The sequence below is a fragment of the Quercus lobata genome, chromosome 1 (genome assembly GCF_001633185.2).
Source record: "Quercus lobata isolate SW786 chromosome 1, ValleyOak3.0 Primary Assembly, whole genome shotgun sequence".
Lineage (NCBI taxonomy): Eukaryota > Viridiplantae > Streptophyta > Magnoliopsida > Fagales > Fagaceae > Quercus > Quercus lobata.
Window position 1 is genome coordinate 14,862,341 of NC_044904.1, and position 72,089 is coordinate 14,934,429.

Consider the following 72,089-nt stretch of genomic DNA (forward strand, 5'->3'; position numbering starts at 1 on the left):
CATAATTGTAGGTGGAAAACATCCTTCATTTGGTTGACCTTTTAATGTTGTTGCAACATAAGTTTTGAAGACCTTGTGGTTTTATACCTTATGATTTTATGTTTGGATAATTTGATAGTTCTACTTCTACTTCTAGATACAAATACAATCATAACACATACATATTAATAACTACAATAATTATCATTTCATATTTAGACAAAAGATAAAATAGATCAAAATTATATAGTTTATTAAACTAATGCAGCGATACAGGAGTTATTGACTTATGGACAAAATTTAGATACAATACCTTAGATGTTATTCCTTAGGTCTCTTAAGATTTAGTCATGTGACTACTTAATTAAAAAAATACACTTCTATCTCATGAGGAAAAATCCATATGGTATAATTTTAAAAAGGGAATCTTAAAAAGGGAATCTAAGGAACAACACCTAAGTGTTGTACTTAGGTCTTGCATTTGACTTAGTGTGAGTTTGGATAGCACTGATGCGTTTGGCATTTGGCTTTTTTTTGGGTCCCACTGCACTGTTCACAGTATCACCAAACTCAACAAAATGCGCATACCTATGCATTTTTTGGTCCCATAGTACTACTCACACCTTTCAAAATTATTTTACTACAGTGTTTTCAGTAATAAGTTTTCAGTTTTCAACAAATAAGTAGTATTCAAACAGACCCTTATACTTTTTTTTATTATTATTATTATTTTTTTATAGAGATTAATACTTATAGAATATTACGAAGGAGAAAGCTACCATAATAGTATAATATCAAGTGTAAGTGTGGCGGGTGGTCTGGGAATCTCATCCACTCAGCATAGAAATCATGTGATTCTCATGAACCAGGCTTGGCGCCTCTATACCAATCCTAATACGCTCTAGGCTCAGGTGTTAAAAGCTAAATACTTTCCACATGCAACCTTGTTTACTAGCCCATGACATTCAAGAGGGTCCCATATTTGGACTGCTTTCTCATTAGGAGCAAAATTGTTACTTCAGGGTATGAGCTGGATTATTGGAGATGGGCAAACTATTCGAATTTGGAAGGACCCTTGGCTTCCACAGGGCTCCCTTCGCAATTATATTGAGGGCCCCCTCCTTTTACATGACGAAGACCGTAGGGTTAGCTCGTTGCGGTCTAATCACTCCTGGACTTTTGACACTCTCAATCTCCCTATCCCCCCCCCCCCATCTTCAAAGCCTTATTCAAGGTATTCATGTGGCAAGTTTTACTAGACTAGCTAACACTTTACTGTGGCCCCACAATAAGGGTACCTGTTCAGTTAAATCCGCCTCTAAATTTCTTTGTCAACAACAAGAAATTCCCTGGAATAACCCACTTTGGAACTGGATTTGGTCATTAACATGCCCAAAAAATATCCAAATTTTCTTCTAGAAAGCTATGCGTAACCAATTACCTACCAAAAAATTCCTCACTTTTGGGCGTAACCAGTTGGATGATCACTGTCCTCGTTGTCACAACCTGGAAACGACCATACACATCCTTCGTGATTGCCCCTGGGCAAAAGAGGTCTGGAATCAATCTCCGAGTATATTGCTCGTTTCCTTCTACTCCCTTGGCATATTTATTTTCCTTTTACTTGTTGGAAACTATGGTTAGCTCGAAATGAACGAATTTTCAAGAATCAATCTTCGAACCCAACATAGCCTTATCTATGTTGTGGTTCTACGGAATTTACTTCCTAGCTAGCACTGATAGACGGACCCAAGTTAGACTCCCGCAGATTATACGATGCAACGCGTCCCCAAATCCTTACATTAAACTAAATACGGATGGTAGTGCGTTAAGTAATCCAGGTATTGCAGGCGCATGAGGGATATTGAGAGATCATTTGGGACGGTGGATCTCAGGTTTCTCACTTCATTTGGGTATAACAACTAATAATATAGCTAAATTGACAGTTGTTCGGCGGGGCTTGGCAATGGCCTGGCATATGGGCTTTAAGTTTATTTAGCTTGAACTTGACTCTAACGTGGTGTTAACATGGCTAACAAATAAAAATGCGAGTTACCCTACTAATACGATGCCTTTAATATGTGACTGCAGGAGCCTTATAGACCAGGACTGGGTGATGCAGGTTCAGCACATCTACCGTGAAGCCAATGAATGCACGAATGCTCTGGCGAAGCGGGGAACTCACCAACGAAACATTTTGACTGTGTATAGCAGTTGTCCCAGTTTTGTATATGTATACTATATAAGGGATTTGGCTGGCCTTGTGGTTAATAGACTATGTGCCCAAGGCTTTGCTGTTGGTGCTGTATAAACTTTTATCTATATGAATAAGACCTTCCGTCTCCACCCAACAAAAAAAAAAAAAGGTGTAATTGTAAGTGTGGCATCTCATTTGTATTTCGTACCACCTCTAATAGCAGAACGCAGCCAATAATATACCAGCATCCTATCCCTAGTTCCCTACCACGTAGTTTTTTTTGGGATTAAAATTTGAACTTTTAATGTTCAAAGTTCAAACGGCCAAATTACCCCTTTTTTCCACGTGGCGCTCCACAAAGATTTCCCTTGAGCGCCAAAATTTCAAACATAACCAATCATCCCACACTACATTATCATTTGGACACAAATTCATTCACCACTATATCTCCATACATATAATAAATTCACAAGTACAGTAAAAAGAACATATAAAATAAAGTTTCATAAGTAATTTTTGAGATATGACAACTTTTATTAATGATGATTTTTTTTGAGAACTTATTAATGATGATTCAATAGTATTTACTATGGAGATTCATCACTAATCATCTTTCAAACAACTTATGGTTACTAAGCATAATATATAGTTTTTATTAAAAAAGAGTATAATATGTAGTGATTGTGCACTTTGCAGGATAAGTTAATGGTGATTAAGCTAGTGTAATACATTCCAACTCCCAATTTCAACAAATTACATAATTTTATAACTTTTTTTTATTAGAAGAATAATCATTTTATAACTAAATAGGTTCTCTTTCCATTGTATCTTATTTTGCAATATTTCAAAATATTACGAGTGATGCTAAAGATATTAGCACTACAACTTTCATTACATATAAACTTTATAAACATTTTATAATTAAAAAAAAAAAACCAATTATTTATTTATTTATTATATTGTTGAAGTGACATTAATTATATATAGGGTAAATTTCGTATTTGGTACTTATTCTCTATACTATATTTCAATTTGATCAATAACTTTTTAAAGCGTGTCAATATAGTTTTTATCATTATCTCTTAGATATAAATTTTTGACGTGACAAACGGCTAAAATAAAAAATTAGTGTATTGCCACATCAAGGAAACTCATTTTTTATTTTGATTGTTAGCTATATCAACAATTTTCATTAAGAGATAAAGATCGAAACTAAATTGACACAACACGAAAATATTAGAAATCAAATTAACACAATTGAATGATTAGGAGCTAAATTGAAATATGGTGTTAATGATAGAGATTAAATACATAGTTTACCCTTATATATATAAGTCTTTTTTTTTTCTTTTTCTTTTTTTGATGGGATATATATAAGTCTTTTATACTAGTAAAATTTATAGAAATTTGAGTCTTTTCTAAATATAATCCTAGGAAATTAATGGGCACAAGTTCTTAATAACCTTCCTAATATTTCCTCTTATTTTTATTAAAAATATTTAATTTTTTAATGATTTTATTTTGTAAAAATTTAAATTAAATAGGGTATTTTTAGATTTTTTTTTTTTTTTTTTTTTTTTTTTGTGTTGGGGGGTGGGCGCGGGGGTTTTAAAAGGTTTAAAATTAAGATTAATGAGCAGGTGGGGTATTTACCAATAAAAGTAAATACTCTCTAAATTTACCACCCTGATTACTTAAGCCAAAAACTTCTCTCCCACTACTTTTACAGCGCGTGAATTCACTCTCCTATATTGAAAGAAAGAGCTAGAGGCTACGTGGAATTCACGTGCCACTTGATACGTGGGTTTCACGTAAGTTCAGGTGTGGCCCCCTCACTGTCTCAACCTCGGTAAAAACCTAAGCAAAACCAGACGTGTGTACACTTGGCGACTTTGGATTTGTTATTTGGTCACTATTCTCAATTGGCTGGCTAAAGCCGCGAAAAATCGCGAATTTCAAAAAAAAAATTGGGGAAATATAAGAGGGGAAACAGAAAAATTGTGATAAGTATCACCCATTTTTTAGCTTCGTGACGATATTACCCCTACACAATGGCTCAGATTGTCACTGACTCCTCTCCTTCCAAAATAATGCAAAACTTTGCTTATATGCCACTGTACTTTCTGATTTTATCGTGAAGCTGTCAGGCTAGGGTGTTTTCTCTCATTTAGGCCCCCAGGGTATATTGCTGGGATCAAAAAAACTATAAACTCTCAATTTACATATGGTTATTTGAGTTTCATAAGACGTTCGGCTAATAAACCAATTGGGATAATCATGTAAATAGTGCATGAACTCGATAAAACTAAAAAAAATTTGTCCCAAGCAAACATTCATGTTAAGTTGGAGAATACGTATTTCCTTAGCTATATGCCTATGTGTAATTATGTATTAGGTAATTTACATTTATTATATTGATTATTTTGAATAGGATGATTCATTTGACAGTACGTGTAATATTAGGAAAATTTTTGTGAAAAATGTATTTCTATTATAATAATTTTTAATTAATATTATTAAATCAATTCCGAAATCAAATTAATTTGAAGGTCTTATGTAATTTAATTAGAATATATTTGGGGAACATCAAAACATTGTGTAATCCTTCTTTTTTTCTTTTTTCTTTTTTTTTTTTGCAATATGTATGTTGTAATTGTTTTTAACTAGGGCAGTAAAAAACCTGTTTAGACCATATTGACTGGAAATTTGGATTGGTTCAATTTTATAAGGTATCTGGTCAATTTCAGTTCTCCATTATAAAAACTAGCTTGTAATCTCATGTATATGCATTGACGCACTTCAAAATATACAATAAAAAACATAATATAATTCATATATATATAATTGTTACTATTGATAGTCATTTTTATATTTTGTTAACTCTTTAAAAAAATTTGTAAGAATATTATTAGGTATAAAATGTAAATTGTCCATTTTTTTAATTATTGTAAAGCACTTTTTTTTTTTTTTTTTTACGATTCATTTATTCTAAACTCTTTGATTTTTGTACTTAATAACTCACTTGGATAAATATTTATGATTTGATCACATATTTGATTCTAAAATTAATAAATAAAACTCTTTGAGAATAAATAATTTAGGACACATGACGCAAAATTAGAACTCTAATTTAAAATTCTAATTTGAGTTTCTCTCGACTACACCTATATTATTATATATATATGTAGGAGCTGGATTTGGAGCCCAATTCTGGATTCTCTAGAATCTTGGCCCAAAGAGCCCAATACAATGAATTTATGTAGAGTATGGGTCGAAGAACCAAGTTAAAATGAATTGAACTACAGCTTGCATGGGATTTTGGGGTAAATAAATACGAAATAAGATCTGTCACGGTCAAAGAAATATCTACCCGAGGAGACTAGAATTTTTATGATTATAAATCACCATATTAGGATTCTTTTACATATTCTCATTCTCTTCCTCTCCTTTTTTTTCTTTTCTTTTTCCTCTTTTTTCACTCCCCTCCCCTATGGGAGCTTTTTTACATTATATAGGCTATCTCTTATTATTTGGACCTTACACTTGTTGGTCACCTAGACTCCTCCCTGAACACCTATCTCATCAGACACCCATTTCAGTCCTTTGTGAGTTGCGGTAGCCAAGGTAGTACTGTTCATAAGTCTTCTCCACATTAATGCGGCCAGAAAAACAGTTGTAGTGTATTTAATGTGGTGGTGGCAGCTTTTCCTCATATATTTTGAGTTTCCTTCCTTTTCATGTGTTTAAGGAGTGTGCTTCAACGGTTTGAACATACATTTGCTCCGGATTTTCAGTGTCCGAGGAGAAGTTGCTCCTCGGACCTTCTTTTGTTGTCTCTCGTGATAAGGCTTGTAACGTAGATCATCTAAGTCATGTTGTCTCCTCGGATTCGCTAGTGTCCTCGAACAAACCTAAGACCCAACTTATTACTCTGGGCCATAGCCCCCACAATATATATATATATATATATATATATAGAGATTTTGGATTATGGTCCCAATCCCGGTTTTGCAACCAAAAAAAAAAAAAAGTTTAACTAAACCAAACCAGTATTATGCATGTATAATTTATATATATAAAACTCTAATAACCTAACTCTCTCATTCTTTCCTCCCATTCTATTCTAATACAGCCGAACATATATTTGGCATATTGAATTAACTATTTTTTTTTAAATAAAAAAATCCAAATTTATTTTGCAAAAGCCCAAAAAATTGTAAGCCCAACAATGGAACCCCAAGACTGAAACTCTGAATCAGATTGACTAGGATCGATTGGAACCAAACTGATTGAGATTGTACACTTATTCAGATGGGTTTAGTCAAGGCTTTTATGGGATCAAACGGATTGGTTTGGTCTTAGGAAATGCAAAAATTAGACTAGACAGACCATTACTCCCTCATTTTTAACTAATATTTATTAAGTGTGCATTTGGATTGACATGAAAAATTAAAATTATTTCACTATTTAGCTTATTTTTTACTATTCAGCTTATTTTTCTACTATTCATGGCCCCATTGCACTTTTTGGGTCTATTCATAGATCCCATTGTACTATTCAACTAACTTTTACCTTTATTTACAGTACTTTCGGCAATAATTTTTCAATTTCAGCAAAATAAATGATATCCAAACACACCCTAATTTAAGAAAGAACAAAACCAAGAAAGAGAGAGAAAGGGTGCTAATTTTAATAATTTTATTTACTCCGGTTTTTCAACTAACGTGTAATAACTAATAATTCTTCTCTTTTTTTCTCATCTTTTATATTTTAGTTACATATTTTTCAACTACATTATACATTACAACCTTCATTTTCCTTTATATTTAATTAAAAATACTCATTATAATTTTTTTTTTTTTTTGTCTTAAGAATTGAGAAAGAGGAAAGAGAAATAAAGTTCCAAGAAAATTTGTTTTCTTGGTTTAAGACATTACACATGAACCTTACGTTGTTGCCCTCAAATTGCTTACTATGTACCTACAACTCTGTCTTAGGAATGTAGTGTGGGCAAATGATATGTCTCACAATGAGGGCAAAGGTGTTGGTAGAGATCAAGGCAAAAGTGTGGGTGGTGATATGAGTTGCAATTAGTGCAAAGACATAGATAGTGTTGAAGGGAGAGAGAGAATATTTTAAAAATTTAGGAAAAGAAAATTTTACGTTAAAATTCAACTACAAATTTGGCTATATCAATTATATCGCTCTTGCATTTTTAAACATTAAAATTTCCCATTGTCTTTACATCCACCCCCACAAGAAAAAAAAAAAAAAAAAAAAAAACCCTTATCACAGTAACAAAGAGTTAAGATCGAATTATGATTGACTTTCAAAAAAAAAAAAAGAAGATCGAATTATGATTGCAAAGATTGGGAAAGGTTATCCACATTAAAGCAACTACTGTTTTTTATCAACCTAAAATTCATTTTTTGTCTTTTAAAACATCCCATTAATTTTTTTTAAAAGTTTCAACTTAAGGCGTCCGCTCCTGATGAACACTCTTTATCATTAAATTAAGACACCAATCAGTTTTTTGTGTAAGCAGAGATGTAACTCAAATGGTAGAGTATGAGAAGGTTTACCCAAGGAACATCTCATTAATTTTGATTGAACTAATTTAAAATATGTTGACACATTTATGTGGGTAATTCTATCCGTTTGATACTGTAAATGCACATCCAAATTGCATAAATAATTATCATTAGGAATAGATACTATATGTTGGAACTCTCTTTTAAAAAAAAAACTTGCATAAAGAACTAAATTGAAGCTACATTTTTTTAGTAAATAATTAAAACCTAAATATTTTTAATACGGAGGCAATTATACTTCCTTTATTATGGTTGTACTAATGTGTAGTCTCATGCATATGTACATATACAATTAAAAAAAATTACAATTATATAGTTCAAATTATACATATGGGAGGGGTAAGATCCAAGTATGGAATAAGGCAAAAAAAGAAAAAAAAAAAAAGTACGGAATAAGGCTCATGGGATGGAAGGGCCCATCCATGCTTAAGTTCTAACCCAACACACGGATGAGAATCCGAGGAAGAAGGATGAGGAGACCAACTCCCCGAGGCAAAGAGAACAGAAAACAAATTATTTTTTGGGCTCATACAATACATTTTTTTGAGAAGATGTTCAAATTATATATGCTATTAGCTTACATTTTTTATAAACCATACATTTCTAAAATATGTAATGGTTTCTCATTATTTACACTAGTGCATAATCTGTGCATATGCACGTTTCAATTAAAAATTATAAGTACACACATATATGGATTCAACTTATACTCTTTCTATCTCTCTTTTATTTTAATTTATTTTGGATATACACATGAGTTTACTTTTTTTTTTTTTTTTGAGTTTTTTGATATTTTATTTATATTAGACTCTTCGTTTTTTGTATCTCACTAACTCACCTAAAACAAAAATTAAAAAAACTTAAATAGGACACGTGGAGCAAAATTAGACAATAATTGGAATCTAATTTAGAACCTAATTAGATTTTTTTTTTCAGTTTTGCCTATATATATATATATATATATATTGGAGACTTAGAGTCGCTTTTTTCTTGTTTCCATGCTAATAAGATTAGAAACAAATGATTTTATATTTACAAATTATTTTACAATATTTTTATAAATTATTAATATGATAAGTTTTTACTAATTTGCATATGACCCACAACACAAATCTTTGTGGTCCAATTGATAAGTTGATATCACTTATCAAAGTCAAAGGCTCAAAGGCATGTAATTATTTCTATTTTGTACACCTTGTTCTTCACAATTCAATTATTGTTTTCCAACTCACATATTTTATTTATTTAAATTTTTGATAGGAACTCACATTTATTTTGGTATTGCAACAATTGCAAGTTGGCCATAAATAATAAACAAGCTATCCTCAAATAATCCATAAAAAAAAAAGCTATCCTCAAATAAAATAAAATACTACTCCTTAAGGAGCAGTGGGTGGAGCACACGTGACCAAAAAACACATATTAATTTAACCTCACAGCACAAACACATCACATAAGTGGGGTTGAACATGAATCTGCAATAGGCCAATCAATAGCTTCCAATTCCATCCCATTCTATAATGAGTTTCGAAAACACAGTTAACGCATTTCCCGCCCTTGGAGAGACATAAAACGAATGTTTGCATAGAAAAACAAGATTAAGAAAAAAAAAAATAGTATGGTTTTACTTTATGATCATCAATTTGTCTCATATATATATATATATTTATTTTAATAAAGTAACTACAATTTAAAATGAAAATACAAAAAGATAGACACTTGTACTACAGTTGGTAGTAGTAGAACACTTGTGGAATTTTATTTCAAAATCAAGTAATAGAAACTATAGGTATCAAAAAAAAAAAAAAAAGTAACAGAAAGATTTGAATTTATAACAACTATTATGAAACTCTATAAATTCAAATCCAATTGATCTATTTGAAAAATACATATTTAGATAATATATTAATATAGCATACAAAAGCAACTTATTTTGATAATATTAGCTTAGGAAATTAGAATTTAGAAGTGATAATCGTTCTTTCAAAAAAAAAAAAAAAACAATGAAAAAGAAAAGTTGGTAAACAATGAAATCAGCGCAAAGAAAAAATGAAGACTAGTAGAAATACAATTCACCAAAAATATAGGACCTCCAAGTGGAAAACGAAAACCTCGCATTCCAAAAGAGACAAAACGTCATCTCCCAGGGCTACTTTCGGCAATGCGAAAATTACAGGTGTGCTCTCTCTCTCTCTTTCGCATTCCCCGAGTCCTCTTTCAATTTCACCAAGAAAGCCAAGCCGTACAGTCTCTTCCAATATCCCCAAACTCTCTCTCTCTCTCTCTCTCTCTCTCTCTTTTCTCACGAACCCTAATCTTTTTCTTCAAGAATATTCAATCCCTTCAATCCAGGCTACAGGTTTGTTCTTTAATTCAATCTTTTTCCAATTCAAGATTCACGTATTTGTTTCTTGCTCTCCTCTTTATTATTGAATTCCTCAAGTTTTTAATTTTTTTTTGAAAAATCAGATTTGAATCGATCTTTGAGTGTGAGTGTGTATGGCGAACGGTACGGATTCGGAGGAGTTCGTGTTGTTATCTCGGGTTCGGTCGGGTCACAAGCGCGAGTTCGCCTTCGCAATGAAGGCGCAATCAGAGATCTGCGGGTCCTTGGGTCGGACCCGGTCCAGGAAGACCCGGAATGAGGCTGTGGCGACCAATAGAAGCAAGAAATTGAAGAAGTCGGATCCGAATGACGCCGAAAACGACGAGGTTATGGATCAGAAGGCGAAGGATTTGGGAGATTTGGGCGATACGATGAGCGAGGAGGAAGCGAAAAGCGACGTGGTGGACCTAACGAGCGACGACGAGCCGAAGGGCCACGTTGGAGAATCGGAATTGGTCGGAGAAGGGGTTTCCAAGGAGGACACGTCGATGCCAGTTTTCGACGAGGAATTGAAGGGTGGAGTGGTTGAAATGGTTCAGAATCCTGTGAAAGAAGAGGAATTAGTGTGTGAAAGCAAGCCGAATATGAATGAACAAGAGATGAAGGCGGAACCGGGAGTCGAGAAAACGAATGAGGATTTGGTTAAGGATGAGAAGATTGAGGGGGTTTTGATCAATGAAGATGTCAAACCGGAGAATCTGGTTTTAGAGACGCCTTCAAGGAGGTTTACTCGTTCGGCATTGAAGCCGAGGCAAGAGGAGAAGAGTACTGTGAAAGAGAGTGGTAAGAAAGTAGTTGCAAATGTTGATGATGGAGTAGCTAGTTCGTCCGGTATGGTTACCACGACTCCAGCTGGTATGAGAATGTTGAAATCTAAGAAGTTTCCATCCAAGTTGAAGGATTTACTCGAGATGGGTATTCTTGAGGGAATGCCAGTTAAGTATGTCCGGGGTGTCAAGGTATTAATTTTATCATTGCTTGTTTCTGTGTGTGTATGAGTTAAGTGATTTTGGGTATGAAGTATTGGCTATGTGCCTTTTTGTATTGCAGGTTAGAGTAGCTGGAGAGACTGGGCTGAAAGGTGTGATTAAAGGTTCTGGGATATTGTGTTACTGTGCCAAATGCAAAGGGGTTGAAGTGAGTGTTTTGGTTATTATTTTCAAGTATGGTTTTTTGAGGACCCATTAATGTCGTTGTTCTTATGAATCATTGTGTGCTTTATTTTTATGTTGAATGTAGGTTCTTACGCCCACCGTGTTTGAGCTGCATGCTGGCAGTGCAAATAAACGTCCACCGGAGTATATTTACCTGGAGAATGGGAACACTCTTCGTGATGTCATGAATGCATGCCTAAATGCTTCGTTGGACACGTTGGACGAGTTTGTCCGAAATGCTATTGGTTGCACTGCTTTAAAGAAATCGTCCATCTGTTTGAATTGCAGAGGTTGCTTTTTCATGCCTTTGATAGGATATAGTGTTCATCTGCATGCGTGTGTTTTCCTGGAAAAAAAATGTAATGTTTTGTTTGTTTAATGGATTGCAGAGCCTATTCCTAAATCTTACAATGGGAAGTCAATGCTGCTATGTGAATCATGTGTGGATTTGAAAAAGTCTCAAGTCACCCTAGCTCAAACAATTGATACCAGCAATAGGTATGCATTGCTGCCATTGCACTTATATTGTTTTAGACCTTTCTGGCACTGCTGAGTTGACATTGTTTATAACATGGCTAGAGCTTGTTAGATTTGATTATCTTAAACTATAGAATTCATCATGAACATTGTGTGTTACAATTTAACACAATAAATTGACATACTTATTATTTAGTATTATAGATATAAAATTGTTAGTACACATTCCTGAGGTGAAATTAGTGTTTAGCAATTTCCAGATACATGTACACTAGGAACCTTCTGGAAGTCTTCAATCAGGAAAGATGGTGTTCAGACATGATGCTTAGGGGGCCTATTATGGAGTTGCGATTTCTTTGGTAAATTATAAGTTTCATTGTAGTGGTGATGAGATAGGTAATGAGTTTAAATGCATTACCTTATTTTTAAGACTTCTTAAATTATGAACTTTTAGGGGTTCAATGAATTGCTCGTCTTTCAAATTTCCCTGCTAATTATGGACTTTCCTTTATTAGTTTGTTGTTAATGGCTGTTAACGCTAGTAGATGGGGAGTATGATAAAGAAACAGAAATAGCTCTTATAAAAAAAATGAAGAAACACAAATAGGCTATATTATCAAGAAGTTGCTTTAGAGGCAAGCTTAAACTTACTAGGTAAGTTTATGATGCTACTTTGTTGTGCCCTGCAAGACCTAATCCGAGTCTAGGATTTTATACTTTGCCTTCATCATGGTTTTAAAACTTAGCATTTTTTATACAGTTAGACTCACATTATATGATTAAATAAGGTAGCTGTAGGTAGATTAGAATGGTGACACATAGATTGTGTTTATATTGGTGTTTATTTTCTTATTATAAGACATGGATGACTGTTACTTGCTTGTGGCATATAAAATTATTGTTGTACCAATAGTTTTAGGATATGATCAAATGAGGTTGTTGTAGGCTGCTATAATGCTTTTTTTTTTTTTTTTTTTTAATTCCTAGATTTTCTTACCCTTTTAAATTTAGATTGTATTATAGGCACAATTTTTGTACACCTGCTGATTACTTGAATTTTCCCTCCCACATTCTTCAATAAAGTATCATCACTATAATAAAAAGCAACATTTTTCTTTTATTGATTTATTTTATGAACTCTGATATTTAAAAATTGATTTTTTTTTTTTGAATTATTTCAGATCACCAAAACCAGTTTTGGTTCCAAAGTCTTCTGAAAATGTTTCAAAGTCATCTGAAAATGTTTCAAAGTCATTTGACAATGTTTCAAAGTCATTTGACAATGTTTCAAAGTGTAACTCATCTCGAAGTAAGAGCCAGGGAAGAATTACTAGAAAGTAAGTATCTTTCTAATTTATTATTCTGTTCAATTTGATACATGTCGAGTAATTTGCTGTTTTGTAGTGATTCCAATTAGAAAATGTTAAACTTTGTCCTTTTCTTCTTATTCTTTTGAAAGGGATCTACGCTTGCATAAGTTGGTTTTTGAAGAAGATGTTCTGCCAGATGGGACAGAAGTGGCATATTATTCTCGTGGACAGGTTGTAGCAATGAATAGAATATCAACGAACCACATATATATATACACACACACACACGTACACATACATTAATTTATTAGATTTCTTTTCTGAGTAGTGATTTGTTGGCAGAAATTGTTGGTCGGTTACAAAAAGGGAAATGGAATCTATTGTACTTGCTGCAACTCTGAGGTAAATTGGTTTCTTCTGATTATCATGTATGCCAGAAATGTTCTCTTTCTTTTGGAATCTTTTCTGAGCGGTTATATGTTCTATTGAATATTGTGCGTGCCAGAGATTAATCTTATTGGCATATTTTGAACAGGTCAGCCCCTCACAGTTTGAAGCTCATGCTGGTTGGGCATCACGTCGCAAGCCGTGAGTATTTGTTCTACTCATTTGTGTGGTTGAGGTCAAATCATGTGGTCTTGTCTCCTCAGTGGTCCTGTAGTTGGTGTATATCTGAGTCCAAATCAATTGTTTCCTTATTTGCCAATTGACATGATTCTGCAAGACTTCCGTGGGCTGGGTCCATGCATGTTTTGGAGACGGGGATTTTTAGAAATTGACAAGAAATAAGTTGTATTAGTTTTCTTTATTTATTTATTTATTATATCTTCATTTGACTGGCGCTTGTTTGTTTGGCAGTTACCTACACATTTACACATCTAATGGAGTGTCTCTGCATGAATTGTCTATATCGCTTTCAAAAGATCGGAAATTCTCTACCCATGAAAATGATGATCTCTGCACCATCTGTGCGGATGGAGGGGATCTCCTGTGCTGTGATGGATGCCCGCGGGCCTTTCACATAGGTGAGATTGGAACCTTTTACCTGGTAGTAAAGATCCAATTTCTCATACATTATAGTTGTGCTGAAATTCCTATGGATTATATTGAGAGAGAGAGAGAGAGAGAGAGATGTGCGTATTGTGTTTTGAGTTGCAGATATAGATTTCTGTAACTTATTTGTTGCCTAATTCTTTGGAAAAAAAAATTTGTGAAACTGTGGACATCATAATTTAGCACCTATATATGTATATATATATGTGTGTGTGCATAAGGTTCGCGTTCTTGAGTTTCTTGTAACTGTTTGTGTGAATGGCCAATCTCTCTTATTTATTAATCACTGTTTAGCATGCACAATTTGGAATGATTGTGGTTCTTCTTCCTCCAATCCGCTTGAGTTGCATTTGTGATGTTGGTTAATTTGGCTAATTGCAGAGTGCGTCCCTCTACCAAGAATTCCGAGTGGTACTTGGTACTGTAGGTATTGCCAGAACGTGTTCCAGAAAGAAAAATTTGTGGAGCGTAATGCTAATGCTGTAGCTGCTGGAAGGGTTGCTGGAGTTGATCCTATAGAACAGATAACCATGCGATGCATTCGTATTGTCAAAACTCCAGAGGTTGACTTTGGTGGATGCGCATTATGCAGGTTCTTTTTTCACTGTTCCTGCTATAAGAAGTTTCTATATTAGATGCTTCAGTATTTTCTTCTGCCTTTAATTTCTTTGCATGCATGAATCCCGGAAAAATAATGGTGCAGTACATATAGTATGAAATTTTAGATATACCTGATGATTTAATGGCATATCAGCAATCTGTAAGTGAAACTTGAAGGGCCTTCAATGATTACTCATCTGTTTTTGTTGATTGACTAATTTCTTGTGATTTAATCGAGACCAGATTTGTTTGTTGTCGTGTGTAATGATGAGGCGTTTTTCTTCTACCCATTTTTTGGGAAATGATTTTAAACTTAAGGTTAATTTCTTCTGCCTTCCCTGTACTTGGTAAAAAATACACAGCACTTGTACTTCTGAAAATTATTCATACTAGCAGTGTGCCTGTGTGATGCACAGATTAATTAAAATTCATATGTTAAGTAAGGAAAAATCCCAAATATTGGTAGAGTCAAACTATGAATTAATTAAGACAAATGAAAAATTATTTATTTTTTAAAATCAAACTAAAATTTATGGTAGATGATATAATAATGTAAAATAAAATAATGAAATTTAATTTCTTTTAAGAATTTCCAAACTTTTTATAATAGAATTTAAATTGAAATAGTTGGAATGTGGGTAATGGAGTTTATTTAGAGTAGAGTTAGCTTAGTAAAAGTGTTTTATCTAGAGTTGAATTAGCTTAATAATGTTAATGTATCTATGTGCGATGTGGACTCTTATTATTCAGTGCAATAAGGAGAGGGGTACATTTATCACAACGATGGCTTCTATGACCTAACCTTGTTATGTAGTATATGATTTGCATTATTCTTGTCTAGTTTTGTGGTTAATTGCAATAAACTAAATGGAAAAGCCAATATCATATAACCAGCAAACTAGCCAAGAATATTTCACTGTGAATAATAAAAGAGGTTGTAGACTACGGTACTCACGAAAATTTAAATCAGATAGGAAGATCCAAAATATCAAGTAAAGTGGATGGACTACTTCCATCTGACAGTGAATAAGAAAAGAGAGTTTGGACGAAGGACAACTTGATTCTATCGATTGAAATCTCTTGAACCCCAAATGCCTTCTATTTCCTTCACTCCAAATAGTCCACATGAGATAGAATGGCATCACATTCCAAGATCTTATCCTAAACAACACAGGTTTTCTTCAGTTACATTTTGAGCAAAGCAGACACTGGTTTAGGCATAACCCATCTCATACCAATGCGTTAAACAGTAAATTCCAAACTTTTTAGCCACAAAGCATTGAAATAGCTGATGGTTTGTACTCTCCATTTCTTTTACGCATAAAACATCAAACCTCAATAACCCTCTTCCATTTTGTAAGATTATTAATTGTAAGAAATTTCCCTTAAGTTGCAATCCAAAAAATAAAATAAAAATGCAACCTTCTAGGTGCTTTTACCATCCAAATAGCCTTTCAAGGGAGACATAAATTGATGACCTCTCTTAAAGACTCATAATAAGATCGGACTTTAAAATTACCATTTCAAAAAAACTTCCAACACGTTTTATCATCTACTCCAACATTTTTCTTGATAGAGCAGAGTAAATAAAAAAGTGTTAGGTGATTACAACCCTCAGTCTTGAACCTCTTTCACGAAGATAGGATTCCAATGTTCCATATTGTCTGCTAGCTCTATATACTCATTCATAGTAGATTTATTTGCAGCAAGCATAAATAGCTATGGAAATAAGGCCTTCAGTTGTTGATCAGCACACTATATATCATTCCAAAAACTGACTCTTCTAGCATTATAGATGTGCGTTTTTTGTTAATGAGTGAGAGTGCCAACCAGCTGTATTGCTTTTCCAAACTCCCCCTTCATGCTTACTGCTTGCTGAATTCGATGTCTAACTCCCCATTCTTCCCTATATTTGATTGCCACAAGCTATTTCACAATGAGGAACCTCTTTTTAAGTTTTTTATTTTTTATTTTTATATAAGATAAAGGTAAATTAGTCAATTTACATTTTCTATTGATGGATTTCTTTGACATGGATTGAAGTGCTAATTTACCTGTTAACTTTATATATATGGAGTTAATAATTGTTCATTTAGCATTATCATCATCAAACTTACACCTTCAACTTAACAACTTTTGATATGTTTGATTGGATTCTTGCAGAGGCCATGATTTCAGCAAAAGTTTTGGTCCTCGCACCGTTATTTTCTGTGACCAGGTATCTTATTTTCAGATCATGTCTGGACTTGTCAAGTCTTAGTTTTGAAGTGCTTTTGCATTTATAGTTTGTTTATTTACATCGCTGATATTGTGCACTCTTCCGTCAGTGTGAAAGGGAATATCATGTTGGCTGTTTGAAGGATAACAATATGGAGAATCTTGAGGTGTGAATTTTTATTAGTCAAGATTTGCAGCTTATTGTGACCATAATTACTTATTTAATATTTGCAAATGTTGACATTACTTTTCCACCAGGAACTGCCAAAAGGGAAGTGGTTCTGTTGCATAGAGTGCAACAAGATTCATTCTGCTTTAGAAAATTTGGTTGTTGAAGGAGAACAGACGCTTCCAGACTCACTTCTGAATGCTATAAGGATGAAGCATGAAGAGAAAGGTTCAGACAGTGATGCTAATTTTGATATAAGATGGAGGGTTCTTAATTGGAAATTGGTTTCTTCTGATGAAACTAGACAGTTGCTATCTAAGGCTGTATCCATTTTCCATGTGAGTAATAATGTGTATATATATATATTTGTGATTTTTTTCCATTACGTAAAAAAATTTGTGAGGTTCTATTATAGTATGCATATGGTAGATCAAATTGTTACATCTTTTGTTGTGTGGGGTACAACATATGCAAGTTCTCACATAATATTAATGCATTGGTCATGCCTCATTTGCTTTTAGCTTTTGTAATGCATGTTGATATTTTGTCTTGACTTGAGGGGAAAGATTTTGCTTTAAAGTACTAATCGGGTTTTTTTTGGACACGCTCTAGGAACGTTTTGATCCTATAGTTGATTCCGCTTCAGGTCGTGACTTTATTCCATCAATGATATATGGGTGAGCATTAATATTCTCCCTCTTCAACACGTGTGTGTGTATATTTATTCTACCTTCTTGCTTTCTTTCTTTTTTTTTATATAACACCCAATTGAATCTAATATTAAATGGTTTTGCAGAAGGAATATCCGTGGCCAAGACTTTGGGGGGGTTTACTGTGCTGTACTAACAGTCAAGTAAGAATCATGTCTCCCAAGTGTTTTACTAGATAATTTTGTAGAGCAGAGATATTATTCTGATAATTATTCCTTATTATGCAGCAAATCAGTTGTGTCAGCTGGAATGTTTCGTATATTTGGGCAGGAAGTGGCGGAGCTTCCTTTAGTAGCAACAGATACTGATTATCAAGGACAGGTAATTTTAATCTACTGCTGGGATGATTTTTTTTCTTTGGACGGTGGAACCTATTCTGACTTGATGAACATTGTTTTGGTAGGGTTACTTCCAGTCCTTGTTTTCTTGCATTGAGAGGCTGCTTAGCTCTTTAAATGTGAGAAACCTTGTGCTACCAGCTGCTGATGAAGCAGAATCAATATGGACAAATAAATTTGGTTTTAATAAAGTAACCCAAGATGAGGTGCGTGTTTTTTCCCATGTTCTGTTTTGGAGCATAACAAATGTAGGATTGAGTTTGATGTGTTCATTTTTCATGTTGCAGCTCAACAAGTTCAAGAAACATTACCATACTGTTATATTCCAAGGGACATCAGTGCTGCAGAAGTCAGTCCCTGAATTTGCTGAATTATTGGTATGAAGGTGTTGGATTGTCTGGATTTTTTTTTTTTTTGGTGAAATGGAGAAGGCATTATTTTGCGGAGGCTTTTCCTTTAAGATGTATAGGATCTTTTTGTCTTTTGGTGTACAGAAAAGTAGACATTACACCTCTATTTACAAGCTGATATATTTTTTGTAGCACAGATATGAGAGGAGAGATCTTAGTCAGTGGAAATTGTAGAAAACTAGAGCAGGTTGTTGGGAACTTGCAAAATTTTGAAATATGAAGTGTTCTAACTGTTGGTTTTGGCAATGAACTTCAGAAATTTTCCATTTCAGATTTGGGCTTGCAATAGTATACAAATATGGAGAAGAAAACAAGGCTGCTTGTCCTTGAATGCTTATGTAAATTATATATGTCTTGGGTTAACTTGTACTATAATCCATTTGCTTGCAGTAGTGTTATTTCTCACCATCCTAACACCCACATTCCCAAGAAAAATCCCCAAGGAAAACACTGCTCAGCCATTATCTCAATCTGATGAAGACTTTCTAGTTAAGCATCATTTTATGAGAACCACCAGTTTCCTGACCAGTAACTGGAAGTCTATCAGGCAATCCCATCTATTGGTCTTTGGCGTAGGTGTGGTTTGAATTTCAGAATTCTTATTTAATAATTAGAGATTTTATCAGTTAAGTTAACGAGAATTTATGTATTATTAAAGTTAATTACTTTTTAATAGAAGTTTCACTTCAGTATAAAACAATATTTTTTTATAAAATGCATCTTTTTGCGCAAGGGATGGAGGAGCTCACTAAATCGATTTTTATGGAATGCATCTTTTTGCACTTGGGATGGATGAACTTACTATATCAATTCGTGGAAATCTTGTGGTCTAGGATTTCTGCATATGATATTTGTTTGGTTGATGAAATGAAACTAGAAGCGAAGTTAATGCCAAGTTGGAAACCTGGAGAGAAGCTATAGAATTAAAGACTGATTAAGTTGGACTAAAATAGATTAATAGAGTACATAGAATATAAGTTTAGTAAAAGTAGAAATAAAAACTAAAGGGTGATAATTCAAAAAAAATACTAAAGGTTGATAAGACTTGATGACCAAGAGATGCTAAAGAGTAAAAGCTCTTGATATTTTGGATCAATAATTCATAAAAATGGGAATATTGGAAAGGATGTGAATTATTGGATTAGAGTAAGGTGGATGAAGTGGAGATGTACATCAAAAGTATTATATGATCATAAAATGCCTATAATGTGAGAACTGAGTAGTATAATTATATATATATATATATATACTTATAGAAAATTTTACATTTCTTTTAAAAATAAAAAATATTAGCTTAATCAAACAGGATCCAAGACAGCATAAAACTTGGTGACAAAAGCTGTGGGATAAACTTTTTTATTTAAAATTTAAAAAAAACAAAAAGTTCTTGTTACCGTTGAGAAAGCTCAAAGCAGTTTCGGAAGCAAATTCTAGACCCATTGATCAATCAGCAAAAGCTTAAAAGCGGGAAAAATTGAAAAAATTTGAAATTCAAAACTCACGAGAAAGCCGTTTAACTTAATTTCCAAATATAAAAATATTCCACTAATAATAACTCAAATTATAGGAAAGCAAATTTACATTGTGCTCCCCCACTCCCCTTTGTTTACATTGAAATACCCTTTTCACCGCATTCCTCTCTCTCTCTCTGTAACCCTCTTTTGCGCTCCTCTGTCTCTCACTCACTCTCTCCAAGGTTATACTCTTCTCTTTATCCTTCGATTTCCAAAAATTTTGAATCGATTTTCATTACCAATAATTGAACTGTTAAAATCGTGTCAATTTCTTCACAGATCGGAAATCCTCAGTGATCTAATCGTCGCGAAAAGCTTCAGTGAGCGAGAAAAATGGGTCAGATCCAGTACTCCGATAAGTACTTCGATGATACTTACGAGTATCGGTAACCACCATATCTTACTCTCTCTTTTTTATTTTATTTAAATAATTTTAATGAAAATTTGTTTTTGGTGAAAGAGTGTGTGTTTTTCTAATCTGTGATCGTCCGTACAGTCATGTGGTGCTGCCTCCTGAAGTGGCCAAATTGCTTCCCAAGAATCGTCTTCTCTCTGAAGTAAGCAATTTAGGGTTTTCATAATTTTCGTTTTTTTTTTTTTTTTTATTATATATATATTTTTTTATTTATATATATATTTTTTTAAATTACTCAAAACGTTTCGTTTTGATTTGTTTTTTTGCGTTAATGATAAAGTAGAATCGGCACTGGAAATTTGATCCTGAGATGTTTAAAACGTTTTTTTTTCTGTGCGTTTGTATAAACTGTTGTGAATCAGTATTGAGTTTAAAATGAGCGTTTGTAAACGAGAAGTAGTTGTTGGATTTTAAAAATGCGCTTTACTAGTTTTACTTGAGTGGATTAAATATTTGGTTTTAGTTGTTTCAGATTGGTTGAAAAAAAAAGGGTTTTAATTTTTGGAATTTAATTAATCTGGTTTAGTTCTTATTTAAAGTACTACATAAGCATGGACGATAAGGCTCTAGTTGTGTAATAGTTGGTACACTTGGGTTGATGAACAAATATAAGGGCGTGAAACTTTGACCTTATTTTCTCTGCTATTTGATTTATCAAGTAATGAACCTGAATAGATTTTTCAGTTTGTCTATCCCGAAAACTGAATGTATCAATATGCTCTTCCAATGACTTTATGATGGACTTTCGTCGATATCTTTCTCATATTTGTTATTGCAAATCAAGACTATCGGTTTTCTTGTTTTCCTTTAGTTAGAGAACCATAAATATTAAATATTATGTATATAGCTGAAGGTGAGAATGTGGGTTAAAATCCCCCTCGCCATGTATTGTGAAGAACGAAAACGAAATGCAAATAATGTTTATTTTTAGAGGGCTTATTTTGTGTTTTGTGTTTTGTTTTTTGACATTACTTTCAGAACGAGTGGCGTGCAATTGGGGTTCAGCAGAGCCGTGGATGGGTCCACTATGCAATTCACCGTCCCGAGCCACACATCATGCTCTTCAGGAGGCCTCTGAACTATCAGCAGCAGCAGGAGAATCAGGCCCAGCAGAACATGCTTGCCAAGTGATCTTTTTCACTTAGTTCGCTTTTAATCTCTAGAAGTGAAATGAATGGTTTGTAGGGTTTCTGTTTGGATAAAAGAAAAATATTTTGGATGTTTGGAACTTGGCTATGTAATGTTAATTCTCCTGTTTGGGGAATTTTATACTTGTCTTTGGTACTGCATAGAAATATGTTAGTTTTACCTCTGGTGTACCATGCTTACCTAAGGTGTTCTTTTGGATGTGGATTTTAGCTTTTAATGGTGGATTTTGATTGATGGTGTTGCTTTTATGGTTCTGTTTTTCCTGTGGTACTGGTTTTTCTGTTGTTAGAGATCACAAAAGTAGGATAATGTTTGTGTGTTCTCACTGTTTTTGCATTTATTTAATCTCTAAATAATGGATTAATTTATGGTCCTAATTGTGTAAAAGATGCTTGTTTCTGAATTGACATTCAAGAATTTGGACAATAATTAATAGAGAAAATTGTGGTGGTTGGCAGGCCCTTTTTCTTGTATTACTAATTATTTTCTACATTATTTTTTTGAAAGTACTAAGGAAAACTATGGTGCAGCTGGGCATCACATGGAAGTTGTTCCATTCCTTTTTATTTCTAAATATGATTTAGACTCACTATTGAAATAATAATCTAGTGTCTTGTCCGAAAAATTGAGAGAAAAAAAGAAGAGGAAAAGAAGAGGAGCAATTCTTGACTCTGTCCAAACTCTTAAGATTTTCTAATCTGCTACTAAACAGACATTCTAGAAGGGCATATTACCTGCAACAGGTTAGTATGGATTTTGGGGTCCATAACTGGCTATGGATTTTGGGTTTGGCTATGGGAGAAAGTTTAGTTTGTGAGGTTGGTTTGGACGCATTGCAGGGATTGTATATTCACCCTTTGTGGGTGATATGGTCCCAATTGGTGCATAGTGTGAACAAAAATTTCTGAAAATTGCTAAATGTATTACAAGTTTTATTACATAAGTCAATGATGTGGAAATGAATGTGATTGGTGGGAGATTTAACTACCTTCTAAATGAATTTTTTTTTTTTTTTTTTGGGTAACTGGTGACACTATAATATGTAAGTGTAATAAAATTTGTAATGGTCTTAGCATTACTTAAAATTTCCAATAAACCATGTTGAAATGATATGTTGTGATTGTTACAAATTATGAAATCATTTAAGTGTGTTTATTACATAGTTCATTAAAGAACAAAGTTGGTCTCCCATTCAATAGGTAGCAATTTATAAAACTATTCATGAAATAAGCCACATAATGCATTAAAAAGATCATGTGACTAAAACTAGACATGGATGATATTTCAAATCAATAATATTAGCAATATTTGGATTTTGGAAGACCAATTTTCATCATAATCACCAAACATCATTAAATATAATGTAAGTGTCATCTCAATCAAAAAAGAAAAAAAAAAGAAAAAAAGAAAAAAAAAAAAGGGAACTGACCAAATAAAACCTTTGCATCAAAGGGATTACTAGAATAAAATTGTTTCAAAAAATCATTACATAACCCTAGCAAAACAACATCAACACACTTGCACTCTCCACGGTTGATTGACATAAACAACCTTGACAATCTAATCTAGTGATCAATCCCACATCAAGAACACAAATAATTGAAAAAATTTGCTAAATAGCATATGTGGGGGACTAAAACTAGCCCGTGGTGAGGCCCACGGATTGGAAGCATAATCTCTGTCACAATCTATTTATAAGTGAGCAATAGGGAAAAAAAAAACTCCACAATGGGAAACTTAAACAATTGATTTCCTTAATAACATATTTTTCAGATCAAGTTACAGTATTACAATAGGGAATCCTATTATTCCCGTGGTATTATACACTCTAACTTTCTTAGACAGCACATGTTTTTGATTTCTCTCTCTATTTTTCCTCCTTACAATCCCCTTTTTCTTGCCTCTCTTCCCCTTTTTATAAGCACATCTCTTGCTCTTATCTCTACAACTGTCATGTTGTAAGCTACACAATCAGAGATATTTTTCCTTACTTTATCAGTTCCATCCCTTGCCTTATCCTGGAAATCTGACTTTTTGGGGGTTTTGGTACTGTTCAGGCTGTCTTATATGCATTAAATGTGGTAGAGGTTAGACGAGAATCCCCTCATTAATGTAGAGGTAAAAATCTTCAATCTTCTTGTGCGTTCTGGAAGTTTCTCGTGGTTCCAGGCATCTTCTGGAAGCCATACATGGATTATCTGTGCACCATGCCTCGGGTAAGTTAACTTCTGTTGAGGTCCAAAAAAAAAAAGGGGTTACAATAAAATAAGCCCAAAAGAAATGGAAGAGCAAGTCAAGCCCAAAAGAAATGGAAGAGCAAGTCAAAGCCCAAAAGAAAAAATCCAGGCTAAACCCAAAAGTAACAGGAACGGATGACCCATGGGGGATAAAAGAAAAGCCAGAGGATCCTGAAGCCCAAAAAGGAAGCAGCATCCCAAAAGAGACCATGGCAAAAATATAAAGAAGCAAGGATCCCCAGAACCCTTCAAGCACAAATAAAAAGGAAGACTGAGACAGATCGGTAGAAAGAAGACAGGAAAAGAAGAAAAAAACAAGAAGCGCAAAACGACCTCTCATAGCACAGACAGCAAAAGGCCTCGGGGAACCAGGACAGGGAAGAAAGAATAGCAACGAACGACTTTCGTTGATGGCAGAACAAGATTCCGCCCAAATAGGAAAGAAAGGGAAAAGAGAAACACGCCAGAAATGGGGATACCGAGAAGGGCATACCTCAGCACGTCCCAAAGAGGATGACCGACCAGAAGCTTTTGAAGGAATCAGAACCAAGAGAAGGGAAGAATGAGGGAAAACGGCAAAGGAACTTACCAAGGCAACAGGGACAGAACATGCTCTGTTTGCAAAAGAGCAAAACAGAGGAACCCGGGATACCCAGAAAAATTCCATTATAAAAGGAGGGGACGGGTCGTGAAGAAAGGCGAGAAAAAAGAAAAGAAGCACAAAAAAAAAAAGAGAAGAAACTCTCTAGGAAGAACCATCAGAAAGATCCATCCAGAAAGAAAAATACTAAGGGAAGAACAAAATACTGTCTCCCGATATCCTGTAAAGGCCACTATTGCACATACTCGGATTCAACGGGAATCAAACTTTGCAAGTTTTGAAGGCTGAAATAGCCATTCAAGACTGCAATTTTTGAGCTTGATTGGACCTTGTATCACGTCTTAGTGAGCTTTCTGTAATCAAACAGACAATTTGTTAATAAAATACTGCTTATTAATTCCCAGGATCCCACTGCACCTTTTTCTTTATCGTTCTTTTTTTTTGCTAATCCTGTCTTTCTTCTGAATTTACGTTGTTAATATTTTGGCATTCTACAATATCCTCGTTTGTCATTTTTGTATGATGTCAGGAGTATTCTCTGCACCTACTTGACTCTTAAACAGCTCGTTAGCTACGGTGAGCCAAGGCCCGGTCCACCAAATCCTCTCTTCCTTTTTTTTCATTTAGGCCCGGGATCCTTGGGCCTGAGTATCTTGAAAGAAAAGCACTCTCACAACTTCTTACCTTTTCCATGGGAACTGATTTCCCGTGTCGCTCTTCTCTTCCGAAATAATCGGGATGATCCAACTCCCCTGTTTCATAGTTTATTACCCTCTAAGCCTTCCTCCCAATATACAGGCTAGGTCCAATTCGTTCCCCATGGCCCAATTACTTTTTGGGCTTAAGGCCCGGGTGGGGACTCTTCCATTCCCCACATCATAATTTTAAGAAAAATTTGCTAAATAGCACATGACCAAACTTATTTACTTATGTAGCAATTTGTTTGACATATTATTTGTCAAACTCAAGCTCCAAGCATTATGTTTGATCAAAAAAATAATGTGTACAAGTTAGATGTGACTTCGCATTGAGTTTGGAGGTCAAAGGACTACCACCTGGAAAAAAATTTATTATATATAAATTTTAAAAATTTTAAGATTTTTATCTTTAAACAAAATTTGTGACCACCCTAAATTCTTTTAGGCCCAATATAATTACACTTTGGACAAAGTTTGTCAACAAACTTAATTGTAGACAAATGCTACAACTTCACTTAATATTTTTTTATTGGGTGTGAATTTTGATAAATATTACATATCTTATTATATTCTTTATACTTGCAAAATTTCAAGAAAATCAAATATTAATAGCTATGTCCTCAATCAAATGTTTGAATTTTGAGTTTTTGTAGTCTAAAATTATACATAAAAAATATGTTTATGGATTGAATAGTAAACAACACCTGATTGACATGAAATTTGACAGGTGTTTTAAGAACATAATGAACATGCAATTTAGTTGTTATATTTTCAAAATATGTAGCCATGTAAATTTGTTTAGTGAGAATTGTAACCTTAGGCTACTACATAGTTTGTAGCCAACATTTGTTCTTAAACTTTGGTCCCTCAACAATATATTAGGTCCTTACAAACAAAAGAAAAAACTCAAGAAAATTTGTATTTAACTAAAATTTTGAAAGAAATGTAGTTTGGTGTATTGATATTAAGACTATCATACAAATATTTTAAAATAATAAAATTCGTAGAAGGAAATTGTAAAACTTTTACGTATTTGTGTTTTTTTTTCTTGTCAATATATGAAATTCTATTTTTATTAGATTTTAAATAATTTAAATTTTTTAATAACCACATTAATTTTTTTTTTTTTTGAAACCGCCACTAATAAAAGTATAAATAACATGTAAAGCATCATTCTATAATTTCTATTAACTCGGGAACAACTTACATAAATGGTTAAAAATTTTCTTAAAAAAAAAAAAAAACATAAATGGTTAAATTTGAACTCCTTGATTTCATTTTTTTTTTTTTAATAGTAAACCAGAAAATATTATAATTTCAAATCATATAATTCTATCAAAAAAAAAAAAAAAACATTATTATTACCATTCTTTTTTAAGTAATCAAATTACCGAACTATGGGCCGTGAGACCCGTCCGATTCAGAGCCCACCGTGAACCAGTGATGCCTCTAGCAAGCCTGGGCCGTGAGTCTGTGACAACTTTTTTTTTCCCATTTATTTTTGTAAAATTAACAATTTTGTTTTGGTTTTTTTAATACTTCCCCTGTCGGCCAATCCGAGTCAGAAACAGAAGTACCCAAAAAAAAAAAAAAAAAAAAAAAAGCTCATACGAGGTAAGTTGTAATTTGATGATTCAATATGCTCTCCACTTTACTCTTATTCTTCTTAGGGTTTGTTAGATTTCTTCATTTCCCAATTAATGATTATGATGATGGAAGACACGATTCACTATAATTAATGTTTGTTTAGGATTTTAGGCCGACCCATTTTCTTAACCTCGTTTTAAACATTGATTAGAAAGATTAAGGTTTGTAAATTTGAAACTACTTTTGGTGATTGTTTCAGCAGACCACTTTGAAGCAAAAACAAAGTCATTTTTTTCTCCTTTTTTCGCAAACTTATTGTTGTAATTGTAGATTTGGTCTAATATTTTGATAGAGTTGTAAATTTGTAATTGTTGTGAAGAGGGGAGTAATTCATTTTCATGAACTTATTTCTTGGATAGTTGTAATCTGTGTTGTTTTTAGGAATTTTTTGTTGTTGCTTCACATGGTATGTTGAAGTGTAGACGAATACTAGGACCATTTCTTTAGCTCGTATAGTTTAAACAACCATATGTTATAGCTATGCTTAGATCTTTTTATCATTTTGATTGTATGTTAGTCTTCTTGCAGTAATGTGATCTTGGTTATGTTCGTTTTGTCTTTAGATTAGATGGGTTTTCTATTGTGTATGTATTTGTTGCTAAGAACTATACAATTAGCGTGTTGTTTTGGGACGATTGAGATCTCGTTAGGCGCTCTGGTGCTATGAATCGAAGCAACTGAATGCCATTATTAGGAATATCTTAAGTTTTTCCTGTCTTCTCAGCCTATGGATTTGGTTGCGATTGTATTTTGAATGCTAACATTTATATACATGTTTTTTTGTCAGAAGTTAAAATCTTGAAAGGTGTGTTGTTTGTGTGTTGCATTTTAGAGAGGAGCCAATAAGCAGTAACTTATATGTTACATAATATGCCTTTTCTAGCAATTAAATGCGATCTAATTTAAGACCTAATTACGTTTATGTGTTGCATTATTTTGTTCTTATTTAATTGTTTGTAACTTTGATTAGTGGTTACATTAGTTGGTAGATGACTTTGGTCATTCATTCTTTCCACAGATTACTGGCTGTAGGTTAATTGGCAATATTGAATCAAGTTTAAAAACGTTTGATTGTGTTTGTTTCTCTGGCATATACAGGCATGGTATTTAGATAAATTGTTCTAAAATAAATTGCTACAGTTGCCTTGACATTAGAAGGTGGCACTTATCAGTGATATTTTCTTGTCCCTTTTTTCAGGTCATACTTTAATTTGCTTTGGTGGCCTCAATGACAAAAGCACGCAATGCCATTGTTGCTACTGGTTTAGTAGTTTTTGCAGCTGCAGGCTTGGCATTTCCCTTTTACATGGGGTATGTAAATTTATCTCTATGATGTGTATACTGCAGATGGTTGTATTTGATTGCAAGAGTTAGAATAACATGGTTTGTATTATCCAGGTCCTCAAGAAAGCCTGTTATTGACTCAACAAAGCCACTGCCACCACAGGCAACCTTCCGAGGGCCTTACATAAATACTGGGTCACGTGACATTGGACCTGACCATCGAACTTACCCAAAGAATTGATTAATTTTGTGAAGGACCTTCTCTTGGTGTACGTAAACTATGTGCTCATTTATGTGTATTTTGTGTGAATTGATCTTTTTGAATCAGTTAGGCTTTCAGACTGATGGTCATGTTTGGATTCTGGAGTCTACTTGATATAACATTTAAATGAGAGGGCTTAAGATTTATTCTCATGACCCAGCATTCTATTTGAACATGCACCGACTGGGATTATGAGATATCCTTTTGCCTTGGGACTGAGAGGTTAAAAGTGACAAGACCATCACAGATTTTACTGCTTCAGTTAGACACAAAATAAATTCCAATGAATCTTATTCATAATTCTTCTAAAGAGGGATAAATACAAGTCTGAGCACTCAATTTTGTAATGTTGTTGTGTCTTCCTGCTAGAAAGAAATGTTGGACTTCTGGTGTATAAATAAATATCTGTCTTATGTGTGATTTAAATCACCATAGTTAGCAGCATATGCACTGTGTGTGTGTGTGTGTGTGTGTGTGTGTGTTTGTGTTTGTGGCTATGAAATTGAGACTAACCTTGGAAAACTGAAGGGAATTATTTAAACAGTTCATCAATGGTTTCTAGTGGATATTTTTACTGAACCTGTGGGAATGAGGATAACAGTCTAATCATACAAATTTAGCAAATCTAAAAGTCAGTTGTGATGTGACTTTCTCAAATGGGTTATTCTGATTGAAATTATTTCAGTTCTGCCTCCATATATTATGTTCAACTTTTTGCCATACCTGAACTTTGGTACCCTCGGGTTTTGATTAAATTATGTTCTATGAACCTTGATTCTGTGGCATGCAACGCTCTGAAGTCTAGAGAGTGCTACAAATCAAAATAGTTTTTGTTTTTGCTAAAGCTCCCAATCGAAGTTGGTTTTGTTTCTGATGACAAGGGGAGCACTGAGCACACTATTTGGTTTGGTGCATGGTTGGTGTTGTAGTTGAGCTCTCCGTGGACATTGGGTTCCATTAGCCCCTAGTCAAATTTGTGTATGGAGTTTAGTTTTTTCATACTCTGTTTGGATCTACTTATTTTGTTGAAATTGAATTTTTTTTGCTAATATTATTGTAGATAAAGGTAAAAATTAGTTAAAATAGTACAGTAGAATTCATGAATAGTATCAAAAAGTGCAGTGGGATTCATGAATAATACTAAAAATAAGCTGAATAGTAAAATAAGTAAACAAAAAATAAGCTAACCAAACAGACACTAAGGGTCTGTTTGGAATTCGTTTATTTTGCTGAAATTGAAAACTTTTTACTGAAAGTACTATAAATAAAGGTAAAAGTTAGCTGAAATAGTACAATGAGATTCATAAATAGTATCAAAAAGTGCAGTGGGACGTATGAATAGTAGCAAAAATAAGCTAAATAAGAAAATAAATTGGTAAAAATAATTTTGCCAAACACATATTAAAGTGTGAGTTTGACTCCAAATTAAAAATCAGTTTATTTTACTATTTAACTTATTTTTACTACTATTCATGGCTCTATTGCACTTTTTGGTACTATTCATGGGTCCTACTGTACTATTTCTATAATACTTTCAGCAAAAAAATTTCAATTTCAGCAAAATAAGCGAATTTCAAATAGACCTTAAGTGTTCGTTTGGTTCCAAATTAAAAAGTTAGCTTATTTTACTATTTAGTTTATTTTTGCTATTATTCATAGGTCTCACTGTATTTTTTGGTACTATTTACGGGTCTCATTGTACTATTTTAGCTAACTTTTACCTTTATTTACAATATTTTCAGCAAAAAATTTTCAATTTCAGTAAAATAAACGAATCTCAAAGTTTTGAATTGAATTAACTTTTAAGTGAACTTCTCAGCGGCTCCACGAGGCAAATCACCATTTGAGATAGTGTTGAGAAGGTAGAAAAATGCCGTCCATTAGGCTAAAGTTTGGCTTGAAGACAATCGTGGAGTTGACTGTTGAAATGCCACATTTTTAAGCACAGGACAGTATGAAATTGCTTTTAAGTTAGCCAAGAGATAGCTTGCTCTAGTACCATGATATGTCAAACATGGAATTGGCTAAAAGCGAATCTTGGCCAAGAATCCGATATTCAATTTTGTTCTCTCTCGTTTTTTCTTTGGTACATAACATAGATTTTCCATCCTTCCTCGATAAAATCGACAAAATTCTACCAGCTAATTAAACTTACTTATCACGCTAACTTAATTTGTCATTTACTTGATCTTCCTGCTCCTTTCTAGTCTCTCGGTCCCTCAAAATTGTGGACGTTGATATTTCTGCCAAAACCAATTTCTCAATTCTCTCTCACAATAGCACCATCCTACCTATACTTGCAAAGACTATTTAACTACTCTATAAGAAAATTGGCCCTTTTTTGTAATTTGTGCTCCACACGACTTTCCGTCCCGGTATTACCGTTAAGCTGGTGGTTCATGCTGTGGCCACGTGTTACTAACTATTGAGATTAATCAACGGAGAAACAAACAAGCCAAAACCAGAGAAGAAAATCCAAACACTCAAAAAAAAAAAACATTCCACAATGTGAACTGTGTGAGGTGATCATTTCAGTTCTCAGTTCTCACAAACAAAACTCACTTTCACTTTCAGTTCTGGAAAGTAAAGAGCCGCAAGCAGACACAGCCCACAGTTACACAGCCATTTCAAACTTGCACGCAAGGCTCTAGACCCCCCTAGAGAAAAAGCAAACCAACCTTCTCTCTCTCTCTCTCTCGTTAAAGCTTTAAGAAAAAGCATCCTTGGAATGAACTAGTGCTAATAGACACAACCCAATAATGGCACTGCTACTCTCAACCTCTGCTTCAGCTACAATTGTTGCAGTATCATCACCTTCACCAACCAATAAAGCACTAAAGACCCTTCCTTTTGTATCCACCAATACCCCACGACTCAACTTTTCAAGAAAATCACAAAATAGTAGAGCCACACATCTTTCTCTTCTACGTGTAGCTACTCCAACTACCCCACCACTAACCACACCAGTGGATCAGAATCCTGAAGAAGAAGATGTACAAGATTATGGAGTTGAGGATGAGGATGGTGAGGAAAGCTCATCTTCCAAGTTCTCTTGGAGGGATCACTGGTACCCAGTTTCTTTGATTGAAGATTTGGACCCTAAGCTCCCAACCCCATTTCAGCTTCTGGGTCGAGATATCGTGCTCTGGTTTGACAATTCTTCCAGTCAATGGGTCGCTTTTGATGACAAATGCCCCCACCGTCTCGCCCCCTTATCTGTAACTTTCTCACACCCTTCTTTTCATGCTCCAATTCTTGTGCTAATTGTACTTATCCTCTGTTTGCTTGCTAAGAAAATGGAAAAGGAAAGTTCAAAAAAAAAAAAAAAAAAACATAAAACAAAAAACAGAAGATAGGGACTTTTTGAAGCTCACCCTTTATTGGGTTTTGGATGTTGATAATTGAGAACATTTTTTACTTAAGATATATGTTGTTAGTGTCTCACAAGTTCAGAACTTTATTATTTCTGTTGTTTTGGTTTCTATAGGAAATCTTGCTTTTTCCGGTCTGGAAGTAATAGAATATTTTAAAATCAATACAAGGATTTCTTTAATTCTTCTGAATTGTCTACAACTGAGTGAGGAATTTGATTCTTGGAGGGTTTTCATGATCCTGATTAGTTAACATGGTTTGTAGGAAGGGCGGATTGATGAAGCTGGCAACTTGCAGTGTTCTTACCATGGTTGGTCATTTGATGGATGTGGATCTTGTGTTAAGATTCCTCAGGCTTCATCTGAAGGTCCTGAAGCTCGTGCTCTTGGGTCTCCGAGAGCATGCGCTACCAAGTTTCCCACAATGCAGTCTCAAGGTCTGCTCTTTGTTTGGCCGGATGAGAATGGCTGGGAAAGAGCTCGTGCTACCAAGCCTCCCATGTAATTGATGAGTTGATTCACTTTATATCTATAATTGTTTATAATTTTTTTTATGCTGATTTAATCATTGAAGTTAATGATAGGGGGCCATAATGAAATGTGTACACGTTGTGGGATGCAATTCATTGCAATGTAATAAATAATTTAATAAAAAACTTGTGATGTTTTATAGGCTGCCTGATGACTTTGATAAACCTGAGTTTTCATCGGTGACAATTCAGCGTGATCTGTTCTATGGCTATGATACCCTCATGGAGAATGTCTCTGATCCTTCCCACATTGATTTTGCTCATCACAAGGTATATAGTTGAACCTGTTAACAATCAATTTTTAGTTCAATAAACTACTAGTTGGTAGCTTTGTGTATAAATTAGTTATTAATTTATGTAGCTTGGGAAATGTTAGATTGCAATTTTTCCTTGTGAAATGAAATGTTGTATGTGTATTGCCAACAGCTTTGTTATTTTTTCAGTAGCTGACTAAGGTGATACATATTTTCTCAAATAGTATAAACAATAATATTTAACAAGCTGTTGCTGTTGGGGAAAAAAAGTATTGATGAATGTATTGGGACAGAAACACACTGTACTTTTTTCAAGCTTGAAGCTTACAACGAAATTGGCTTAGTGTTTTTAACTGTCTGTGACTTCTCCTGGGAAGTCCATAATGTGGAACCCCTGAATCAAGAAAAAAATGACAAATGGTGATTCTCATCCTGCATATTTGCTTTTGATGAGCTAACCAGTTTCTTATTTATGAAAACCTAAACCATGAAACAAATGTAACAGCTTGACTGGATTTAAAAGGGTGGTTATGGTTGAGGATCAACCAATTTCTTATTTCTGAAACCTCTGAATCTGTATATATGTTGCCTTGTTGCTTTTGTTACTAGATCACTCTTTTTTGAACATTCGGTTCATGAGTTTTTAGAAATACAAGCACTTAGTTGGCCATGTAGTTTACTGGAATATTATAGTGTTAGATAAGGAATAATGTTAAATGTTTACACTAGTTATAATAGTAAATGTTTTCGTTCTTCACCTTTCTTTCTTTTTTCACTTGGTAAATTTACTCACTGTCACACACCCAAGTGGAGTCAGACACCATGTCATTACCCACCACCTCAAACTTATGGGTGGAGATTCCATTTGGCCCAAAGACCATTTGATAAATGCATAACTTTTCACATTGCTTATAAGATTAATCAACCTACAGGTTACAGGAAGGAGAGATAGAGCCAAGCCTTTGCCTTTCAAGTTAGAGTCTCGTGGTCCTTGGGGTTTTGCTGGAGCAAATGATGGGAACCCACAGATCAGTTCCAAGTTTATTGCACCATGCTATTATATTAATAAGTAAGTTCATCACTCCCACTTAAGTAGTTAAAGCAGCATACATCTTGGATGTGACTACGTACATCTTACATTTAGTTTATTACTTATATTATTTATTGGTTGCATGATACAAATGAAATCCCATGTCTAAGATTCTGGTTTCTGATTGCTCAGGATTAGCACAGCTTCTTAGTTGCAGTGTATGTGTTTTAAGCATTGCTAACACACATATTTGAGAAAAGAATATGTGAGGCTTAAGCAACATTGTGACCATTAATGACCATTGTGACCTGTAGGCTACATAGAAGGAGATAGCCAGGGAGTTGATTTTAGATCCTGTGTAAAGTGTCATGAGGCTATTAAAGTTTGAGATAGTTATGTTTCTTAGACACATTTAGGACCTAAAAGGCTACACAATAGCAGATAGCCATTGAGTTGATCTTAGGCCTTGTGTAAGACATCAAGAGACTAGGTGGCCAAGGAAACTGGCACCTTCAGTTTGAGATCCAGATAAGATGCAGTTCAGGCATTCCTTTACTCTGTTGTTTATCCCTGCATTCATAACCCTGTGAAAAGTCTATCTAGAGAACTATGTATTTCTGATACCTTTTCAAGTTAAAAGCTATGACATAGTGTCTTGTCTTATTAAAATCAGTTCCCCAGGGTACAGTTTCCTTGCCCTAGATGCTAGAGGTTTTTTATTTATTTATTTATTTTTTAAGCACATATCTGAATCTGAATCATATTTGCAATGACTGTTTACAGAATAGAAATAGACACAAAGCTTCCAATTGTTGGTGATCAAAAATGGATAATATGGATTTGTTCCTTCAATGTGCCAATGGCACCTGGGAAGACTCGATCTATTGTTTGTAGTGCTCGAAACTTCTTCCAGTTCACAATGCCTGGGCGTGCCTGGTGGCAAGTAAGAACTCTTTGATCATTTTTCTTATGTGAATTATAATTTGATTGCAAGAACATGGGTGTCCTGATCATTTTATTCTTTTAGTTATGTTCTGACTATAGTTTGTAATTTGTCCTCTAAATTATTATACTTGCTTCTTCTTAGATTCAGTAAACTTGTGTTGTCTAACCATATCCGTTGTGAAAAGTATCAAACCCGGTCTGATCTTGTATTACAGTTGTTTCGTGTGGTATGATGATTTCCTCTTAATCCTTTTTTTAAAATAAAATTAAATGACAAGATGTGTCTGACATCATCAGGGAAAAGACACAAATTAAAGGCTGCACTACCAAATTTTGAAGCTTAAGTTGATATATTCATCTTTAACTCTGTCTAAGATGCTGACAATGGATAATATTTATTATAATATGAAAAGGGTGCTGAAATTCAGCTCAAGTCCTTTATAACTAATGATTTCAGAAAGTATAAAAATCTTGGATGCATAGGAATTTACTACTCAAATGACATTTTCTCTCATAGCTGGGATCAAGATGATTGGAACTTTGGAAGATTAAATCAAAAGTGAAAAAAAGAAAAAGAAAAAAGAATAGAATAGAATAGAAGAGTCAATGATGCACCACTGTGAATCTCAGTTTTAGATGAATCATATCTCATGTTGTGAATGTAGTTAATTATATTGAATTTATGGAAAGAGGAAGAGAAAAATACAGCAAATAATCACATAGGGAACGCAAGATTTATGTGGTTTGGTGTTAGGCCGACGTCCACCAGCAGCATCGAGGAGAAAGTTGTACCAACAAAGTAGGGAGATTACCATAGTGGCACAGATTTTCACAAAACCCAAACCCCAAATATACCCAAAGAGCTCTCTCTCAATTTACAAAGTCCACGGTTGGAGAGTTTTACAAGGGTTAGCTACCTGAATAGGTATACAACACCAAAGTCAGCATAAACCTCACCAAGAAACGTGTTGATATAAAAAAGTTTTAGATCTGAAACATAGCCAGAGTCAGCTATGTGTTAACTGAAAAATAATTGGTTTTCAACCTAGTGTGGCATGAATGCAATCTACGTCAACATCCAACCATTGAGGTTTTTGTGAAGCTAATTTGTCTAAAGTCTCATCCTTCCCATTTACATCTTAGACCGCATAAAAGCATGGATAGAGGGAGGCAATGGTTTGTGGAGATTAGCTTCTGAGCAGACGCTCAAATTAACTACTGGGGAATCTTATTTAAGGGTGGAAGCTGGAGGGATAGGGCAAGGCGACATTCCTCATCTCTTACATGCTGATGATGCATTGATTTATTGTGGGGCCATAGATGCTCAACTTAAGATTAAAAGGGGCATTATTACTGGTTTGAAGCATTTTTAGTGATTGGATTGATATTGGAAGAGAGTGGTCCAGGTCAGGAGGTGGGAATGTGGTGTCAACTTTGGTCTGAGGAGTCAATGCTAGGAGAGTGCAGTTTGACATGAATGACTGAAAGGGTGGAAGGCTCAATATTCACTATTTTGACTTAAATTATCTTGCCTCTCATGTCCTCTTCAGAATTAGCTACCGCGGGGGGGTGGGTTGTGGAAATTAAATTATCAAGTGTGAATTACTGCTAACGGATTAATTTCTTTATTTCTTCAGCATTGGTTTATATACGGAACCTCAGGTGAAATATTGTGTGGTTTTCTTGAATTCTAGCTTTCTGATTGCCTCCTAAGAGTGGAAGTCAAAATGTTGCGGTTGTTTCTTGAAAAGGATGTACATGATTTCAAATATTCATGGTTACGAGATACTAATAGATGTATGGAGTCCTTATTTTCTCCATGGTCACCTGTTTCTTTTTTATGTTTGGTTGCGGCATGAAATCAGCTGTAATTAGTGTGGACCTGTGTGCTATACATATGGGGTCATATATGTGATTATATTTATAGAATTAACACACACCCACATGCACATGAGAGGAACTAAAGCATGCTCTTCTCACTTTTCTTTCATCACCTTTTTTCTGATTGTTTATCTACTTCAAGTTATTCATTTATGTTCCTTTGATACCCTTAAAGTGAGTGTGCATATCAATAGCTGAATCTTTTCCATTTTAAGGAAATGATTATATATCCTTATAACTTGAATTACTCTCATGTATGTTGTGTTAGGTGGTTCCTAGATGGCATGAGCATTGGACTTCAAATAAGGTATATGATGGGGACATGATTGTCCTTCAGGGTCAAGAGAAGGTCTTTCTTTCAAAGACATTGGAGGGTTCTGCTGATGTTAATAAGCAGTATACAAATATCACATTTACACCCACCCAAGCAGATCGCTTTGTCTTGGCATTTCGAAATTGGCTGCGGAGGCATGGCAACAGCCAACCTGAGTGGTTTGGCACGAGCAACCAACTACCTCTGCCCTCAACAGTTTTATCAAAACGTCAGGTGTGGAAATAGTCATTTACATTTCACCAGCTCCTACTTCCCCCCCCCCCCCCCCCCCCCAAAAAAAAAATCACATTCTAGAAACAAGAATAAAATAATTCAATAAATACTCGTCTTAAATACAATGTAGATGATGACTTACCAGTTTTTTCCTTTAAGCTATTAATAAATGGTGATATAATTATTTAATCATAATTCTAATTACCATTGGTCCCAAAAGTTTAAATTGTAAGGAAATGGTGAATTAATTTAATAATAGTTCTAAGTTTCTAACAATAGATATGCTATTTAGTTGTTAGGATGAGTGTAAAATCTTAGAATTTTCCCTTTTTAATTAGATGCTGGGAATAATAAAATGGAATTTTTTTTGAAAGTATATGTTATAATTTCATACACACACAATCACATATATGTATATGTATACATTAGATGTTTTAAAATGCCTCTTACTTCTTTTAATACGTCCCACGGGCATATTGATGTTGTTACTGATTTTTTCAGTTTTCTATTGTCATTGTGTTCTGTAGATGTTGGATAGATTTGAGCAGCACACTCTTAAATGTTCATCATGTAAAGAAGCATATACAGCATTCCAGGCATTGCAGAAGTTTTTGATTGGTGCAACAGTTGTTTGCAGTGCAACGGCTGGGATTCCTTCAGAAATTAATTTGCGGATTTTCTTGGCTGGGATTGCGCTTCTTAGTGCTGGCTTGGCTTTTGCTTTGCATGAACTACAGAAAAATTTTGTGTTCGTTGATTATGTACATGCTGATATTGATTAGACTAAAACTGTCAAAACGTATAGGCACTAAAAACTACCTTCAAATCAATCTTTATCCAGATATATAGAATTTATACCAATTATATGAAAGCTGTACAGAGTTCACATTATTATTATTATTTTTTTCCGGAATAAACAGTAATACTTATTAGAATACACACTTATTAAAATACACACGAAAATAATAATAATAGTGTTTTAAATCGGGTTTATAATACATTACATAACCAGAGTACAACTACAAAAGGGTCTAACTTTTGTAGTTCACATTTAAATTTTTGTTGTGGAGATTGTGGAGTTCTATGTTGATCCTCACAGAGAGTTATAGACTTCTGAACTGTTCACGACAAATGAATGAATGATAAGATAGTTTGAAGGTAACTAATGAATACAAGTGAATTGGGCTTATCCATCAGCCAGGAAGGATCAGTGATGAAATAAATACTATAGCTAATCAAGACCTGTTTTTTTTTTCTCTCGATAAAACAAAAAACTCAAAATTTTTTTTTGGGAAATCCAGTCAAACCATTCTTATTAAATCAGCATATGCAATCTGTCATGGTTAACAAGAGGAGATACATTCACAGGCATGTTCTCAATCCAAACAACAGGCGAAAACAAAACTTGAGTTTTTTGCTAACTTAACAGCAACTCTATTACAATCTCTAGGGACATGAGAGAAAAAAAAATAAGGCTGAAGCGCCGAGGCTATAGTCTATACTTAATGTGATTTCATACTATTATTTACCAGGCTATAGTCGAATATATATATATATATATATATATATATATATATTGCGAGAGCATTGAACCAGGCATGGGATCGATAATATTGTAGGAAAGTAGCTTAGTGCGTCAAAATCCCAACAAACAAAGGTACAATGACACGATTAGCTCACTAAATTTATATAATTAGACTCTTGGCCTGCCGATCTAGGTGAAGCATACAAAGAAATTGTACTAGAGTATTACAATAGTCACTGAATTCTGAAATCCTTGACCCCTTAGAAGAACCCAAAAAAAAAAAAAAATGCATAGCCACAAGCCTTTCGCAACCAGGGTTGAAGAGAGACAAATGGGAGGTTTTTAAATATAGGATTTTAAGGTGATCAATGTAATAGATAAAATTCTAGGGGAAGCATCCATGTATTTTATTAAAGAGAAATGATATGTTCACAACATTTTCACAAATTCACGCGATAAGTGAAAAAATATAATATAATTATTTTATAAGAATATAATGTAAAATTTTTAAGTTAAATAGTGCATGTGTTATTTAAGAATTAAGAGTATTTTCTATTTAAATTTTTTTTATGTAATAGAACATATAATGTGTTTTGCCTTCAACAACAATACATATATATATATATATATATATATGAAAAATGTAATCTAATAACAAGATTTAAATTACATAATTATAATATTTTTTATTTCAATGGAGAAACTATTATTAAAATAACTTTTTTTTTTAATTTACCATAATTGGTTGACTAATTTGAACATATCCAAGAATATTAAATATATATATATATATATATATATATATGCATCCCCATTCCATGGAACATTTACAGGCTTCTATGGAGAACCGGTAACACATAAGAGAGTTGACGCATGGAATAAGCTGAGGTCGCTCAACACCAGACATCATCTTCCTTGGCTTTGTGTCGGGGATTTCAATGAAATCACAAAAAGCTCAGAGAAATTGGGAGGAAATAATAGAAGTCAGGCTCAGATGCAACTTTTTCGGGATGTTATAGATGAATGCGGATTTCTTGATCTTGGCTATGTGGGAGACCAATTTACTTGGAGGAAACATTTTGCGGATGGACATTCACTGTGGGAAAGATTAGATCGGGGGTTAGCTAACCACGAGTGGTTCATGAAATTTACAGGCACAAAAATCCACCATCTGCACTCAGATTCTTCCGATCATTCCCCACTGTGGATCTCACTAGATGGTTTAGACATTCCACCTTTTGCTAAACCATTTAGGTTCGAAGAAATGTGGCTCTCTGACCGTGGGTGTTCAGATATTGTAGAGGCAGTTTGGCTGTCAAGGGGAGAGGAGGAAAACCATGACCATGTTATGCACAAAATAGAAAGATGTGGTAGAGAACTCCGCAAATGGGAGCGAGATTGCTTTGGGAATGTCAAATTGATACTGAGTCAGAAGAGAAAGGACCTAAAGGAGGCCGAAACAATAGCCATGAGAATTGGAAATAATATGCATGTCCGTGTGTTGCAAAAGGAGATAGCTGAGTTGATTGATAAAGAAAATAGACTGTGGTTCCAAAGAGCAAAGGTCACGTGGCTAAATTTGGGGACAGAAACTCTAAATTTTTTCACAGCCATGCGTCTCAGAGGAAGAGGAAAAATTTGATTAGAAAGCTGAAAGATCCAAATGGCCGAGTGATGGACACCAATGAAGATATAGCTGATTGCCTGGTGCACTACTACCAAGATCTTCTTCAATCACACAACCAGCAATTCTGCTCTGCAGCTACGAATTCCATCCAAAAAGTAATTACTGAGGACATGAATGCTATGCTCTCATCCGAATTCACTCTCTTGGAGGTAAAGCAGGCCATCAATCAAATGGCCCCACTTAAGGCTCCCGGACCGGATGGTATGCCTCCTCTCTTTTATCAACATTATTGGAACTTAATTGATCATGATATCTCTAATTCTGTGTTACATTACCTTAATTCTGCTACTTTACCTGATCACCTTAATCACACTTTTATTACTGTTATTCCCAAAAAGAAAAACCCTGAATTTGCCTCTGAATTTAGACCGATCAGTTTGTGCAATGTATTGTATAAAATTTTCTCTAAAGTGCTAGCAAATAGACTTAAGAAAATTTTGCCAAATATTATAACTGAAAATCAAAGTGCATTCACCAAAAGTCGTCTTATTTCTGACAATATTCTTGTAGCTTTTGAATCTTTACATAGTATGCAGAAGCACACAGGAAAGGAAGGGTATATGGCCATCAAGCTTGACATGAGCAAAGCATATGACAGAGTGGAGTGGGATTATCTGTCTTCAGTTATGGTTAAGATGGGTTTCAATGAACATTGGATCCGTCTTATGATGCTGTGTGTTAAAACTGTGACATATTCCATATTGGTTAATGGGGAACCTAAAGGCATGATCATTCCAACAAGGGGCATTAGACAAGGAGACCCACTCTCACCTTTCCTTTTCCTGCTTTGCACCAAAGGATTAAATGGGTTGATCAACCAAGCCGCTCATCAGGGTCACATCAAAGGCTATTCTCTCTGTAGAAATAGCCCTCGGTTAACTCGCCTTTTGTTTGCAGATGATAGCTTGTTATTTTGCAGGGCTACCATAGAGGAGTGCCAAAGAGTTCTGGACATATTGGAAGTTTATGGGAGATGTTCTGGCCAGCAGATTAACAGAAGCAAGACGACAATCTTCTTCAGTAAATCTACGAGGGATGACATCAGAAATCAGATAAAGTTGGCATTGGGGGTTCCAGAAATTGTTCAATATGAGAGATACTTGGGATTACCATCATTGGTGGGCAGAAACAAAAAAGCAAGCTTCAACTATATAAAGGAGCGTGTCTGGAAAAAATTACAAGGATGGAAGGAGAAACTCCTCTCACAGGCTGGAAGGGAAATCTTAATCAAAGCAGTTGTCCAAGCTATCCCTACCTACACTATGAGTTACTTCAAACTTCCTTTGGGTCTTTGCTCAGAAATTGAGAGCCTGATACGAAGATTTTGGTGGGGCCAGAAAGGTGATAGGAGGAAAATTCACTGGGTGAAATGGGAAACTCTTTGCCTCCCAAAAAAGGAAGGAGGTATGGGCTTCAAGGATCTAGCTAATTTCAACGATGCCCTCTTGGCTAAGCAAGCTTGGAGATTACTTCATAATAAGGACTCCCTCTTCTATAAAGTCTTTAAAATGAAGTTTTTTCCAAATTGCAGCATTTGGGAGGCACAAGAATCTAATACCGGTTCACATGCTTGGAATAGCATCTTAAAGGGCAGAGATGTGCTTCTTAAGGGTGCACGATGGAGGATTGGTTCTGGAGAGGCAGTTAGCATATGGAACGATGCATGGTTACCATCTGTGGAGCATCCAAGAGTCCTATCTGATATCACTCCAGGCTTTGAAGAGGGGAGGGTCTCTGACCTCATCAACCCACTCACAAGAACATGGGACTCACACTTAGTCCATGGACTACTGTCACCAGAAGAAGCTGCTCTAGTCCTTAGCATTCCTTTAAGTCGTACTCTGGTGGAGGATAAGATCATTTGGCCCTTCACCTCCTCAGGTAAGTACACTGTAAACTCGGGTTCTAAATTTCTAACTAAACTCAATTCTGTGCAGGTTCCTACAACCAACCAGCAGCGGCAAAGTGGTCTTTGAAAGCAGATTTGGGGCCTTAATGTTCCTAATAAGGTGCGGCATTTCATGTGGAGAGTATGCAAGGAAGCTGTACCTGCAAAACACAATCTAATGAGGAGGAAGATCTTAATGGAAGACAAATGCGAGCACTGTGGTGTGGAGTCTGAGACAGCACTTCATGCTGTTTGGGAATGTGCTATGCTTGATGCAATATGGGAGGCCGTTCCAAGTTTTGAAAGCCGGCGACAACATGCAATCTCAAGCACCAAAGACCTGATTAGCGTGTTTCATGAGAAAAGGAAAAACGTGGAACTAATGACCATGTTCATGTGGACGATTTGGCATCGACGCAACCAGCTACGTGTCAGCTCCATTGATTTTCCACGATCACAGGTCATCCAACAAGCTACTCAGGCGTTGTCTACTTTCCAACACAGCCAACGGTCCCTCAGTCAACCTTCAGCAACTCAGCGAACCCAGCCTCGCACACTATGGTGCCCGCCTCCATCGAACTGCTTTAAACTGAATTTTGATGGAGCCTCTTTTTCGGAGCTGGGTAAGGCTGGACTGGGTGTGGTCATGCATGATAGTGGAGGAAGTATGATCGCCTCACTGTCTGAACAAGCTCCTCTGCCATTCTCATCGGACATCGTGGAAGCCATGGCAGCAGCAAGGGCGTTGGTCTTTGCACAAGAACTGGGGATAACTGAATTTGTTCTGGAAGGAGATTCTGAGGTAGTGGTCAACTCTCTACGTAGCAACGAAATCTCCTTTTCTTCTTTTGGCCACCTGTTGGAGTCAGCAAAATCTTTACTCGGCCCAATGACTGGTATCAGCTTCTCCCATGTTCGTAGATGTGGTAATAGAATAGCCCACAACCTAGCTAGACATGCAAGAAATGTCAGAGGTTTGTCGGTATGGGTGGAGGATGTCCCACCACACTTAGTTGATGTACTTTTTGCCGAACCTGGCTGATTTTTATGATATTAGTAGTCTTCTTTCTCAAAAAAAAAAAAGTTTAAATTATTATATAAGTTTGAAATTGTAGCATTTTTTTTTTCTTTCCAAATATAAGTGTAATGTCTATATTATTGACACTTGAATTTTAATATAATGTTGTTAATATTTATCATTTTTAATTCTTTTTTAGGAATCCATATATTTAATTTCTAATACCTATTTTATTTGTATTTTTTAGCTCAATACTAAAAAAGGTTGGCCAAAATAGAATAAAATTTCATACATTACAACCCAAAAATTAAGAAAAAAGAAATGAATTTTTTAGCCAAAAATTGTAAAGTTAAGCTATAAAAAGAATCAATTTAAGACCTAATTAGTAAAAAATTGACAGAATATGACTGAAGTAGATCGAATAGACCAAAATGAACCAAATTTACCCAAATAGATAGTAGTGGACCGAAATGGACTGAATTTGACAGAAAGAACCTAATGGACCAAATTTAACCGAAATGTATCTAACTGGACCGAATTTAAAAGAAATGACCAAAATAGACCGAATTGAACCGACTAGACCAAGTTAAACCGAAATGGACCAAAATTGATCAAACTGGACTGAAATAGATCAAAATGCTAAATTTTAGATTTTAGATATTATATAGATATAGATGTTTATGAAGCCAATGAATATGTTAAGAATTGGATTGTCATCAAGAGTGTGTAATGAAAATTTAGTCATAATCTTCGGCTTACTATTAATACGAGAGAGAGAGAGAGAGAGAGAGAGAGAGAGAGAATGAGTGGGCTATAATTCTGCTTGCATTCCTTTTGACCATTCAGCTTACATAAATAATAAATTAACAAAGATATAGGTTCACCTCTTCACAACAATTCCTAATTTTAAGCAACTAACTCTTATCTAGCTAATTTAAGTTCCAAAGCAACGATATCATTATTTGAAACAAGCCCAAAAGTAATCTTCGGCACTTTATTCTTATCAATCCAATCCTCATTAAAGTCTTATCACTTGCCAAGTTCTACTCCTTGACCTGCCAGATTGTCAAAAATAAAAAATAAATAGTATACTCCTTAGTCCTTAACCTGCCTGCTCCTTGCTTCTGTTTGTTGTCTGTCCTTGTCTCAGTCACAGCAGAATATTTAAAGCAGAAGATTTAAAGCATTTTTAAAAAATTGAGAGCCTCCAGCCTTGAATATTAGGATAATTTCTAATTAAACTAGTTTCATTAATGGTTTAGATTAAAAATTATAAATCTAAATGTGCATTGGGTGGATTAACTCAACTTGACCCATAATCCGATTGACCGAACTCATTTCTTACCTATTTAAGATGACCCTTTTGACACAAACCTGATTATCCCGACCCAACCCATTTGTCACATAATAGCATTCTTTGTAGTGCACACTCCAGCACCTACCCCCATCCCCACTATCTACCTATCTTAATTTTAATTTTAACCTAATTTTGACCCAACACGATTAGGTTGAATCAAAATTTATCCACAAGCCCAACTCATTGTGTGGTTTAGGCCCAATGAATGTGTATAAGCATAGTTAGAATTGGGAATCGGGTCGTACGATCCTATTAGGTTAAAACAACTAGAATCGTGAATTTTTTAGGATCGCACATAGGATCGGTGGGATTGTATAGGATCGGACCGATACTACGATCTTAAACTATCCTACTAAAAACCCAAATTTGATTGGGGTTGGCTTAAAAAAACAAATGATCAATCAAGCCGTTGGATAGAGACGACCTAATAGGCCCTAAACAGTGTTGAAGTGTAAAAAATGTGAACTAAAACTATATTTAAAAGTAAAAAATAAAAAAATAGGAACCTTAAGAAATAGATGATGATGACGATGATTATGATGGTGGCTATGATGAGAATTTTAGAGTGGATGATCAAATCTTCACTCCATTGTTATTTCCATTGTGCTTTTGGATTTTATATTATAGTTAGCAAGTTGTCATTTGTAAACTCATTTTAGATTTTGAAATTGGAACTTAGAACTTTAAAAAACATTTTCCAACTGTGGTGATACTTGATAGTTATTTTGGCACTTGGTTACTAGTTAAATATTTGGTGAACTTTTTGGATATATTGTGTAAAAATTTAAGTATTTTTGTTTGCTTAGCATAAGCCGCAACAATTGATGGTATAGAAATGACATCATATTGATGCAAATTTGTTTTTTAATGGATAAATTCATAAGTTGTGTGATTATTCAACATACAAAGTCCCTATTAATGTGCTTTTTAGTTTTTATTTCCCCAAAAAAGTAGGATGTTATGTTCTACAATCCGATCTTACAATCCACTGGTCTTCCACAATCCTACATAGGATCCAAACTTCCTTGTATATAAGTGAAATTGCAATAGAGTTTAAGACACCAAAAATACAGAACTTTATTCTAATCAATCCAATCCACATTAAAGTCTTATCACTTGCCAAAACTTACTCCTTAGACTTGCCAGATTATAATAAAAAAAAAATGCTCCTTGACTTGCATGCTCCTTGCTTTTGTTTATTGTTTGTTATGACTACTCCCTTGTGTTAATTGTTAATCCTTGTCTCAGACTCTCAATCACAACATAATATTTAAAGCATTTTCAAAAATTTGAGAGCCTCCAACCCTTAATATTAGGGTAATTTCTAATTAAAATAGATCTATTTATGGTTTACATTAAAATTTACAAATTTAAAGATGCATTGGGTATATTGACTTGATCTGACCCGTAAACTGATTGACCAGACTCGTTTCTAACTCATCTAATTAAGATGACTCATTTTTACGAAACCCAATTGACCCAATCTGACCTTTTTGTCACATAATAGCATTCTTTGTGGTGCACTAAAGGTTTGTGGCTCAAAACCCACCACCTACCCATAATCCCCATTATCCACCTATCTCAATTTTAATTTAAACCTAATTTTGACCCAACACAATTGGGTTGAATTAAGATTGGAGAAAGTTTCTCTGCAATCTGAATTGAAGGAAGTCTCTCCAAACTGTGACGTGTCAATATCAGAGAGTGACACCTGTCCCACTCCACTAAAACTCAAAATCAATATATAACTCCCGTCAACTCAAACGTTAGGCACTTTTCCATATTTTTTTTATTAAAAATAATTAATTATTTCTCACCACCGTCACCTAAACCATCAGTCCTTTCTCTCTCTCCTTCAATGCAAATCATTTCCCCATCTCTTTGTTTTGTTCCAGAAATACCCAAAGTAAATAAAAAAACTCAGCAAACCCCATCACCCCACTTGTCCACCACTACATCGCCGACGACACTAGCAAGAGGTGGCCAACACCTTCGTTGCTGCCATTCACGGCTAACCTCTGCCTTTGACAAACCCATCTTTCTTTCACTCCATCCCTCTCAAAACCCACCCACCACCACAAAAAACGCAGCAAACCCCATCTCTCCACCAGTCCTACTCATCTCCCTTCTACCTAGTCACGACCTACTTATCGCCTCAACGAACTCATCTCCCTTCTACCCACCACCAATTTCACCCAAAAATAATTACCCAAATCGAACTTTTGGTTAAAACAACAATCCCATCAATTTTAAGCAAAACCATTAATACCATTTTGAAAATAAATGAGATTATTGCAGGTTGATCTGAGTAGTCATAACAAATCCTTATTAATCCTTCAGCGTAAAGATGAAAATGGAGGTGGGTGGGTGGGTTTGAGAGGAATGAAATGGAAGAGAGATGGGTTTGTCGGAGGCGGTGGTTGGTCATGAATGGCAGCGGTGAAGGCTTCGGCCACCTCTTGCTAGTGTTCCCATTAAAGGTAGGTGGTGGACCAGTGGGGCGTTGGGGTTTGCTGGGTTTTTGTGTGGTGGTGGGTGGGTTTTGAGAGGGATGAAATGGAAGAGAGATGGGTTTGTCAGAGGTAGAGGTCAGCCGTGAATGGCAGCGATGAAAGTGTCGGCCAACTCTTGCTAGTGTCGTTGGCGATGTAGTGGTGGACTGGTGGTGGTGAACGTAGGTGGTGGACTAGTGGGGTGATGGGGTTCGCTGAGTTTATTTATTTATTTTGGGTATGGGTGGAATGGTGGAGAGTGGTGGATGGGTGGGATCATCGTAGACAAGAGACAAATCGGGGGAACTGGCGGAGGTAGCATTGGTTGGGGTTGAAAACGATAGAATATAGGGAGAAGGGTCTGGAACAAAATAGAGAAATGGGGAACCGATTTGCGTTGAAGGAGAGAGAGAGAGAAAGGACCGATAGTTTAGGTGATGGTGGTGTGAAATAATTAATTATTTTTTTAATAAAAAAATATGGAAAAGTGCCTGAGTTAACGGGAGTTATCTCTTGAGTTTGAATTTTAGTGGAGTTGGACAGGTGTCATTCTCTGATATTGACACATCACAGTTTGGAGAGACTTTCTCCAATTCAGATTGCAGAGAAACTTTCTCCATTAAAATTTACCCCCAGCGTATCTCATTTTGTGGTCTAGGACCAAGTGTACAAGTGAAATTGTAATAGAATTTAAGACACCAAATGTACAGAGCGCGTCCTATTTCATAGCCGTTATCTTTTAACATTGAGCTATGTACACCTTATAAGATTTTATCAGTTCTTTTTTTTTTTTCTTTTTATAAACTCAAGAGCTTAGATTTGGTGGGATTAGGTCCGGTGTATACATACCCTATTGATTAATTAGGATGCTTTTCTAGGCAACATGTTTTAGATTTCCAGAGGCAATCCTATAATGAAAAAAAAAAAAATCCCTATATATATATATGAATTTTTTTTCCGTAGGGGACTCGAATGCTTTCTCCCTAAACTTTTTGATTGATCTTATTTTATGGGTCCTTACAATTCTACCCATAAATATTTTAATATACATTTTAAAATTGATTTTAAGTTTTATTCTATAAATAAATATCATAATTATCAAATGAATCTCATATTTATATACCAAATATATATATATTTTAAAAAATCATATTTTATTAAAATGCTAGGGTTGATGAATAGTAATATAAAAACCCAACCCGTGCAAGGCCAAGTATATAAGCTCCCAAGTCCCAACCTAATTACACAACCCACTATCTACATCTGTCCACACTTTTTGCAGTTGTGAAGAACGAAGATGGCCAAGTTCTCTGCTTCCTTTTACAGTTTTACTTGCTCATGGTCTTGGTGTTCATCTCAGGTTTGTTCAAATTAACTTCTAGCAGACATGCTAAATTATTTTAGATTTAGAATGCGTGGATGTGGCTTGACTGTTCGTTAGTATAGGACTTTCCACTTTAAGCTCTCAACCCCATGCACATTGCAAGTTAACACAAATGTATGCTTGCATCAGGGGAAGAATATATTAAATATATCACTTCTTAATTAACAGTTTAATTTTTTAGAACAAGTATTAAGTGCTTGTGGGGTGTAGGAGGCAAGGGCCAGGATTCAAGTCTCTAGGAGGGAGTTTTATACACATATACACTTAGATTATGTTAGGTTAGAATAGAAATTTTATCTTATTAAAAAAAAAAAAAAAAAAAAATTATCATGGTATCAAAACTGGAGGTCCAATTTAAGCTTAAGAGATTCATGTACAAAGCTAATAGATTCTTTATTCTTTATTTACAAGACAATATGCCGCCTTAATTTGATTTTGCTGGTGTATGTATGTATGTATGTATGCAGTAGAAACAATGATTCCAAAGGCGAGCGCATGTCAACTAGCTGTGACAGGTGGTGGTTGTCCTGATCCTGAAAAATGTCGAGAAACATGCCTTCCTTGTTACCGGGGTAACGGGCATATAACCGCGTTCTGTCGCCCTGCCGGTGGAGGAATTCCATTTGATGAATGTGTTTGTGATTTCACAGAGGGTGCCCGTTGCGACCCAGCTTTTGGACCACCTTGTCCCAAACCTCCTTCTCCTTCTAACTATTTCAATCTAACTAAAGTGTAAACACATCCATAGAGGGTGGATGTTCTAGTTTCTTTGTGCCAATAATAACAAGTTAGCAGTGAACATGCCTAACTTGTGTAAAAGTTAAACATTCATAAAGGGTGAATGTTCTTTATATCAATAATAACAAGCAGGACTTGTGTTTGCAAAATATATAATGTCATTTCTTTGGCAAAGAATAGCCATAAAATTTTCGTTTTTTGGTTTTCTTTTTTACCTTAGGTATTTTTTTTCCTGTTTACTTTAGTGAGACAGAAAAATAACTTTGAAAGCAACTGATAAGAAGTGGGGTTTTTTTTTAATGAACAAAAAGAAGTGGCTTTTGAAAGTTTTGGGAAGAGGTAAATTAAAGGAAAGCTTGGAATTATTCCAGGCTTCTAGTTTTCGTACTTTTAATGACTTTCACTTATTATGATCATGCTTAAAAGTATGATTTTATATACTTATATTCATAATATAATATTCAAAAAAGAATTATCCTTGAAATTCTTTGCCAGTTATAACCATTTATTGGAATTTTCCTAATGCAAACCTTTTGAAAATTAAAGTTTCCTTTTCAATTATGTTTTCCCTCCATTAAACCTTGTTTCAGTTATTTTTTCCTAATGCAAACTGTGGGGCCAAAGAATTTGTAATTCCGGCCCACTCTACATTAGGGCCCAAGGCCCGCGTCGAGGAGAGACGTTGTTGAGGACGTGCAATGAAAGTCCGAATGGCCTAGAGGTGTAGCCGAGGACGATCCTGTCCTTGGCATCCCAAAACTTAGAAGGAAAGAATGGCACGCCATCAAAACTAGCCCCCAGAGCGCTCCCAGAAGAAAGGGCGAGTACAATGTAGGAGCGGTTCAAGGAAAAGCTGTCACCTCCGTATTGAACGTGCCAACAAACGTCTTGGTCGCATTAATGGGGAAAGGACCCCTGAATAATGTGGCGACAAAGAACAAGGGAAAGACTGTCATTACTGCAATTAAGTACTCTGCGCCTGACAGGGCCATAGGACAAGTATCAGCCCTAAAAAGCTGAACCTACACGTGGACGTTTGAGAGAAGGGAAAAACTAGTATAAAAGGAGGAGGAAGCAGCCAGAAAAAAAGGGGACGGCATGATGTATTGTCTCTAGGACCATTGAAACCTAGCAGAAGAGGAACAATAAGAACATTAAGCTCCTCGGACGAGGTCCAAGGTCTGGAGCTACCCAGGCTGGGCCGAGGAGAAAGTCTTCTTGGATACGCTCAGTTCACCTCTATGCGATCATCATGAACACCATGACTAACGACTGTCAGTTCATCAAGGCCTAGCCTTTTAGCCCACTCTTTACAAATTTATTGTTTGGACCTTTAACGTTCGAACCCAATACTCATTGGGGATCGTTACAAATTGAGTCCTTACAATTGGCGCCATTTGTGGGAAGGCTTGTGCGTTGGCGCAGACGGCGGTTAGTCATGGTAGGATCAAGCCCCTGCAATAAGGGTCCCTCGAAAGAGATAATTTTGGCAGTGGTGCAAGCTATGCGAAAGCCACTCCATCATTTCCAGCAGCACGCGGTTGTTGCCCTAACTCAGCTCCCACTCAGGGCTACACTTCGAAGTGTCAGTGGCACGGGCAGTTTTAGAGGCTTCTGACATCAAGCCTATGCCCCACACATTTGCCAAGGGGCTAATCCTCGTGGGTCCAGTAGCCCGATTCACCGAATTCATATAAGTGCTAGACAGAACCAAGGTCTTGCATGGTCCTCAGACTCAAACCTATGGGGAAACTGGTCACTAGAGAATATAAGTGCTAAACAGAACCAAGGTCTTGCATGGTCCTTGGATTCAAATCTATGGGGAAACTAGTCACTAGAGAATATAAGTGCTAGACAGAACCAAGGTCTTGCATGGTCCTTGGACTCAAACCTATGGGAAAACTAGTCACTAGAGAATATAAGTGTTAGACAGAACTAAGGTCTTGCATGGTCTTCGGACTCGAACCTATGGGAAAACTAGTCATTAGAAAATATAAGTGTTGGACAGAACCAAGGTCATGCATGGTCTTCGGACTCAAACCTATGGGGAAACCAGCTACTTCAAGAAACTATAAGTGCTACACAGAACCAAGGTCTTGCATGGTCTTCGGACTCAAACCTATGGGGAAACCAGTTACTTCAAGAAACTATAAGTGCTAGACAGAACCAAGGTCTAGCATGGTCCTCGGACTCAAACCTATAGGGAAACTAATCACTAGAGAAATAAGTGTTAGACAGAACCAAGGTCTTGCATGGTCCTCGGACTCAAACCTTTGGGGAAACTAGTCTCGGACTCAAACCTATGGGGAAACTAGTCACTTGAGAAATAAGTGTTAGACAGAACCAAGGTCTTGCATGGTCCTCGGACTCAAACCTATGGGGAAACTAGTCACTAGAGAATATAAGTGTTAGACAGAACCAATGTCTTGCATGGTTCTCAGACTCAAACCTACAGGAAACTAACTACATCAAGAAAGGCTTAAGTTTTAGACAGAATGGAAATCCCACGTGGTCCTCGGACTCCCAACTCTAAGGAAACTAACACAACCAAGTGTTAGACCCGGTACAGTCATGTCTCGGTCCTCGGACCAGATGCCCAAAACAAGTTAAGGCCATGAATATCACCTGAAACATGGCAAAACACCCTAGTGCCCGGCGACCCCCTCGGACAGTTCATTTTAGATCACCCCATACGCAATACAGAACATTCAGCTGTTATTCCGGTTAGTCTCATATGGTTAACCTATTTAAAGTCAGCATTGTTGTGCCCGTCAGTTTTGATAAGTTCAAAGTGATAATTCTTTGCTAACAAGGGCATCAGCCTTAAGTACTGTCCGAAAGAAAAGGACACCAACGCATCCATTCACAAAATAATTATGGCAGAAAAGAAAGAACACGTAAAATAGGACAAAGTCATCTTTTATTAGACAAAGAAGTAGTACAGCATACAAAAAGGGGGCTTAAACAAGCCTATACCAGAGGCTAACTACAGAAAAAAAAAAAAAAATGATACACGAGAACGGTAAATCCTTCAATTTTGCTCTAGCAGCGACTAAGCAAGTCCGGATGGCACCAGTGATGGAAGAGAAGAACAAGCAAAGGCACCTGGGTGGCACTAATGATGGAAGAGAAAAAGAAGCAGAGGCACCTGGATGGCACCAGTGATGGAAGAGAGGAAGAAGCGGGGATGCCAAATCCCCATACCAGCTCTAACAGCAATCGAGCAAGTATCATATTAGCAGTAATCGAGCGAGAACGGATGGTACCGGCGATAGGAAATCTCAATGCTATCGCACCAAAAATTTGATGTGACCTCCACCTGCTTCGGATTTTGGTTGAAGGAAGAAGAGGCTTCTTTCTTGCCTTATCGAGGGGAAGAAATGTCTTAAGTCTATGTCTCCCTTGCCCTAACCGGGCCATCTTGAGTCTCGAAGATACCCAAGGCTTCTGAAGAGGGCGTGGTCCCTTCACCCTCATCCTGGCCTTAACCATGTCAACCCCTAAGGCTCAGTCACACTGGCAATGGGGACTTTGGGGCACAACTGGAGGGTTAGGGATTTGAAAAGCTTAAAGGGTCTGCAAATAAAGGAAATGACCTCCCACCATGCTTCTTATATAGGGGGCAAGCCTGGCGGCATTTAATCTGTACAAATCTCTAAGAAAAATTACAAATGAGATAAGTCTCACTCAATTCCCAAAGCAGTCTTCAGTCATTGGATTTGTGTCGCCTCGTAAAGAGGCCTTATTAAAGGCGCGCCTCATGTACCGAAACGGCTGGAACGCGACGTGGGTAAACTAAAAGAATGTCTCACAACCAGGAGCGTGTCCCAGGCCAATGAAGAGGCTCTGGCAGTGATGAAGTACAAGACTTGGCAAGCCATGACATAGGCTCGACGTCACCAAAACCCTCCTCTCCGTCCAAGGAGCCGGACAGCAGGATTCTTGAGGGGCTATTGTGGGGCCAGAGAATTTGTAATTTCGGCCTACTCTACATTAGGGCCCAAGGCCCTCGCCAAGGAGAGACGTTGTCGAGGATGTGCAACAAAAGTCCGAATGGCCTAGAGGTGTAGCCGAGGACAATCCTGTCCTCGGCATCCCAAAACTTAGAAGGAAAGAATGGCACGCCATCAAAGGCAACTCCCAGAGCGCTCCCAGAAGAAAGGGCGAGTACAGTGTAGGAGCGGTTCAAGGAAAAGCTGTTACCTCCGCATTAAACGCACCAACAAACGTCCTGGTCGCATTAATGGGGAAAGGACCCCTGAATAATGTGGCGACAAAGAATAAGGGAAAGGCTGCCATTACTGCAATTAAGTACTCTGCGCCTGACAGAACCATGCTCTTCAGCTTTTACAACCACCCTTAACTACTTTGGGTATGGGCTGACAGGACAAGTATTAGCCCTAAAAAGTTAAACCTACATGTGGACGTTTGAGAGAGGGGAAAAGATAGTATAAAAGGAGGAGGAAGCAGCCAGAAAAAAAAGGGGACAGCATGATGTATCGTCTCTAGGACCATTGAAACCTAGCGGAAGAGAAACAATAAGAACATTAAGCTCCTCGGACGAGGTCCAAGGTCTGGAGCTACCCAGGCCGGGCCAAGGAGAAAGTCTTCTTGGATACGCTCAGTTCACCTCTATGCGATCATCATCAACACCATGACTAACGACTGTCAGTTCATCAAGGCCTAGCCTTTTAGCCCACTCTCTACAAATTTATTGCTTGGGCCTTTAACGTTCGAACCCAATACTCCTTGGGGATCGTTACAAATTGAGTCCTTACACAAACCTTTTGAAAATTAAAGTTTCCTTTTTAGTTATGTTTTCCTCCATTAAGCCTTGTTTCTAAATTTGAATCCCATTTTAAATTTGGTCATCAATGATGACAAATTAGGAATTTTGCAACATAAAAGTCAAACTTAAATTCACTACTATATTTTAAGATTTTTTTTTTTAGAGAGTTTCAACTTATGGTTGATGATAATTGTTTTTTATCATTAGATTAAGACATCAATCTGTTTTTAGTGTAAACGGGGATTGAACCTTAGATCTCTTATTCAACTATCAGAGATTTTAACAATTGAGTTAACTGGAATTCACTTCTAAGAATTTAGATGAAAGAACTTAGAGAGATTAGCCATAAAGGATATATGGCTAAGACTTCTAATGGACTAGTGAATAGTGATGGCTTTGGTTAGTTGGGTGTGAGTTGGTTGTGGCCATTTTAGTTCATTGTTTTGTGGCTGGGTCTATCTGCTATTTTGTGTTTAAAATTTAAAACTTAAAAACAAAGAGGATCCGAGGCAGAAAATGATGCTGTCACATGGCAGCATGCATTGGACCCGAAATTTCACAGTTAAAAAAGGTTAAAATTTAAACCGAAATAGGGATGTAATTGTATATGATAATTCTAGTTTTTTTTTTTTTTTTTTTTTTTGCTTTCACCGAATTTTCCTTTTTTGAAATTTTCCTAATGCAAATTTGTCATTTTGAAAAGTCAAGTTTCCTTTTGAGTCATGTCTTCATGTGTGACATATCTAATTCAGTCAAATTATCATCTAATTAAGTTTCATTTTGAATTATGGACATAATTTATGGAGCTCAAAATAACATGCGCTCAATTGCAAATCAATCTCAATTGCTTGTATGATACATGTATATTTGTTGGAGACAATAGTGGGATTTGGCTAGCTATATATATAGAGAGAGAGAGAAAGCCTATTCTGTTTAATTCGTTTTATTTAATGAAAATTTAACTATTACCATAAATGTTTAATTTATTTTGACTATTCTTAGAAATCAATTATAGAAAGTATCCAATATATAATATTAAAAAATATATAGCATATTCTATTGATTTCATTTTATTTAATGAAAATTTAACTATTACCATAAATGTCTAATTTATTTTGACTATTCCTAAGAATCAATTATAGAAAGTATCTTAAAATTTATCTTTGTTTTGTTCTTAGTTGATTTTTTTTTTCAGTAACAGGAACGAGAAGAGGGGAAAAAAAAAAAAAAACCCTGCCCGAGACCAACCCAAAACCCTACCCAAATATGGGCCAAAATCTTCAGGTTGGGTCGGGTTCCCCTGGAAATTTCGGGTCAGGTTGCAGGTGGCTGGAAACCGACCCGAACCGACAAAAACTCAACCCTACCAAAAAAAAAAAAATTTTTTTTAGAGAGTTTCAACTTGTGGCGTCCGCTCCTAATGATAACTCTTTATCATTAGACTAAAACACCAATCAATTTTTTGGTGTAGGCGGAAATTGAACCCTAGATCTCTTATACAACTATTAGAGACTTGGTAAAGATACTTCCTAAGTAAAAAGGCTAGTAAAGAAACTAATTAATCTGAGATATACACAATTACATATAACATACTCGTATTGTAAGACTTTTACTTACCTAGAGTTACATCCTTAATCCAAAAAACAAACTTTCATATTCACACATCACCTAGCAGTTGCTTGTTTCTCAAAAAATATAAAATAACAATAATAAAACAATCATACACCTTTGTGTGTGCATTTCTCAAAAAAAAAAGCAAAAAACAAAAAACAAAAAGCAACTGTATATTGTGCTTAGAATTCTTCTAATTTCTGTTTTCATTTTTGAGCATAGAGTTGAGACATAAAATTGGGCATGTTAATACAAGTTACAAATTACCTTTAGTATAATTGAGAGCACCACCCCCAAAACAATCTTTTATGAGATTGAGCTTCTTAGTGCTACCTTGGCTTTTGCCTTGCATGAACTACAGAAAAATTGTGTGCTTGTTGATTATGTACAGGCCGAATGAAATTGATTAGAGAGTTATAGATGTTGGAACTTGTTCATGAAAAATGATAACCAAGCGTTATGAGATTTGAAGGTAACTAATGAATACTAGTGAATTGCGCTTATCCTTCTGCCAGGATCAGTGAAGAAGTAAAATAGTACAGCTAATAATAAAAAAAACAAGCAATCTAGTTCTTAATTAAGAAGAGATTAATTGGTTTCGTTCTTGATAAAACAGAAACTCAAAATATTGGTTCTTCTAAGTTAATGTGATTTCATACTATTATTCACCCGGCTATAGTAAAATATATATATTCCGAGAGCTTTGAACACCCACATCAGTCAAAAGAGAATACACATATTCCAAGAGCTTTTTTTGGTCATGACCAGGCCCCAGGGCCACCATGCATGGGATGAACGACATTGTTAGAACCATGGTTTTAAAAATTGATATGGTCAATGAATCGTTTTTTTATCTCGATTCCCATTTTTTTCAGTTCTTACCAATTTTGACGGGTTTTAGGAATGTATTTTTATTTTTATTAGTTTTATGTAATAAAACATATAATATTTTTTGTATTCAACACCAATACATAGTTATACATATTTATCAATGTATGTGTGTGTGTTTAGTAAACATATTTAAATCACATAATTATAATATTAAAATGACTTTTTTTAAATATTCCATAATCAGTTGACTAATTTGAACATATCCAAGAATAAAATATATATATATATATATAGAGAGAGAGAGAGAGAGAGGTTCAAGTTACACTTGGTGTAACTCTAAGTAATATAATCCAATCGTTGAATTACATGTTCTATATATTCTTAACATGCATGCCAAATTTTATACCAATTAGATGTAATTTATCATTCAATTCATAAATTAATCTTTTATGCATTATTTTAAATTACAAAAACTTGAAATAAACAATTGATTGATGATATGGCTATTCATCTTCAATCACTTTGAAATTTTGCAAACATAGAGAATATATGAAGATAATGTAATCTAATAGTGGATTTGTCAAAATTTGTATCCAATTAAAACTATTGGTTGGTGTAACTCTAAGCAATGTTACATTACTTAATAACTTATTATTAAATTCATATTTTGAAAATCCAACCGTTGAATTATATATTCTATATATTCTTAACATGCATGCCAAATTTCACGCCAATCAGATGTAATTTACCATTCAATTCATAAACTAATCTTTTATACATTATCTCAAACTACAAAAACTTGAAATAAACAATTGATTGATGACATAGCTATTGATCTTTGATCACTTTGAAATTTTGCAAGCATAAAGAATATACAAAGATAATGTAATCTAACGGTGAATTTGTCAATAACTTATTATTGAATTCATATTTTGAAAATTCAATCGTTGAATTACATGTTCTATATGTTCTTAACATGCATGCCAAATATATGTGCACCATCATTCCATAGAACACTTGTAACATGTTAAATTAAAGTGTAAATTATTATATAAATTTACAATTGTAGCATTTTTTTTCCTTTCCAAATATAAGTACAATGTCTATATTATTGAAACTTGAATTTTAAAGTAATCTTGTAAATATTTATCATATTTATTGTTTTTTTAGGACCCATATATCTAATTTGTAATGCCTACCTAATTTGTATTTTTTAACCCAAAACTAAAGATTTTGGCCCAAATAGAATAAAATTTCATACATTTCAACCCAAAAATTAAGAAAAAGAAATGAATTTTTGTGGTCTAGGCCCTATGCATGTATATATGTGCAATTGCAATAGAATTTAAGATACCAAAAATACAGAAAGTGTGCTACTTCAAAGCTTGAATCTTTTCCAATATTGAGATATGTACACTGTAGGGGTTTCAATTCATGTTGGTGTGCTATGTTAAGATAGGAGTATTCGGTTAAATAGCTAAACCCAAACACGGCCCATATTTAATAATCATGTCATAACCTTTCTACCCTAACACAACCCGTTAATGAAGTGAGTTAACACGACATGACCCACTTGACAAGCTTAATAAACAAATAATGTTGGGTTGACACAAATGTGACTCAAATACAACCCATTTAACCTGCATTGTTTTAAATTATATACAAACCCATAGTATCAAAATACTTATTAAGCATGCAATTTGAAAGTTAATAATAACATCAAATACTTAAATCCTATTGTTGTCCAAAAGTTCAAAATAACATAAAATTACTTCAAAAATATTCAATCCATAATGTAGTATCATCCACCTAGAAAGAAGTTCTTAGTAAAAATGATACATCCTTGACAAAGTCCATACATTTATATTTTGTAAAAGTCTTTGCAATTACTCACCTTTCTTTTTAATTTTAAAATACAAGTAGATATAAAAGTTATTTGACAAATCTAAAATAAAATGAATATTTATTTGTTATATGAGTTAAGTGGGTCATTCCATCTTAACACGAATAAATTAGCTTCTCCAACAAGTCAATTGCAGGTCAACCCGCTTTTGACATGTTTCTTATCGTACTGTTCTCGAGTTGACTTAATTATGACCCAAACTTGCTAAGATTCAACTCTTACTTGTAAAATCTTGTATTGTGTTCGGTAGTCGTGTCAAACATTAAAACCTCTAATTAAACATTTTATAAGAGTTTGTCTATTCCTTTTCTTTATTTTTTCTTTTTTCTTTTTTCTTTTTTTAACTCAAGAGTTTGGAATTTGGTGGGGTTAGGTAAGGTGTTTACATACCCGATTGAGTAGGATGCTTTTTTCGTCAACATGTTTTAGATTTCCAAGGGCAATCCCATAAGGAAACTTTTGATTGATCTCATTATATCGTATCATGTAAACTTGAGTCTTCACAAATTTACACATAAATATTATAATATTCATTATTAAATTGATTTTAAATTCTATTCTACATATAATCAAAATAAATTTCTATAAACAAGTATCATAATTATCTAATCTCGTATTTACATACCAAAAAAAAAAAAAAAGATAAAAACCTTTCTTGAGATAAAATCATATTTTATTAAAGATAGAAAAACTTTTTCCTGTTTAGTGTTTTCTTTATGGCACGTTTAGTAGACTGTAATAAACACTGTAATGTAATAAATATTCCTATAACATAATTATTCGGTTGTTTGGTTATGTTTTTGTTATAATGAATAGTTATTCCTTATGAATAACTATTCTTCAGAATGAGGAATAACTATTCCTTATCAAAAGTACTAAATATCTATTCCTTCATCTTATGTAATAATTTTTTTTTTTAATTTCCTAAAAAGCCATTAGTTGCCACATCTTCAAAAAGAAAGAAAATAAATTTTCCTTGTTGTTAATTATTAGCTCTATTTTGAACACCCTAAAATAAGTGTATTTTAGGAAATTTGACTTAAAAATGATTTAATTACACATTTTTTTATATTTTACTAAATTATGGATATATATTCAGGATTCTATTCCTAAATAGTCATCAAACTAATGAATAGTAATATTTATTATATTCCTACTTAATGTATTTCTTGTAATACTTATTCCTATTCCCATGTAATAATCATTACAGTGTATCAAACGTGCCCCTTAGTAAGACAGAAATATAGCTTTGAACGTAAACAATCCAAAAAAAAAACTTGGCATAGATACTTCCTAAGGGCATGTTTGGTACACTGTAATGATTATTTGTGAGAGACCGCGCCCCCGGCCCGTTTTTATGGGATGTTGGGCCAAACCCACGTGAATGGGTGGAGTCGTGTTGTTGCCTCTCAAAATAGAGGTTCGACTAGTTATATTTCCTCCTTTAGATTAAGGGTTTTACAATGGAGTCGTCACTTATTTAATTATTGGAAAAATAAGAAAACCATGAATGAAAAATTCCTCATTTTATTAATTTGAAATTGAATTTATATTGATCACAGGAAAATTACATGGCTTTGGTCCTAAATACAATCTAAGATAAAGTACATGGCTTTGTTTCCTAGTTACAATCTAAAAATCGAAAATTACATGGATAAGTATTTGATCTACTAACCCTTGATCTAAGCTCGGAGGCTATGTTATAAGATGGGAAGGTGTTAGGCACCCACCTTGCCCGGTGAAACCGGTCTTCTAGACTATGGTGGCCAACATTCATATCATACCATCCAATATGTCAATCAATTTACATGTTGAATTTAAAGTGTGTGCATGTGATAGACCCTAATTCAATTTATTAAGCATGACATTTGGATTGAAAAATAAACTCTAGTGAATGTGTGTGGATAGTGATAACCTAGATTCAAGGATTTGAAAGAATTACTAAACAAAAATGTTTTTCATATTTTTGATGTGGATTTAAGATTAAAACTAGTGATATATATGAACATGTGATGAACAACTAAGAACATGTGAAGAACACATAAAAATAATTAAGAACATTCAAACATATTCAAGAGAATTATCATGCTTTAATCTTAAATTCTCATCATGGCAATATAAGCAAATAGTTAGGAAAGGAGATTATACCTTCTTGCAAGATCTATATGATGGAGGAGGGGATTCTTGATGGAGGTTCTAAGGGTGGAAGAAAAGAAGAGCTAGGAGAGGGAGAGTGAGTCTCACTCAATACCTTGAGTCTCAGGAAGACCAAGATATGACAAGACTACTCAACTTCACTAGAACTCAAGAGAAGAGAAGAGAGGGGGATTTTTTTTTGTGTTTTGGAATGAAGGAGAGGGGGGTTTATATAGTAGTGGTGGAGGAAATATGAATGGAAGGCCATTTAATGAAAGTTGACAAGGAATCATGAACCTAGACCTCATTTTAGCCTTTAGGGAAATCTGGTGCATTAAATGGAAAGATTGGTGGGAGTGAGGAGCAAGCCAAAATTCGGTTTTCCCGTAGCTGCTGTCACAGCCTATAGAGCCAACTTTGAAAAATCATATCTGCCTCAATTCTGATCGGAATTGTCTCATTCTTGTGCTCAAATTGAAGCCCTAGATGTCTAGTTTCTGGGAAAAATAACTCATTCACAGATTCAAAATATTCTAAGAGATATCAATGAAATGGTAAGCAGAGGTCATTTGTTAGAAAATAGTTTCAGCACAATTAACATTAATAGGTCCCCAAATTAGCTCCCAATTAACATTAAATGGCTCCAATCACTCCCATTTCAGACTTAATTGGCTCTAAATTTACTCTAATTAAAAGATAATTGCACAAATTACTCATTGAATAATTAATGTTTAACTATCTAGTTAATTAGGTGTATACAACTCTACCATAAAATGTAGTCCTAACCAATCAAATTATGACACATCATCGATCTCAAATTGATTATATTTATAATTAATTGAAATCAATTGTTCATAATCACATATAGTCAGACTCAATTTGTAATAGTGCATCTCAGCCATTAAAACTTGATTTGATGATAACTTTCAATCTAATGGTCCGATTAGGGCTTATGACCAGTCGATTTGATCGTTACAACATCAAGATTATTTTGGTGAAATGAGATTAAGGATCTAATGACCAGAATCAAGATGCATATTTCCAATGTGAAATTACCCTTTTACCCTTCATGTGAGGTTAAATACGGGTTGCAAAATAGGGTGTCAACAGAATGCCCCTCATTGGAAGAGCTTGAAAAGTGAATGCCAATGTATGAAAGAGACACCTAACTTTGCAATCAGTATTTAACCGTGGTGAATGTATGATGCATGTAAATAAAAATGTAGACGGTCATGTTCTGGATCAAAATGTAGACCGAATCTCGAGGGAGATTGCCTACGTACCTCTTAATGGGAGGATCAGGTCTAAACGTAGTTCATGCATGCAGAATTTTTTTTTTTTTTTTTTTTTTTTGTATGAGTAGAAGATATGCTTACCTGGAGGACGACGGATTTGGGCTTTGGCTCATGCTTTCCGAGGACCAAAGGTTTTGGATCCTGGCTCATGTTTTCAGAGGCCTAGAATTTTTGGATCTTGGCTCATGTTTTCAGAGGACCAAGGGTTTTTGGGGCTTTGGCTCATGTTTTTAGAGGACCAAAGGTTCCAGATCCTGGTTCATGTTTTCAGAGACCTAGGATTTTTGGATCTTGGCTCATGTTTTCAGAGGACCAAGGGTTTTTGGGCTTTGGCTCATTTTTTCAGAGGACCAAAGGTTCTGGATCCTGGCTCATGTTTTCAGAGGCCTAGGATTTTTGGATCTTGGCTTATGTTTTCAGAGGACCAAGGGTTTTTTGGGCTTTGGCTCATGCTTTCAGAGGACCAAAGGTTCTGGATCCTGGCTCATGTTTTCAGAGACCTAGGATTTTTGGATCTTGGCTCATGTTTTCATGAGACCAAAGGTTTCCTGGCTCATGTTTTCAGAGGCCTAGGATTTTTGGATCTTGGCTCATGTTTTCAGAGGACCAAGGGTTTTTTGGGCTTTGGCTCATGTTTTCAGAGGACCAAAGGTTCTGGATCCTGGCTCATGTTTTCAGAGGCCTAGGATTTTTGGATCTTGGCTCATGTTTTCAGAGGACCAAGGGTTTTTTGGGCTTTGGCTCATGTTTTCAGAGGACCAAAGGTTCTGGATCCTGGCTCATGTTTTCAGAGGCCTAGGATTTTTGGATCTTGGCTCATGTTTTCAGAGGACCAAGGGTTTTTTGGGCTTTGGCTCATGCTTTCAGAGGACCAAAGGTTCTGGATCCTGGCTCATGTTTTCAGAGGCCTAGGATTTTTGGATCTTGGCTCATGTTTTCAGAGGACCAAGGGTTTTTGGGCTTTGGCTCATGTTTTCAGAGGACCAAAGGTTCTGGATCCTGGCTCATGTTTTCAGAGACCTAGGATTTTTGGATCTTGGCTCATGTTTTCAGAGGATCAAGGGTTTTTTGGGCTTTGGCTCATGCTTTCAGAGGACCAAAGGTTTTGGATCCTGGCTCATGTTTTCAGAGACCTAGGATTTTTTGGATCTTGGCTCATGTTTTCAGAGGACCAAGGGTTTTTTGGGCTTTGGCTCGTGTCTTCAAAAGACCAAAGGTTCTGGATCCTGGCTCATGTTTTCAAAGGCCTAGGATTTTTGGATCTTGACTCATGGCTCATGCCGATGTGTGTGGCCTTTTACACTAGTACCTGCAAGATAAACGTTTTCAATTAGTAACGGAGTTATTTATTGAAAAGAAGTTGGCATACCTGGTGAATGCCCCTAGTTTTGGACATATTCCATGCTTCAATGAATGCTGAGGGTGGACAGTTGTCTCGATGCTGCACCATTGGAAAATGTGGAAGAAGATCATAGCTTTCTGTTCAAGGAGAAGAATTTAATGAAGATTTTTTTTTTTTTTGAAAAATTTGGAAATTTTGAATTTTTTCAAGGAATTGAAAACTTTGATCTTTTTTTTCTTTTCTTTTTTTTTTTTTTTGAAAATTTTGTCTTTGTCTCCCTTTTTTTTTTTTTTTTTTTTTAAAATTTGGAAATTTTGAATTTTTTCAAGGAATTGAAAATTTTGATTGATGATTTTTTTTTTTTTTTTTTTGAAAGCAACCTAAGAAGTACGAGCCTAATGCCCCTAGTCCTAAGGCTTTTTGAAAATTCTCTCTTTTCTTTTCTCTCTCTCTTTTTTTTTTTTTTTTTTTTTTTTTTTTTTTTTTTCTGAGATTTGAAGATTTGTTCATTATCAAAAAGTGAAGAAGATGAAGATGAAGATGGAGTAAAAGAGATGAAGATTTATTCATGATTTTTTTTTGAAAAACATATCCTTTGAATGAGAATAACTTTGGCTAGAAGCTGATGCAGATTGCTGGATAAGTCCTTGCTCAATTTCTGCAAAAAGATAATTTCAATTAGCAACGGATTTATTCATTGAAATGAATTGGAAGTACTTACCCAATGCCCCTAGTTTGAGGCATATTCCATGCTTAAATTGAAGTTGAGTTCATTTGATGTTGCGACAATTGGGGAACATGAAAGAAGATCACGGTCCGTCATCATTGGTTCCTGCAAAAAGACTTTCTTTCTCTAGCTTGTTAGAAACCAATTATCCTGAAAACTTGCATACAATATAAATAGGCCAATGCTCTAAGTTTAAACATGCTTAATGCAAAACAAATGAGTTTAGCCTAACATGCACCCAAACAATTTTGTCACATTATTTTGACTTTGTTCTCCAAGGTTGTTTGAGTGAAAGGGACCGGGCCTCTGCAAGGCTGCCTACGTACCTCTGTCATAGAGGATCAGGTCAAGACGTAGTTCAAGAGAACCAGATTTTGAAAAAGAATGATTTTTTTTTTTTTAATTATGAACAAGAGGTGATTCTTTGAACAACCATTTTGGCAAATCAAAGTGTTTAAGAGTCAAACAAATCTCTTTGATTAGGAAGGATCAAGATCATTAAACTCATGTAATCAAATTTGCCTCTTCCTTTTGAACATCGTCAGATTAAGTCTCCAAAGGCAATCAAGAAATGAAATGTGATAATATTTATGAATCACATTATTGGGTGCAAACAAGGAGAGTGCTCCAGGTTTGGAAGTTCTTTTAAGTCATTTTGAGGATTTGAGAATTTAAGAAATTTTTCTCGGACATGTCATCCTGTGGGGTTTGAAAATTTTAAGCATTTTTCCTTTTTAATTCAAGAGAAAATATTATTAGAGTTTAAGATGCACCTACAATTAGCAAGACTTCAAGGAGGTCTTATTCATGGGTTGTAATGTAGGCCGGGTTTGGCTTATGAAATGAAAGATATAAAAGGCTCAAAATTCCCTCTGATGTTCCCCCAAGTATGCATTACTCAAAAATCAAGTATTGGAGGAGTTTTCCCATTTCTTCTTTGTTATCTTCTCACTAGTTTTCATTGGTCACTTGTATCAATAATCGTTTTTATGCTCATTCATCTTGAATCATACCTCTAGACTTTCATCTTGTAAAATTGTTCTCTTTTAGGTTGCTTCTTCAAGTTTCCAACTTGGTAGGATTTTCCAAATTTGTTTTTTTTTTTTTTTTTTTTTTTTTGGCCCTAACTTTTGCCTAGACCACCCTTTGGGTTTTCAGCCTAGCGGGCTCTTTTTTTTTGGCCCTAACTTTTGCCTAGACCGCCCTTTTGGGTTTTCAGCCTAGCGGGCTCTTTTTTTTTTCTTTTTTTTTTTTTCTTTTTTTCTTCTTTTTTTTTTTTTTTTTTTTTTCTTTTTTGGTCTTTCATCTCTTGATTGAATGAACTTTTGGGGACCTTTTGCCCTCCTTGTATTTCTCAGCTTAATGATTTTTGGTCATTTTGATGCACTCTCTAGACTTCTTTCTTGCCTCAATGGACTTGCACCTTTCTGTGCTTGATGAATCTTTTCCTTTTTGATGAACTTTCTTTTGGATGAACCTTCTACTCTTCTTGGCATGATGAATTTTAGGTTCTTCAAACTTGATGCACATTTTGTTTTCTCTCACATTAATGGAATTTCATTTCTCTTTCCTTGATTGAGTGAAAACTCCTTTTACTTTGATGATCTCTTATAGCTTAATGAATTCTCTACTTGTCTTTCATGTCTTCTAGGAGAGCTTCATCAATTAACTTCAAAACTACAAGGTTAACTCCTCCTCAACATGAGATTTAAGCATGCATACTTTGAACTTTCCCACCCTAGGTTTAGATTTTAGTGGGTTTATGCAAAAAAAAGGCTAAATGTTTGAAGGCTCAAATGGGCTAGCAATGGATGATGAACATTCTAGGTCATAGGAAATAATTTGGTTTAACCAAAAACGGCCTCCTATCCCTAGTAATGCTTGCTTGTAGGCACAGTGACTTGAGCTCTTTTAATAAATTCCTCTTAAAAGAAAAAGTATGATGCTTTATTGGAGACACAAAAGTTTTCAGAAATTTGGAATGAATGCATGAGCTTTTTGAATTTTTTGATGGATAGATTTTCTTTGATTGCCTTGTAAGACCATTTCTTCTTTTATTCCAAGTAATTTAGCAAAAGTGTTTACACGAATCAAATGAAATTAATCCATTCTCAGTACAAGTTGATTGTTCAAGCCTTTAAACATCACAATTTAGAAAAAGTTTTGTCCAAGGGATCCTCATGTACCACTTTAAAAAGAAGACTTTTAAAGAATCTTGAAATCTTTGAAAGAAAAAAAATGGGCCTTTTTGAAAAAGTCACTAGGAAGTCCAATGCCCATAGTTCAAAGAATTTTTTTTCAAAAAATGACATAAGGGCTCAATGCCTCTAGTCCAAAGACTTTTTTTTTCATTTGAAAATTTTTTTCTTTTTTTGGGAAAGATTTGGAAATCTTGAAATTTTTTTGAATTTTTTTTTTGTTTTTTTTTTTAATATATATACACAAACAAAGCTCATTAAATGCTAAATAAAATTTTTGAATTCAAAGAAACATAGAAACATGGATTAAACAAATAAACTTTAAGCTTAACCATGATGTTGCAAACCAAATGTGGAGTGAGGCAAAGTTGGGCCACTTGCTTCTTCTTGGTCCATTTAGGATGCTTGAGGCTTGGTGGGCTTGAACATTGATTATGATGAAATGGCTTGGGCTTGCACTTGGAAGGCTTGAACTATATGATCATTTGGTATTTGCTTGAAATGGCTTGACCTTACACTTGGAAGGCATGTATCTTGTGAACTTTTGGCCCTTCATGCAAATACACATTTGATGGGCTCAAGTGTTGGGCGTAGACTCATTCAAGAAAAAAATTGGTCTTCCATTTCAAGTAGAGTTCAATCTTAAGCTTTTGGGTTTGAGTTCATTCACAACATACAATGTTCAAACAATCATGATGGGCTCAAGCGTTGGACTTGAATCATCATGGTTCAAACAACGGCCAAACAAATGCGTAATGAAATGCAATTTACATGGACCGACCTAAAGATAGGTTCTATGGGTCATTACAACATGGGTAGAAGGTAGGTTAAAGGTCCCCACAAGCTAGGACGTCGTACCTCCCAACTTGTGACGCCAGGAGTGCCGCGTTGGTCTGAACGGTACAGTTTGTCCCTATGAACCACCATGGCATAACCATGATGATCCTTGTCGCGGTGGGTGGTAGGTTCACCGCTGGGTATGTGAGTCTCAGGAAGACCACAATCCACGGCTAATACTACCGAGCTTTCAGGCTTGCACACAAATAAAATAAATTTCATTCAAGCAAATGATGCATGACATGCAAAATAATGACATATTAGACATATTATATACAAAAAGTAATAAACAAACAATGACATGGTTGGCCACCATAACCTAATTGAAGCTTAGCCCTCAATATCCCCAGTGGAGTCGCCACTGTGAGAGACCGCGCCCCCGGCCCGTTTTTATAGGATGTTGGGCCAAACCCACGTGAATGGGTGGAGTCGTGTTATTGTCTCTCAAAATGGAGATTCGACTAGTTATATTTTTCCCTTTAGATTAAGGGTTTTACAATGGAGTCGCCACTTATTTAATTATTGGAAAAATAAGAAAACCATGAATGAAAAATTCCTCATTTTATTAATTTGAAATTGAATTTACATTGATCATAAGAAAATTACATGGCTTTGGTCCTAGCTACAATCTAAGATAAAGTACATGATTTTATTTCCTAGTTACAATCTAAAAATCAAAAATTACATGGATAAGTATTTGATCTACTAACCCTTGATCTAAACTCGGAGGCTATGTTACAAGATGGGAAGGTGTTAGGCACCCACCTTGCCCGGTAAAACCGGTCTTCTAGACTATGGTGGCCAACATTCATATCACATCATCCAATATGTCAATCAATTTGTATGTTGAATTTAATGTGTGTACATGTGATAAAACCTAATTCAATTTATTAAGCATGACGTTTGGATTAAAAAATGAACTCTAGTGAATGTGTGTGGATAGTGATAAACCTAGATTCAAGGATTTGAAAGAATTACTAAACAAACATGTTTTTCATATTTTTGATGTGGATTTAAGATTAAATCTAGTGATATGCATGAACATGTGATGAACAATTAAGAACATGTGAAGAACACATAAGAACAATTAAGAACATTCAAACATATTCAAGAGAATTATCATGCTTTAATCTTAAATTCTCATCATGACAATATAAGCAAACAGTTAGGGAAGGGGATTATACCTTCATGCAAGATCCATGTAATGGAGGAGGAGATTCTTGATGGAGGTCCTAAAGGTGGAGGAAAAGAAGAACTAGGAGAGGGAGAGTGAGTCTCACTCAATACCTTGAATCTCAGGAAGACCAAGATATGACAAGACTACTCAACTTCACTAGAACTTAAGAGAAGAGAAGAGAGTGGGATTTTTTTGTGTCCCCTGGAATGAAGGAGAGGGGGGTTTATATAGTAGTGGTAGAGGAAATATGAATGGAAGGCCATTTAATGAGAGTTGACAAGGAATCATGAACCTAGACCTCATTTTAGCATTTAGGGAAATCTGGTGCATTAAATGGAAAGATTGGTGGGAGTGAGGAGCAAGCCAAAATTCGGTTTTCCCGTAGCTGCTGTCACAGCCTATAGAGCCAACTTTGAAAAATCATATCTGCCTCAATTCTGATCGGAATTGTCTCATTCTTGTGCTCAAATTGAAGCCCTGGATGTCTAGTTTCTGGAAAAAATAACCTCATTCACAGATTCAAAATATTCTGAGAGATATCAATGAAATGGTAAGCAGAGGTTATTTGTTAGAAAATGGTTTCAGCACAATTAACATTAATAGGTCCCCAAATTAGCTCCCAATTAACATTAAATGGCTCCAATCACTCCCATTTCAGACTTAATTGGCTCTAAATTTACTCTAACTAGTCGCTAACCCGTGCGATGCACGGGATAGTTAAACAAAATTTATACACATTCACTTTTATTGGTACAATCATTTGAAAATAATTCTAACTAATACACTTAAAAGGGTTAGTAATTTATAGTACTTATCCCCCACTATTAGTATACAAACACCAAGTGCGGTTGTCGTAGCCCTTTGAAAGAACCTTCCCCAATTGGACCCTATCAAAAAAAAAAAAAAAACCCAATTAACAAAATTGATCCAAAAGGGTCTAAAAAGCACACAAAATCAATTCAAAAAACAAAAATATGAGACAAAGTAATTACTTTCCGCTGCCAATGAAATCGTCTTTTGTTTTGCTTTTCCAAACTGCAGCACTTATCTCTCTAAGGCCTTCAATTAACGAAAACACAAACTTCTCTTGGAATACCGGAGTATTATGACCATCTATACACACATACACAAAAAACAAAATCAGCATAACTCACTATAACTCTATAGAAGCCTAAAAAATATAAAGAGAAATTAAAGGGGTTGAATTTGATATTTACGTTTGGAGAGAGAGAGTTTGCAGAAATTATGGCTTTATATTTCTTAACTTGAGAGAGGGGTAAGGTTGTTAGGGTTTTATTTCTTAACTTGAGAGAGGGGTAAGGTTGCTAGGGTTTTGAGGTGTTATAATGTTTTTATTTTTTTATTTTTTTTTTTTTAAAATATTGTGCTGACGTGGAAAATTGTGGTGCCAGCAGAGGCTTCGGTTTTATATATATATATATATATATATAGATTTTTAAATATTGTGCTGACGTGGAAAATTGTGGTGCCAGTAGAGGTTTCGGTTTTATATATATATATATAGATTAAAAGATAATTGCACAAATTACTCATTGAATAATTAATGTTTAATTATCTAGTTAATTAGGTGTATGCAACTCTACCATAAAATGTATTCCTAACCAATCAAATTATGACACATCATCGATCTCAAATTGATTATATTTATAACCAATTGAAATCAATTGTTCATAATCACATATAGTCAGACTCAATTTGTAATAGTGCATCTCAGCCATTAAAACTTGATTTGATGATAACTTTCAATCTAATGGTCCGATTAGGGCTCATGACCAGTCGATTTGATCGTTACAACATCAAGATTATTTTGGTGTAATGAGATTAAGGATCTAATGACAAGAATCAAGATGCATATTTCCAATGTGAAATTACCCTTTTACCCTTCATGTGAGGTTAAATACGGGTTGCAAAATAGGGTGTCAACATTATTACATGGGAATAAGAATAAGTATTACAAGGAATACATTAAGTTGGAATGTAATAAGTATTACTATTCATTAATTTGGTGACCATTTAGGAATAGAATCTTGAATATGCATCCACAATTTAGTAGAATATAAAAAGAAGGTGTAATTAAATCATTTTAAAGTCAAATTTACTAAAATACACTTATTCTAGGGTGTTCAAAATAGAGCTAATAATTAATAACAATGAAAATTTATTTTCTTTCCTTTTGAAGATGTGGCAACTAATGGCTTTTTAGGAAATTTTTTTAAAAAGTTATTACATAAGGTGAAGGAATAGATATTCAGTACTTTTGATAAGGAATAATTATTCCTCATTTTGAAGAATAGCTATTCATAAGGAATAACTATCCATTGTAATAAAAATATAACCAAATAGTTGAATAGTTATGCCATAAGAATATCTATTACATTACAGTGTCTATTACAGTCTACCAAACGTGCCCTAAGTAAAAAACTAAAAATGTTATTAAAGAAACTAATCTAATTTACCGTAGTCGTTTCTCCTTCTAAGAAAAGAAGCTTCTTTTTCTCTTAGACTATAGAACTAGTCGTTTCCTTCTTGTAAGGTTATTGAGTCCCTCAAGTAACACTGTTGCTTGTAGGTTTGTTGGGAATCCTTTCTAGGGCTGTGGGAAACACTATCTGTTTGAATCCTTTTTGAGAAAAACGGATACTCTTACGAAATGTTGGGAGAATATGTCCTTGAAGGACAGAGAGGGTGGAGAATTTCAATTTGATGAGACAACGGAACTGCCAAACTGCACTATTGCAACAAAATTCCTTACTAAACGGATGTTGAATACTGAGGCTATCATTAGAACCTTCAATCCTATTTGGAGGCCACATATTACTATTTGTGTTCGATAATGAAGAAGAAGTTGAGAAAATTTTCGAAGGGGAACCATGGAGTTTTGACAAACACCTGGTGTTGATTCAGCGCTATGATCATACCATACCTGCTAAGGAGCTAGTCTTTGATCAAGTTTCTATGTGGGTACAAGTCCATGATATCCCAATCAAATTTTTGAGCAGGGAGGTTGCAGAGAAACTATGCGAAGCTGTGGGAGAGGTAAAGAGGGATGTGAGTCAAATGGACGTTGAAAGTGGTGAAATCATGAGAATTAGGGTTTGGGTAAACACAAACCTACCACTATGCCGTGGAAGGGTTTTCACATAGAAAAATGGATCGAAGGGATGGGTTTCTTTCAAATACGAACGCCTACCTAACGTGTGTTACTGGTGTGGCTACTTGAATCATTTTGATAAGGATTGTGAACGCTGGATACAAAGCAACGGATCCTTAGAATAGAAAGACCAGGAGTACAGTTCGTGGCTACATGCATCCCTATTACCCATGCACAAAAACTCAGTGATCGTAGTACCAGGGTATTATGAGACAAGAAGAAAGGAACTTGAGACTACCGGCGGGAAGCAAAAGAGATCGGGGCTGAAAATAGCGGCAGTAGCGGCGCGTGGCAGAACCCAGGGAGGCGAAATTAATGAGTTTCAATTTCAAAACATAAAGTCATAGGAAAAAACAGTTACGACTGATATTGAAATTAATAAGGAAGCCAGCTTGGACGCGCATGCAATCAGGGAGGAAACCGTGAATCATAGGGAGTATTTTATGGAGAAAATAAATGAGATTGATCGGGAGTTAAGAAAATTTGATTTGGAAAAGGATTCTCATTATGGAAGAGCCGTTACTGCTGAAATACTAATTGATCCTGAGGGTATGGTAGATGAGTTGGCAAAAACGAAAGAAACTGAGCAACTTGCAACAGAGGCACGTAAGCTGTTAAGTGAGCACACGCTTAAGGCAAGTGCTAATCACGTGCCAATTACTCAAACAAACCCTAATTTTGGAACTGATGGGGGTGCCACAAACTATGCACCAACGTGGAAAAGAATTCCATGGCCAAAACACTCTGAACTCCATGAAAGCTTCTCACCACCAACATTGAAACGCTCAGGCTTAGACATTGATGATCATGAGTTACCGAAGAGGAAGAAGCAGGTTTCACATGATGATCGGAAAACCATTATTTCATTGGCGAAGGCTGATATTCAGCCCTGCCAGCAACAATGAATCTCTTATGTTGGAACTCTCGTGGGCTTGGGAACCCACAGACAGAACAAGAGCTCGGAGATATGATTCGGGCACAAGATCCCTTACTCGTGTTCCTAGCCGAAACATGGCTCGATAAAGC

General features: G+C 35.1%; 6 protein-coding genes across 6 annotated transcripts in view; all 6 read left to right on the forward strand.

The window, feature by feature from the left end:
• Nucleotides 1-9,890: 9,890 nt before the first annotated feature.
• Nucleotides 9,891-18,862, forward strand: LOC115980359. The gene is made up of 19 exons (XM_031102623.1): nt 9,891-10,126; nt 10,237-11,112; nt 11,204-11,290; nt 11,393-11,597; nt 11,697-11,805; nt 12,966-13,121; nt 13,244-13,325; nt 13,437-13,496; nt 13,630-13,682; nt 13,953-14,119; nt 14,529-14,739; nt 16,911-16,965; nt 17,075-17,131; nt 17,223-17,471; nt 17,746-17,810; nt 17,930-17,986; nt 18,071-18,164; nt 18,247-18,387; nt 18,469-18,862. Exons 2-19 carry the CDS (start codon nt 10,267-10,269, stop codon nt 18,562-18,564), a joined length of 2,790 nt encoding a protein of 929 aa, XP_030958483.1. The 5' UTR covers nt 9,891-10,126; nt 10,237-10,266; the 3' UTR covers nt 18,565-18,862.
• Nucleotides 18,863-20,145: 1,283 nt separating this feature from the next.
• On the forward strand, nt 20,146-21,917 carry LOC115980368 (cyclin-dependent kinases regulatory subunit 1). Its single transcript, XM_031102627.1, has 4 exons — nt 20,146-20,287; nt 20,385-20,491; nt 20,602-20,662; nt 21,499-21,917. Exons 2-4 carry the CDS (start codon nt 20,439-20,441, stop codon nt 21,649-21,651), a joined length of 267 nt encoding a protein of 88 aa, XP_030958487.1. The 5' UTR covers nt 20,146-20,287; nt 20,385-20,438; the 3' UTR covers nt 21,652-21,917.
• A 4,973-nt stretch (nt 21,918-26,890) lies between these two features.
• Nucleotides 26,891-28,824, forward strand: LOC115980379. Its single transcript, XM_031102635.1, has 3 exons — nt 26,891-27,013; nt 28,051-28,163; nt 28,251-28,824. Exons 2-3 carry the CDS (start codon nt 28,081-28,083, stop codon nt 28,375-28,377), a joined length of 210 nt encoding a protein of 69 aa, XP_030958495.1. The 5' UTR covers nt 26,891-27,013; nt 28,051-28,080; the 3' UTR covers nt 28,378-28,824.
• Nucleotides 28,825-30,880: 2,056 nt separating this feature from the next.
• LOC115980391 (pheophorbide a oxygenase, chloroplastic) lies at nt 30,881-37,856 on the forward strand. The gene is made up of 7 exons (XM_031102641.1): nt 30,881-31,616; nt 32,035-32,270; nt 32,443-32,569; nt 33,486-33,622; nt 34,367-34,526; nt 36,678-36,956; nt 37,484-37,856. Exons 1-7 carry the CDS (start codon nt 31,158-31,160, stop codon nt 37,736-37,738), a joined length of 1,653 nt encoding a protein of 550 aa, XP_030958501.1. The 5' UTR covers nt 30,881-31,157; the 3' UTR covers nt 37,739-37,856.
• A 1,619-nt stretch (nt 37,857-39,475) lies between these two features.
• LOC115949607 lies at nt 39,476-40,123 on the forward strand. Its single transcript, XM_031066887.1, has one exon. The coding sequence runs from the start codon at nt 39,476-39,478 to the stop codon at nt 40,121-40,123; it is 648 nt and encodes a 215-aa protein (XP_030922747.1).
• A 31,841-nt stretch (nt 40,124-71,964) lies between these two features.
• Nucleotides 71,965-72,089, forward strand: part of LOC115949628 — a 1,116-nt gene continuing 991 nt past the window's right edge. The window contains exon 1 of the mRNA XM_031066905.1: nt 71,965-72,089. This exon is cut by the window's right edge and continues 991 nt beyond it. Within this exon, the coding sequence (XP_030922765.1) occupies nt 71,965-72,089 (125 nt within the window).

Bases quoted from the DNA above. Each gene is read 5' to 3' on its own strand.
- LOC115980368 (XM_031102627.1), top strand. From the start codon at position 20,439: ATGGGTCAGATCCAGTACTCCGATAAGTACTTCGATGATACTTACGAG. The intron at 20,492-20,601 runs GTAACCACCATA...TCGTCCGTACAG, and splicing joins GATGATACTTACGAGTATCG to TCATGTGGTGCTGCCTCCTG. The intron at 20,663-21,498 runs GTAAGCAATTTA...CATTACTTTCAG, and splicing joins AGAATCGTCTTCTCTCTGAA to AACGAGTGGCGTGCAATTGG.
- LOC115980359 (XM_031102623.1), top strand. From the start codon at position 10,267: ATGGCGAACGGTACGGATTCGGAGGAGTTCGTGTTGTTATCTCGGGTT. The intron at 11,806-12,965 runs GTATGCATTGCT...GAATTATTTCAG, and splicing joins ACAATTGATACCAGCAATAG to ATCACCAAAACCAGTTTTGG. The intron at 13,326-13,436 runs GTTGTAGCAATG...ATTTGTTGGCAG, and splicing joins CATATTATTCTCGTGGACAG to AAATTGTTGGTCGGTTACAA.
- LOC115949607 (XM_031066887.1), top strand. From the start codon at position 39,476: ATGCAACTTTTTCGGGATGTTATAGATGAATGCGGATTTCTTGATCTT.
- LOC115980379 (XM_031102635.1), top strand. From the start codon at position 28,081: ATGACAAAAGCACGCAATGCCATTGTTGCTACTGGTTTAGTAGTTTTT. The intron at 28,164-28,250 runs GTATGTAAATTT...TGTATTATCCAG, and splicing joins GCATTTCCCTTTTACATGGG to GTCCTCAAGAAAGCCTGTTA.
- LOC115980391 (XM_031102641.1), top strand. From the start codon at position 31,158: ATGGCACTGCTACTCTCAACCTCTGCTTCAGCTACAATTGTTGCAGTA. The intron at 32,570-33,485 runs GTATATAGTTGA...ATCAACCTACAG, and splicing joins TTGATTTTGCTCATCACAAG to GTTACAGGAAGGAGAGATAG. The intron at 34,527-36,677 runs GTAAGAACTCTT...ATGTTGTGTTAG, and splicing joins CTGGGCGTGCCTGGTGGCAA to GTGGTTCCTAGATGGCATGA.